Genomic DNA, 72,089 nt, shown 5'->3' with positions numbered 1-72,089 from the left:
CACCCAATGTGAGGGAACACTCACACTGTCTGGCTATGGAGCCAAACCCTAGGTTAATAGTGCGTTTTAATTTATATTCACGGGTGTCGAGTCACCAAACACCTTAACTTGCTTCCTACGCTATACAGACATTAGGGTGAGAAGGAGAGGTGTCTAAGGGGACCTTCTTTGTTAGAGAGAAGAAAATAAAATAACCATCCCATTAAACCTGCCATGGTGCACACTGTGCCTTTAACCCACCACTTGGGAGGCAGAGGCAGGCAGATCTCTGGGGGTTCGAGGCCAGTCTGGTCTACATAGGGAGTTCCAAGACAGTCAAAGGTACACAGTGAGATCTTGTCTCATAAATAGATAGATAGATAGATAGATAGATAGATAGATAGATAGATAGATAGATAGATAGATAGATAGATAAAATTACCAGCCCATTCCAGGATGAGGGAGCAGTACCAGTAGCTCCATAGTAACACCTTCCTATCCTTTCAGGTTTAGCCTGGTTTACACTCACCTTATGAGTCGGCGGTCCACAGATGAGATCCTGAAATCCTGAGATGAGATCCCGAAAAGCATGACCATCTAGGGATCTTGATCAAGGTCCTTTTCTCTGCCAGTTAGAGAATCAAAACGCAGGAAAACTCTCGAGTGTGACAGGTAAGAGCAGGGAAATTTGCAGACACAAACAGGAGCAGACAAAATCAGGTGGTCAAGAGGGGCTTTTTTATTGGGGATGAGGAGTGTGTGTGTGCCCATACACACACAGCAAATGCACAGAGGGGAAAGACTGTCTGCAGAGCAGAGGTGAGACTTGGGATGTCCAACCCTAAACGGGGGTCTTTTGACAAAGGCTAACTAATCTCTAGATGAGGGTTGCTATCAGTGTCTCCCATCATTAAACACATTTTAAGCTGGGTATGGTAGTGCTGGGGTGGTATTCTAGTAGTTAAGAAAAAGATGCAGAAGGATCCAGGATTCAAGATCAGCCTTGGCTACATGGCAAGCTTGAAGCTAGCCTAGACTACATGAGACCTTGTCTCAAGACAACCAAGTAGTAAACAAAAATACTAAGTATAGTTCTAATCACAAAGTATTGTGATATAAATTTGACTTTAGGGAAGTTATAATCAAAAACAAGCAGTGGGCTGAGGCTGAAACTCACTGGCGAGTGCTTTCTCAGCATGCATGAGGTCCTGCCTTAGTTCCCCAACACCATACATGCAAAACAGCAGGACCTGGAAACCACCACACAAACACCAGACATCCTTTCTGGAAGTTAGGGGAATTCCTACCAACCACTGTTACACAACAACACTGCATCCAGTCCAGCGTCTTTGTAGGATACCAGTTTAGAGAAACTTGAGCAACCCTATTAATGCACAATCTATTAATACATTTCAGCAACCCCCAAGTAAATCACTCATGTGCTTATCACCAATTATCTCTGTTGTAGATAAAAATGAAAATATATATGACTTTGCATCACAAGATCAGGAAAATGAAAATAGAACATTCATGATTTTTAAAACAGATTCATTGATTTTTTTTTTTACCGTGTGAGTGTGTGTGTGTGTGTGTGTGTGTGTGTGTGTCTGTCTGTCTGTCTGTCTGTCTGTGGATATGTGTGTGTGAATGATGGTGCCCATGCAGGTCAAAAGAGGATGTTGGACCCCCCCCCCAACACACACACACACACACTAGAGTGACAGGCTGTTGTGAGCTGCCTAACGTGGGTGCTGAGGCTCACACTCAGGCCCCCTCCAGCCCAAACTTCATTTGTGGTTGATTCATGGCCTCTTAGAGGAACAATGGACTGGAAATCATTCTTTGAGAAATGACCGCTACAATCTACAGAGAAACAATAAATAAACTTCCCTAAGTGTAAATGTGGTTTTGTAATCCTGAGGTATGGGGGGAGGGGAAGATAAGAGACACCGGGAATGTAGAATCAACAGATGGTTGCTTCTATGGGAAAATAGAAAGTGGAAGGAAAAACCTAACTTGAAGTTTCAGTTTTTGTTGGGTGACAATGGACAGTTGAGGATGTGCCACCAACCGGCCTTGGATGAAAGCAGGGCAGTAGAAGACCCTACTTCATTTCAAACAACACACTTAAAGTACAAGTGGGTACAGCTGGTAAGCAGCTAGATCCTGGGGTCCCTCAGGTAGAGGCTAGAGCTACAGTTCAGAACAGTAAAACATTCATTCTGTACTTTCATTTCTTCAGCATTTACAACAGTAACTAGGAATTCCAATTTTTAAAAAGAATCCATTACTCCTTCAGCTAGAACGACAAACAACAAAGCTTTGGGAGGGTAGAAGTCAGAGCTAAGCAACAAAGCGCAATTCCAGATTTATAATGAGAAATTCCCAGCAAAGGAAATTTACACTTCTGGAAATGTGTTTAGTTGCTCAGCCATCTCTTTAGAATATGCTTGATTTTTTTTTTTTTTTTTTTTTTTTTTGGTTTTTCCAGACAGGGTTTCTCTGTGTAGCTTTGCGCCTTTCCTGGAACTCACTTGGTAGCCCAGGCTAGCCTCGAACTCACAGAGATCCGCCTGCCTCTGCCTCCCGAGTGCTGGGATTAAAGGCGTGTGCCACCACCGCCCAGCCTAGAATATGCTTAATTTTGAAAGAAACTGCTAACCCGTTTTCCACATTTGTCTATCCGTTGCCCATCTCCACCATCAGCCTGGAGAAGTGTTCTGCAGCATCCTTGAAATCGCATGCTGCGGGCAGCCTGCTTCATTCTAACCCTTTGAATAGGCGTGTGCGCAGTGAGGTGTCACACTTTGAATTTCATTTCGGTAGTAACTAGTTCATGTACAATTCATACATTACTTGGCGGCATCTGAAGACATACCCTGTCCCTTCAAATGTATTTTTTTCTTATTCCTGAATTTTTTAAAGTTCTTTAATAGGTACCTGCATTGTAGGTAAGGCTTTTCTGTCATGTGGCTTATCTCTCCAACATCAACTTTGGAAGAGTTTTTAATTACCACTAAGTCTAATTTATAAATTTCTTTTATAGATTATAGATTATGTTACTTTTAGTCCAGTGATTTTCTGCTGTTTTCTTTCAGAAATTTTATAGTTTTAAGTTTCACATTTATGTTTATGATCTGAGTTAATTGTATGCATCTATGACTTCAAATCCACTTTTCACATATGGATACACATAAATACATACAATTTAAGTTTAGTAAAGTAACCAGAAACAAAACTGTAATCTGGAATGAAATAGCAACTTCTCTATGGTGACTGCACTAAGGTGGTTCCAGATGTGTCTACTCTGGCAGGATTCTTGGGATGAAACTAATTCAGATTGAAATCTAGTTGAGCTGCAGCTGGCTGAGTTGTGGGTTTTTTTGTTTTTGTTTGTTTGTTTTGTTGACATTGTTTTCCACTCTCCAATATCATATGGCATGAGGGACCTCCTTTCAGCAGACCCTGTGGTCTGAGAACCAATACTATCCTAGAGTTCTATCTACCTGAGCGTCAGCCCTGTTACTTTTCAGAACTGGAGGTGAATGCACTTGGTACCGTAGGAACAGAGTGCCAGCCTAATGAATTGTTGTGGTGTGTTGGCTTTGTTCTTCAGGGTAGCCTCTGCTTCTATCAGGGGAGGTCCCTTGCACGCATACTAGCCAGCCATCCTCAGGTCTTTGGAGGACAGCTTTCCTACGTCCTCATGGAGGATTTTCACAGAATATTGAAAACAGTTCTTGTAAGTGACAATTTTGTACTATTTTTCACTTTGACAAGGTTTTGATGCAGTATGTATCACACATGTAGGAGAAATAATTTTTAAATTTTTTTTCTAATTGAGGTTTCTCTCTCCCTACAATGTGTGGAGAAGACTAAAGAGGTTCCAGAATTTTATATTGGTGGGACTTTTATTATACATTGCCATTTTTACTAGAGAGATGTGGAGCCAGGCATGGTAGCACATACCTTTAACCCCAACACTCAGGAGGTCAAGGTAGCTGGAGCTCTGTAAGTTAGAGGCCTATGTAGTGAGTTCCAGCTAGGGCTATGTAGAGAGACCCTATCTCAAACAAACAAAGATGTTGTGGTAATGGACTTCCACATGTTCTATATTTAGAGTTTCTCTCTGTTGTGAATCCTTATATATATTTAAAGGGAACCAGGACAAGCGAATGCTTTCCTACATTGTTTATATATCTATAATTTCTCTCCATTGTGAATCTTTTCATGGAATTAAGGCAACTGTGATAAAGATGTCACATTGCTTAGAGGCATACAATTTCTTCTTTTACATATCTATCTGATACTTGGTACTGAAGGGTTCCTAGATGGCTTACGTTCATTCATTGAGTTTCCCAAAAATCCTCACAGGCTTCAGAAACCACTGAGATGAAGGCATTCCCATACTTCATTCATGTATGTGGATTCTCTGCTTATACTCCTCACACTCATATAATTGTGTCCTGTCTAAACTGCAATGATCAGGGTTTTCTCCTGGAAATTTAATGGACATCTTCAATGTTCTAGTCTTCCTTGTTCTTTTTATTCTTTTTTGAGGGGGCATGAGGGAATGTAGCTGCTAGGTTCCTGGTATCACACTCCTGTAACATTTCTTCTGGGAAGGACCCAGCAAAGCCCATTCCTCCAGGATCAAGTTCACAGCTACCTTTTCAAGTCACATACCCCTTTCAGTAGTAACCCTTAGTTAATATCTTTTGTTTGTTTGTTCATTTGTTTGATGTGTATGGATGCTTTGCCTGCATGTATATCTGTGTACATTGTGCATTCCTGATGCACATGGAGGTCAGAAGAAGCCAGAAGAGAATGTTATATCCCTTAGAACTGGAGTTACAGATGGTTGCGAGCTGCCTTGTGGATGCTGGGAATCAAACTCGTGTCCTTTGGAAGAACAGCCAGTGCTCTTAAACTCTGAGTCATTTCTCTAGTCCCATGCATACATCCTTGATTCTCCAATCTCAAGGCTTGAGTCTCCTGTTGTCCTCACAACTGCTCCTGAGTTCCGTGGTCACAAAGCAATGGAGACTGACCTACCAGGGCTGGTCTCATCAGTCAAGACAACTGGTAGATTTTTTTTTAACTTCCCTGCCCTGTTTGCTTTGCCTTCAGAAAGTTCTCTGAACTTACAGGGATGACCACATGCCTCAACAAGAGCTCCCTCTCAGCTTTTCTACTTCCAATGCTGTCGCCCATTACCCTTGAGTCAGTAACCTTTACTCTTCAACAAAAAGTCAAGATACGGACTTTCTCTGCCATTGAATGTCTCTACCACTAAACGGCCATTAAATTTCAATGAGAAATAGGCCACCTTCTCCTTATGCCAATCTATAAGGAGCTATTCCTTCTGCTTCAGTGGTGAGGGCAGCTGTGGGCCTCTTCCTCCTACCCCAAAGGGATTCATTAACCTGCTATAGTTTGTATGTCTTTTTTTTGTTGTTGCTGTTTTGAGACAGAGTCTTGAGTAGCTGACTTTGAATTGCCTATGGAGCCCAAGCTGGCCTCAAACTCCAGATCCTTGTCTCTACCTCCCAAGTCCTAGGATTACAAGCACGTTTCACTATGCTTGGCTTGTGTTTCTTTTCTTCTTCCTTTCCTTTCATGTGTTATCTGAGTGCTGTGGTGTGTGTGTGTGTGTATGTGTATGTGGTATAGTGAACACATCTATGAAGGCCAAAGGTTGACATTAGGAGTTCTCTTCAATCACTTTCCCCCTTATTTTTTTAACCTAGAACTCACTGATTTCACTAGCCTGGCCAGCCAGTGAGCTCCAGGAATCCACTGGTTTTGCCCCTCCACCATGGCAATTACAGGTTTGCACCAACCACGCTGCCTAGCTTTTAATGTGAGCACTGGGCGTTGTACTCAGATTCCCATGCTTGGGTGGCAAGCACTTTATCAACTTAGCCACTTTCCCAGCTTCTCTTTCTTTATACTTTCCTTTACTACAACAACTTGATGAGATTTATGTGTGTAAGGCTGATAGCCTGGTAGAGAGAGAGAGAGCGCCCTTCCAGACTCTGTTGAGGAAAGGACAAGACTGGTGTAGAAGGATTCAGCTTCGTCATCTCTTTCCTGGGGCTGAAAAGGCCTCAATTTTCAGAGGTCAGTCCTGGGTTGCCATGGTGATGCATGATAACATGATCAGCATCCTAGCAACAGAAACAAGCAGAAAAATCTACTCCATATTCTTCAGCAAGAGTTGTGTCTGTGGTGGCAGAAGGACTATGTATTGGCCTTTCCTAAGGAGGACTAGGCTAGCAATAGTAGCAACTTTCCAATGCTGTAGATGTCTTTGAGACGCCCAGGTTCCTTATATAACCCAATAAACTCACTGGTTCATTAAGCTAGACTTGGGTGAAATAATTCCTTTGATCTGTCAACAGTGCCTTGTCTGGGGTGAATAAATGTTTACATCTACCCAGGAAGAGTCATGTGACATAACTGGTACCTACTTAGGGACTGAACGAACCAAAGGTGAGCTGAGGAGAGTTGCGGCATCACCCCTATGATGCATGGTAAATCATGCAACTGGGCTGATCCATGGGTGGGTGGAGCATCTGTAGGGGTGATCCTAATACAATGACCCTTCCTTGTGTGGCACAGGATGGCATGCCTCCTTGGTGTAGTGGCAGTGGTGTGCTCCCTGTGATGGCTGAAAGGGCATGCAAGCAAAGCCAAGACAATGTGAAAGGGGAGCATCCTTATGGAAAATCTCGAATGGCTGTCTCCTCAGCATGGAATGGGGTGATAGGCCTCCTTGATGAGGCCTGAGATATGGGTATGAGCATATCTCCAAAATGACTGTTATAGTAGAGAATATACCACAATATATTAGACAGAACCATGAACAGTCTGTTGTGGGACCAGTTGTGTGGCCTTTGTGAGCAATAAGACATGTAACTGAGTGGTAGCTGTCTACTCAAGAAGAACTTCCCACATGAGGAAAGAATTACAATGGGGAAAAGCATGCAGATGTTGTCGTCCTTAATAGCCTCTGATTTGGCAGAGAAGTGGGAAAAGGAGAGATGAGAAGCTGCTGTTGACCTGCCTTTTTGGACAGCTGGAAGGCTACACAGGAAAGATGGCAGATGTTATATCTGTGCTAAAGAGCCCATCCTGTGATCCAAGAGCTTGGAACCAGTGGGGAGAATCAGACAGTGGAGGGAAAAGCTGAGGACGTGACAGAAGGTCCCTCCTCAGATCTAACCTCTAATCCAGAGGAAGGGATAAACATGATTCAGGAGACAGATGGGTGCCTTAATAATAGTCCAGAGCAGGAAACCATGACAATCAGAGAATACTCTACATCTGAACTGCTTTTATTGGGAAAGACTTTTAAACATGGAATGAAAGCCCATCACAGCCTGACTTACAAGGCCGTGGGATACAGGAACAATTGGGATCAGTCTGCATGTTGTGGAAACAGAGAAATTAAGTATAAAACTACTCATTCCTCCTTGAGACAAAGGCTTGTCATAGCCTGAGGTAATATAATCCCATTAAGGAGAATTGGTTATCACCAGCTCAGCTCCCCATGAATAAATATCAAGGACCAGGAGACAACAGAGAAGACAGTCATTAGTTCAAGAATGGGGTGTGACAGGGTTGGTGTTTGACACCCGGTTCATCCACAAGACTTAGGAAAAGCAGAGGCAGCAAGGACCTGGGGAGTAGTGTGGGGGTCTGAGCCCCGTGCTGGGGTGTGGTATCTGTAAGACAGGAGTAGCTTTGGTGGAGCTGAACCATTTCGACTAGCCTATAAACTGGGTTTCCAAAGTGCAACATCACTCAAGAGAAGATGAACCAAAGAGAAAGAAGATGGCTCCTATCCAAGTCACTGGAAAGGCAATATGGCAAGATCTGTGCCGAGCTGAAGCCCTTCGGGAAAATTTTTAACGGAAAGCCAGTGTACTAGTCAGCATCTTTAGAGCCTGAGCAACAAGTAATAATAAATAAAATAAAATAGTGCAAATGAGAGAATAAGAGAGAGAGAGAAAAAACTCGTCCTGTGTGTGATGGTTATTTCCCCCATTCATATGGTATACCAGAGCACACCCTATACCTTTTCTCTTGCATGAAAGTATACTGGGGGTGCACACTGTCTGGCTTAGGGTCCTTTTGGCTGTTGGGTGTGATTGACAGAAATGGCCAAGATGCTGGACTAGAGCCTGTCAACTGGGAAGTCAGCTCCAGGGGGAGGCACAGGCGGTGAGAGCGCAGCCCTACTTTTCCTTGGGTCTGAGCCAGGGTGAGCAGTGCAAACCAGCCCTGCTAAGACCAGTGGGGAGGAGAGATGCACAGTGGCCTCACGGTGGTGGTGGTGGTAGTGGCGGCGGCGGCGGCACCACCCCAAGATGAGGATGGACGGCTCATAGAGAACAATTAAACCACAGAGAGCTGAATGGTGTAGTGTTTCCCCCGAAGCCTATCACTGTAGCCAGCAGTGCTCTTTTGATGAAACAGCTGATAGACTCAGTGGGACTTTTTTTTTTTCCCTGCCATATTGATTTGCTAACATTTCTTTTTTAGTATCCCCTTAGCCACCCAAGACCAATTAGGATGTACTGTAATAGACCAGGATGGACCTATATGGTTTCATTACAGAGTGCTAAATCTGGAGTGTCTTGCAAGTTAAAAAAAAAACTTACCTTGAAGAACTGTAAAGCGTTAAGGTGTTTAGATACAGCTCCCTCGACCCCAGTGTGTGTGTGTGTGTGTGTGTGTGTGTGTGTGTGTGTGTGTGTGTGTGTGTATGCATTTCCAGGATGCATAAGGTTGCTGGGTGAAAACCTCATTATTTCCCTGACTTGTTGCCCAGAGAGCCCTTTGAGATCACATAAACCATAAGGGCCACTGCACGTGCTATTGGTCCTATGACAGACAGCAGTGAAGACATTGTATGCTTTAGCTAGAGGGCAGGGGGAAATCAGGCTAGCTCGGTTGGAGGTTCTCCCCCTGCTGGTCACTTTCATAGTGCTGGAAGGCACTGTTGCTGGGGGAAGATTGTCGCCAACAGTCCTGCTTGGCTATGTGCTTCAGTAGCAACAAGTCGGGCAAGAGCTGTTATGGGTGCAACCAACTGCTTTCCAATTAGACTTAAGGTCTACCACACCAGAGGAGATTCACACCTAGTGCTGTAAACCAGGGCAAAGCCCATGGCTGGGGAAGTCATAGGCCCCAGTGGGGAAGCAACTGGGTATGATGTGGATGTGATGTGGCTGTCAAATTGCCTTCTAAGACATTTTCGTTTACAGCCATAAATTATTACTACTCTCGGCCTTGGTCATGGAGGGAAACTTCTTTTCTGCCATGGGGAGTAATGCACCGCAGAGGCTTGTAAGTGGTAAAATTCCTGAGAAGTGACTATTACAATGGCACAATGTTGTAATGTTCAGCTCTAAGTGGAAGAAAATAATTAGATTACCCTCTCCATGGCTCAGGAAACATTACCAAGGAGGGACTAGAAAGAATGTAAAGGGGTGTGTTGTGTAGCTTTTTCCTCTTAATTGAAACATCCTCCCTTGCAGGGACACTCACGAGGATCACTAAGTGAAGGAAGCATACAAGGATCAGGAAGTCCTTGAATCTGATAAGATCCACAGGGCCTTTCCTATTAAAACAGTAACAAATTCTATGGAAAGGAGACTCTCTAGCTGACCAAACTGCCTGCAAGATGTGGTCCAGGGATGAAACTTTCCTAAATTGTCACCCATGTTGATGTGGGCTTTCTGGTGACTCAACAGAGCCTTTTGAGGCACCTGTTCCTGAAAGAAAACCCTCTCTTGTCCCAGCCCTTGGGAGGCAGAGGCAGGAAGTTTTCATTGAGTTCGCGGACAGCCTGGTCTACAAGTTCCAGGACAGCCAAGGATGCACAGAGACCCTGCCTCAAACAGAAAGAGAAAACCCTCACGTGTGATCCATAATAATCCCAATGAAGTCGCTGGTTCGCTAAGCTAGACCTGGGTGGAATTGTTTTGATGGTCTGTCTTCAGTGTCTCTGGGGTGAGGAGACATCTGTTCACATCTTTCCAGGAGAAACCACATAATACTTCTTCCAGTTCCTGTATATTGCCCAGTGACAACGTGTGTTTGTGAACACATTTCATACTTTCACAAGGACAAAATTGTCCTTTGTCCAATTTCTCAGAACATATTCCTATTCTCAAGTGATGGTGGAGTGTATTTGTCTATCCAGGCAAGCTATGACCTTTTATATATTATATAGAGATTAACATGGCATGCTAGCTCAGTTTGCTTTTGAAGTGAGTTCTAACAGGGAAGGAGCTACTGCTGCCATTTGTTGCTTTTGTGTGTCATGTGACTTCTTTGTCTTTTTTCTTTTGCTGACTTTTTTTTGTAATGACAAATTTTAATTCTCCATTTATTTGCATATATATTGAAGATATTTTCTTTGTGGTTAACAATATAAATACATAAAAATAGCTTAAAATATAACAATCCATTTAAGACTGATAGCAACTTTATGTATAAGTTACTTGATATTACAATGCATACCTATTAGCATAAACACCTAATTACTTTCTATTCCTAAGTCTCTGCTAGAATACAAACTTACATGCTGTGATGGCTAATCTTCACTATCAACATGGCACATCCGGCAAGAGGGAACTTCAACTGAAGAACTTTATCAGGTTGGCCTGTAGGAGTTCCTTGGGACATTCTCTTGAGTGCTAGCTGATGGACAGCTCACTGTGGCAGAGCCATGCCTAGGCAAGTAGGCCTGGACTGTATAAGAAAGGTAACTGCAACTGAGCTAGGAAGCGAGGCAGTGAGCAGCTTTCTTCCTAGGAAGCGAGCCAGTGAGCAGCTTTCTTCCATGGCTCCTGCCTCTGCCCCTGCTTGAGTTCCTGCCCTGACTTCCCTCCATGATGGACTGTCACCTGGACGTGTGGGCCAAATAAACCCTTCTCTCCTCAGGTTTTTGGACACCGTGTTCATCAAAGCAACAGAAAGCAAATGAGAACGTCTATCTATACTACAATAAGATTAGCTACCCGTTTGGGGTTGACGAGATGACTGTGTAAAGGGACTTCCTGCCAAAACCGTTGGCCCTTTTTCGTCACTGGGACCCACATGGTGGAAGAAAGGAGAAAAATGATTCCTTAAATTGTCCACTGATGTCTACGTATGCAGTTGTGGCATATGTACTCCTAAGCAGACACATATGGGCACATGCCTGCAATGCACACGCACGCGCACACGCGCACACACACACACACACACACACACACACACAGGCACTACAATAAGACTGGAGGCTGCAGGGATGGCTCAGAGGTTAAGAGCACTTGCTGCTTTGCAGGTTCAGTTCCCAGCACCCACATGATGGCTCCCAACCATCTGTAACTCCAATCCCAGGGGATCTGATGCCTTCTTCTGACCTCCATGGGCATCAAGTATGCACATGACGCCCATACACACATGCAGGCAAAACACTAATACATGTATGCTTATTTTTAATCTAAAAAATGAATTTAAAAGCAAGACTGGTTATATATCTATACAGTAGTATTTGGGGGATGATTCCTATGTGGATACCAACATTCATGAATATTTGAATCATTTAATGGACTTCCTTTAGTATTTTATATGTGATGATAATGCAGTAACAATTCTGTTTCTGTTTATCTAGGTCTCCCTAAGTAGCTCTAGTTTCTCAACAATTTTTGCAGGTATAGTTTTCTTGGCTGGCAGTACCGAACACTCTTTTCTTGTATACAAGATTTCTGCGGAGAAATTTCATAATAGAACCTCTCTTGTACATGTTTTCTCAATACTTTCAAGATCCTCTCTGTGGTTTCTGGTAGTCTGTGGTTTATCCTTGTGAAGTTATTTGAGCTTCTTTCACATCCATGTTCATTTCTCTCTGATCTTCAAGTAGGTTCTTGGCCCCTTCCTTGTGCTTTTCCATTTCTAGCAATGTCCAGCTCTTTAGTGCCATAAGGCTCTTCATCTTTTTTCCTCCTCTGCCTTCATGATTTCAAAAACTGTTGCCTGTTAGGTTTAATGAGTCTTATTTTGTATTTTGGAGACAGGGTCTCACTATGTAGCCTGGAACTATGTAGACCAAGCTGGTCTCGAACTAACAGAGATCCTCCTGCCTCTAAGCACTGCCTTCTAAGTGCTAGGATTAAAACTGTGCACCACCATGCCTGGCAGGTTCACTGATCCTTTATTCTGCCTTTTTATCGTTTGGATAAGTGTCCACCAAAAGTGCATACGTTAAAGACATGGTTCCCAAATATGGTGCTATTCAGAGGCAAGAGAAATTGAGAAGAAATGCCTTATGGGACCTTTCTAAGTTCTTAGCCCTGAAAAGGGAGTGTAGGATCGCAGCTGGTCCTCTGTTGCCTGGCTTGTGGTATAAATGGTTTGCTTCAACATGTACACCCCACCACGGCCATTCAGTATCAATGCTAGAGACCCAAAGCAACAGGGCTTTCTAACCTAGAGTTGGAACCTCAAAAACTGTGAGCCAAATTTTTAAAATAACTGCTGTCTGTATTTTGTTATACTTATACAAAGCTAACACAAACCTGTTCAGATTTGCCACTCAACCCCTATGACAATATTTTTATTATAGGTACATATTCTTTAGCTGCATAACTGCTTTGCTCTTTGTTAGCTTGTATCTCTTTGTTGACATTTTCAGTTTCTTCATACATGGACTTCCTGATTTTGTGTAGTTGTCTGTGCTTTTCATTTGTCAAGCATCCTTCTTGTGATCATTTTGAGTCCTTTGGCAATCTGGATATTCCATTTATTTCAAGTTGCCTTCTGGAAACTGGTGTGTGTGCACGGGTGTCCTCCACTTTATCTTTCACAGAACCCAGTGCTCAGTGATTACCTAGTGTGACCAGGCAGCAAACTCGGGGGATCATCCTGTCTCTGCCCTCCTCCCCAATCCTGTGCTAGGGTCACAAACATGAGCAGCAGCCACCACCACCACCACCACCACCACCACCACCACCACCACCACCACCACCACCACTCACTGCCATCATTGGTTTGTTTATTGAATGATAGTGCTGGGGTCTGGACTCACATCTTTATGCTTGTATGGCAAACACTTTATCCACTGAAGCATCTTCCAATCCCCTTTTCTTTCACGAGCACCTTACTTTTCTGTTGCTGTAGGTACAATACCCTGACAAAAACTTACAAGGCAAAGGGGTTTTGTTTGGCTCACAGTCCATCGTGGAGAAGGTAGAGGAGTCTAAAGCTGATCGTGCTGCATCCAGTCAGAAAGCAGAGATGAGTGTCTGTGCTCGGCTACCTTCCTTTGGATGCAGTACGGGGCTGCCACCCAAGAGATGGTGCATCCCTCGAGTCTTCCTACCTTAACTAACCTAATTAAGTTAACCCCTCAAAGACATGCCCAGAGCTCTAGCTCACAGATGACTCCAGACCTCGAGCTGACAACTGAGATTAACCATCACAAGACACTGTTTCACTTTTGTCTTGATTTTTCGGGGAGATTTCAGCACTGATAAAATCAATCGTCTTTCCCAGACTTCAGGGTCTAGTTTCAGATTGGACACTTCCCATAGCCTGTAAAGAATCTGGATGTTTCTCAAGCCTTTTCTGAGAAGGTGCCCTCTCTGGGCTTGAATGTGGATTTTAATTGAAGGAACTTGTTAAGATTTCAATTCGGGAATTCCTTCTGCTGGTCTGTACCACTGTGGTCGCTTTATGCTATGGTAATCACAGCACCAGAGCTCTACCTAGTGTCTGCATGTGGTACTGCTGATTTTGGTATATTTTCCTTTCATACTATGTAAGTGCCTGAAAAGAAAAACAATAATAAAAAACTCATGACAAAACCAGAAATACTCTGGTACAGACAGATTATGGTTCACCAGTGTTCCCTCAAGGACAGCATTTCACAGCAGTGTGCTTCAGGACAGGCTGGCCATTAACAAGACACGTTTAGGTCCCAAGAGAATGAACACTGGTACTTTTGCGTGATGACATATGGAATTCAATGTTCTAGATTTGTTTACTAGTCACTGGCCTAAAAATACTATCACCTTAACTGTGTTTCTCCTGACCCCCAGCCTAGCACTGGGATCTCCCTCAACCACTGCTATGTAAATAATAACCTTACAGCTCTTCTGAGAGAAACAGCATCAAAATCTCATTCCTAAGAAATATGGGCAGTGGTGACACACACCTTTAGTCCTAGCATTCAGAAGGCAGAGGCAGGTGATCTGAGTTCCAGGCCAGCCTGGTCTAGAGAGCATGTTCCAGGACAGCCAGGGCTACACAGAGAAACCCTGTCTCAAAAAAACAAGAAGAAATATATGCCTTGATTTTATTTGAAATAAAAATTCAAAAAAGTTTTTAAATCGATTTTTTTTCAACTTATACCTTTCCCATTAAATTATTTGAGAAGATTGTTTTAAAGTAGTATTGTTTTATCATTCATGTTTTGGGAGAAGTATCTAAGATTTTTATTACCATTTTATCTAGAATCCATTTTAAATGGGCCATTGAACTTTATGTATCATATATATCTGTCAAAATGTGTATTTACAGCCCTGGCAGTAAAACAGATGAGACTGAGCTATTTTGTCAACCACATCAAGAGACACAAGAGTCCCTGTGCATCTGCTCCTGGGCTGTATTCCTCTACTTCCCTACCCTATGGCTAATATGCTGAATTTTGTTAAGTCATTTTCCTGTACTGCTTCTTCCAATTATTACTTTCTGAATGCAAAAACTCTTACACATTTTCAGTTTGGGATGTCTGGGGATGTACATAAATGGAATACCGTGAATTTTCCTGGCTTGCTTCTTGAGGTCAAGATAATTTCATGAAAAAAATAATTTCATGACTCATTTATATTTGGTGTACTTTATTAAGAGTTGTTATCAAGCAACCAAATGTTTACTGTACGACTGTAGTATTAATCTGGATATTTAAGCTGTTTCCAGGTTTTTTTTTTAATATTACAATAATATATTTTTAGCTGGGCGGTGGTGGCACACACCTTGATCCCAGCACTCAGGAGGTAGAGGCAGTGGATCTCCATGAGTTTGAGCCCAGACTGATCTACACAGTGAGTACCAGGACAGCCAGGGCCGTTAAACAGAGAAACCCCATCTTGAAAACAAAACAAACAAAACCCCCCTAAATTCTTGTATTTCCTTTGAAAAGGTACAAATTACTCTGGCATATGCATCACAAGGAAATGGTAGGCCATTTTTCCAACATGATCTGTACCAATCTACATTCCCAACACTAGTATTTTCTATTGTATCATATCTGAGCCAAGTAAGCATTTTCTCTAATCTAATAGTTTAAAATAGCACCCATGATCTTAATATACATTTCCTAGATTTCTAATGGGGTATTTAACATTAGGACCGTTTCTCTGAAGTGTCAGATCATATCTGTTGTTCCCTCTGAAACACACACAGAGAGAGAGAGAGAGAGAGAGAGAGAGAGAGAGAGAGAGAGAGAGAGAGAGAGAGAGAGTGTGTGTTGTATAGCCCAGACTGGACTTGTACTTGTGTTCTTCCTGTCTCAGCCTCCAAAACACTTGTGAGTATAGTTGGGCACCACCCCACCTGGCTTGTTACTTCTTTCAATTAGATTTTCCTTATTATTACAGCTCTGTAATTTATTTTATTTTGCACTACTGGAGACCAAACCTAAGTCATTATGTATACAAATACTCTATTACTGCTATAGCCCGCCTCAGCCCTGTTATATTAGTCTTTAATGAATTGTGTATTTTAAGTATCTTCTCCCAGTATAGAACTATTCACTTTAAATTATCACTAGTTCTTAGTGTATTCAATATTCAGTCCTTCCTTTTTACTATTCTGCATTAAAAATAAAACTCAGCACCATGTGTGGTGGCTTATGAACATCAATTCCGGGACTGCCAGGAATTAAGAGGCCAGCCCAAGTTACTTAGGCAGTGAGTTTCAAGACAGCCTGGGCTACAATGTAAGCTGTCTGAATCAGCAAATACCGCAAACTTCTGCAATTCAACATCATCAAATTGTTTAAAGTAGTCTACGTTTACCTCTAACATTAAGTACTTTAGCCCACCAGTTGATATTTATATATAGCAAGAGGTAAATATCCTGTTATAACATCTGCATCTCAGTATGGTTTGTAGAAATTCTTTCTATCGTGTCTCTCTGTATTGTTCTCTGGAATCTGCCTGCTGATGTAATGAGTCGGTACTATTCTTACTATGAACAAATCCTACCCCGCTCCCTTCTTGGTACTTATTTGCCTCCCAACTCTCATATAAAGTTCAGAACCCAGACTTACACTCAGTAACAAAATCTCTGTGGGATGTTAATTCAATTTGCATTGATTCTAAAAACTAATTTAGGAGAAATTGTAGTATTACAATACTAGCTCTTCCTAAAATAGCACATGCACTGATTTTCATTCGTCTCAATGTCTTTCAATAAAGGTTTAATACTTCCAGCAAAAGGATTTTGCACTTATTGAATTTAACATTAGCTACACTGGTTTCTAAATTGATTCTATATTCATTGAATGTGCTCAATTATTAATTCTAATTTATCTACAGAGCCCTTCACACTGTGTATTTGTAAATAGCTCCTAAGAAATAATTCTTGTCATATTCTCCCTTGATTCCAAAATGAAGAAAATCAACTACTATATTCCTCAAAATGAGGAACCCAAATGGGTTTTAATGTACACATGCAATAGCACTGAGAAACTGGCCAGTATGTACGAACTCCATTTTCTTTATTCGGGACAGCCCAATGTTTCTTAAAAATGGCCAGTATACATTAGTTCTTTTTTTTGTTTTTTGAGACAGGGTTTCTCTGTGTAGCTTTCCTGGAACTAACTTTGTAGATCAGGCTGGCCTCAAACTCACAGAGATCCACCTGCCTCTGCCTCCCAAGTGCTGGGACTAAAGGCGTGCGCCACCACCACCCGGCAAGTTCTTTATCTCCTTTTTTTTTTTTTTTTTTTTTTTTTTTTTTTTGGTTTTTCGAGACAGGGTTTCCCTGTGTAGCTTTGCGCCTTTCCTGGAACTCACTTGGTAGCCCAGGCTGGCCTGGAACTCACAGAGATCCGCCTGCCTCTGCCTCCCGAGTGCTGGGATTAAAGGCGTGCGCCACCACCGCCCGGTTTCTTTATCTCCTTTCTTAGATGCCCAAACTTTGTTTAAATGTTCAAGCATACTCACATTCATCACTTTTGTCACTGGGAGAAGTATCTCATTTCCTGGCTCAAGAAGACAAATATATATACTCTCACCTAGGGCTAAGAGCAAACTAATCTCCCACACTCAGCAAGTCCAGACTCTTACATTTGAGAATTTTATTCAGAATTAGGACAGCACACACCTGTTTAAAAACCAAAACCTTAAATGAGAACCTGTTCGATGGCTCAGTGGGTAAAGGTACTTTTTTTTTCTTTTTTTTAAATCTCTGGGATCAAACTCAGCCCAATTGTCCTAAATCCAACCCCAGAGACATTCACACCCACATTTAGGAGAACAGATTCCCTCAGATTGTTTTCTTACCATCACAGAAGCCAGGCCTCCCAATAACTAAATGTTAAAAAAAAAAAAAAAAGGTTATCTTTTAAATCAGGTGGTAGTAGTGCACACATTTAATTTGAGCACTCAGGAGGCAGAGGCATGTGGATCTCTGTGAGTTCAAGGCCAGCCTGGTCTACAAAGTGAGTTCCAGGACAGCCAGGGCTACACAGAGAAACCTTGTCTTAAAAAACCACACCCCACCCCCAAAGTTTCTCTTTTACTGTTAAATGACAGCCTGGGATATAATTCAGTGGTAGAGCATTTGCTTACCACCTGCAAGACCCTGGGTTTGAGCTCCAGGATGACAAAATGAAGAAATCCCCAAGATTAATGTTAAATGTGTCCTCTAATTTAGTAAACAATGTATTGAACATCAATCTGTTAAATTATAATATTTTAATTTCATGTATATTGGATGAATGTATAAGTATCTCCAGTAAGACAAATAAAAAGGACCCCAGTGATTGCACAATAATCAGTCAGGACATTATGGTAACTGCTCTGAACTTTTAGGAATGTCTAGTCTGTTAGTATAAGCCTGCCCTTTGCTGACCATGTAACTTGGGTTCTGTATTGGGTGTTTTCCTTGCTGAAACAAAAAAAAAAACCTGACCAAAAAACTTAAGTGTTCATTCTGGCTAAGTTTAAGGGGAATCACAAGATGGTGGGGGGAGCATGGAAGGAGAAATTTAAGCCTCTGGTCAAAGTGCATCCCCAGTCAGGAAGAGTAGAGTGCCAGTCCGTCATCAGGTCACATTTTCCGTTTAATCCCAGCTCATGAAATGGTGCCACCCAGTTAAGGTACCCATCTAGACAACCCTCATAGGCATGCCCAGAAGCTTGCCTTACAGGTGCTTCTGTATCCTACCAAGTTAACAATCAATACGAACTATCACGGGCTCTGGGTCCCATTTTTCTTGCCTTGAGATAAGGTCTCACTGTGCAGCCCTGGATGTCCAGGGACTCAATATGTAGACCACACCATCCTTGAACTCACAGATTCAAGGGCTAAGATTTAAAGGTGGGCACTACCATGCCCAACAGATCCTGAATCTCTTTACTGAAATGTTTTCTCAAATGAAAATTATGGACTTACCTTTTATACGATTTACAAAATCTACACAAACCTATCAGTAGATGGCAGTACACTACTAACATATTAGTGACAGATACATAGGTTATAGCTCAGTTGGTAGTGCTTGCTTACTATTGAAAAGCCATAGATTGGATCTCTAATGTTACAAAACAAATAAATCACTATAAAAACCAAGAGTATGTAAAAAAAAAAAAATAACTTCTCAGTTCTTATCTCTCAAACTGAAATTTAAAAGCACTCAAGATCCAAAAGGATGGGAAGAAATATGTAGTTTTACATATAACTGTAACGATAAAGGAGGGGCAATTTGATGTGTTCAAAACTCTCAACTGTTCTAATCTAGTACTTGAAGAAATTACTTTTAGAAGTAAAGTAATAAAGATACTTACTACAGTGACCCTTAATACTAACAAAATAGAAATAACCCAAACGGCCAATGATAGAAACTAGTTAAAATTATGATATAAATTTAAGTATCACATGGACATTACAGGCAGTCTAATAATGGGATTGGGCAGAGTGGCTTAGGTCTGTAATTCTTGCAGTTGGGAGAAGCAGGATTCTGAGTTCAAAGGCAATCTGGATGAGCCCCAGGTTACCACAGAAATAGGGAGCCACTGCAGGATTTTGAGGATACTGCCATCTGTACTATAGAGACTCCGTGTGGTAGCAAGGGCAGAATGCGGCGAGGATATAAAGTGTGGTCTTGGGTATTCACTGATGGTAGATGTCCTAATGTATTGGATGTGAAATGTGATAAATCAAGGTGGTCTCCACGTTTTAGGATGAAGCAACTAAAAGAAAGGCACTGATGTTGGCTCTAAGGGAAGCCTGAGTCAAACAGGTACCTGGGGAAGGGGGGATGTGCAAGTGAACATTTAAAAATGGATTCCTGGTTACAGTCCGGGTATCAATGTGGCTTAAAAACACTTACGGCAGTGTGGCTTGGCTTGACAGGGATGGACAAATAACTGAAAACTAGAATGCCAAGAGCATTTTCTAACCTCCACTCACTTTTCTGCTAATCAGAACTCCCCAGAGCTTCCTTGTAAAAATCTACTATGCAGTATGACTAAGAATTGAAAATCCAAATGTACAAAACCCATTAAATAACACATCCTCAAACAGGGGGCCATGGGAAAACTGCATTTTGTGGCTAGGCTGATAACGACCAAACTGTAAAGTGAGGATCACAGCCTTCATCCATAGTTTTATCCATCTACCTTCTGAGAAACAGATGCATGTAAGTGAACTGCCAGCAATAAAATGGAGCCTCAACTTAGATACACTTACCAAGTCTTGGTAAAGCTAAGGGTTAATATTACTTCTCCTAAGTGTAAGCCACCACACCTATACAATATTCTCAATTTCTACCTCAAAGTAGGCTAGTCACTAAATATGAGTATCACAAACGTGTCACCTAAGAACAAACCTACAGCCTTCCATGTAGTTAGTCTCCTTTGAGAACTTCTTTTTCCACCCAAGAAGGTACTTCTTTGTATTACTGATCTCAGTGAGTATCTTCAGTATGCTTCCTAAGTAGGACTATATCAACCAGCCTCCTCACATTCCTTTGATGGCTGTCCAAGTTCTTCCATTTAGTTTTTTCTCCATTTTAACTATAACTAAAGACTTAACTGCAGTTCTCAACTTCAGAACCATATGGCTACATGATTACTATTTCTTGGGTGGCAGATACTAAGTGCAGTCTTTGAATGTCTTCTAATGTGTTCATCTTAGTCACTGGCATAACATTATACAAGCTCTTCATCTTTCCACCCTGTCTATACTCCACTGACCCTATATGCTAGCTTGTGTGCTTTCCCTTCTTATCCCATCTCCTGATAAGCAAATCTGTAAAGTTCATTAGCCGACCTACCTCATCTTTTCTCAATTTAATCTGCAACAAATGTTTTGAAATGCTAACTGGATTGTGACATTTCATACACATTAGTCACTCCCTATGAAACTTAAGGTAATTTTTAAGACTACATGTGTGGCCGGGTAGTGGTGGCGCACGCCTTTAATCCCAGCACTTGGGAGGCAGAGCCAGGTAGATCTCTGTGAGCTCGAGGCCAGCCTGGTCTACAGAGGACATTCAGGACAGGCACCAAAACTACACAGAGAAACCCTGTCTCAAAAAGAAAAAAAAAATTACATGTGTGGGGGGGGGGGTATGTGTGCCACTGTACTTGTATACAGAGGACAACCCACGGGAATCAGTTCTCTCCTTAGACCACTTGGGTCCTAGAGATGGAACTCAGGTGCCTTGACCGGCTCAGCCATCTCAACGGCTCAGCCATCTCACCAACTCTTATGACTTAAACTTAGGCTCTGATAAATCCCATACCTTTCATGTTTTAGTACCTGCTTCAGACAAACAAGCATTCTTTAAATTCCTACTACACTGAACTCTCTTGCCAACAGGACTTTTTTTTTTTTTACAAGACCTTCTCTCCCCAGAAAGCAGGTTTCCTATGAGCTGAGGATGGGAATCTCATTTAATGTAAGGTTCAATTGGGTAGACAAGAGGGCTTAGCAAGTAAAGGCATTCACCACAAAAGCATGATGACAATATTCCTAGAACCCAAAAAACAGAATACAGTAGTGCATGTTTTTCCTATCAGCACTCCTACTCCGGAGATTCAAATTACCCATAGGAGACTCGTCCATCTGATCACAAGCCTGGTAGCCAGGAGTGTGCAGTAAGACAGAAACAAGGGAGACACTATCTCACAGTGGAAAGCAAGAACTAACCCTCTGTGTTGTTCTCTGGTCTGACAGACACACAAGGAGGGTTAACGGGTAACTGAGGTTAGCCCCAGACTAGAGACTCTCCTACCTGTATTTCCAAATGCTAGCAATTTACAGGCACACAACACCACATCTGGCTCACTATAGATTTTTTTTAAAGTTACGTATATCTTTCATCTGACATACCTGATCACAATCAATGTGAGCATACAAACTGCTAAGAACTTTGCTAATGAGAGATAAATGATAATAAAGTAACTATTTCGTGATTAGGGTTAGAAAACACAAGCAGGAAGACAAGAACGTTAAACCCTTTGTTTGGAGGGGTTGGAGAGGGGGACAGGTTTGCCTGGGTTGGAGCTCTATATGGTAGGGTGCCGAGCTCTCACACAGGAAACCTTGAGTCTCCACCGGTGGAAACCAGGAGTGGCACGGCGCCCACTGGGGTGGCCCTCATCACCTTTTCTGCTCTCACAGTACTTTCCACAGCTTAAAAGCCCCTCTATTGTTACCTTAGGGAGGAAAGGTAAACAGATAGGTTACTAACCGGGAGCCTGCTTTTCTAAGGATCCCAAATTTAACGCCATCCTCAGCTAAGCACATTTTGGAGCAATGCAGGCTGTTGACTGATTCCTACTTAGTTTGTGTTCTTTATTCAAGATGTCCCCAGTAGTTTTACTTAGTTACATGCTCTTTGCTGTTATATAAAGGCCATAGACACAGAGCCTCAAATTATTCCAAAGATGAATGTAACTTTGAAAATGCAAACAGTAACAAGAAACCTAACAATGCCACCCACATAAGTGCCAATGGTAACCTGCATTATTTCAATCTAAACTGCTTAGCGCTGTTACCTTCAACATACTCATAAGTTTGCAGGTAAGAAATCTGGGATCTAATCCAACATTTGTATACCAGTATTTCTTTCTTTTTTTAGGTGTACTCTCATATAGCCCAGGATGGCCTGAATCTCATCATAAGATGAGGATAAATCTGAACTTCTGATCCTGAGTGCTAGGATTACAGATGTGCCCCCAGTGTGGCTGATTTTAATGTAGTGCTGGGTATCAAACCTACGCTTCCTGAATGCTATGTAAGTACTGAAGCAACTTTGACCTCCAGCCAAGGGAGCAGATATTTGAAGGACAAATCTGTTACTATTTAAAAGTTGTATCTTATAATGTTCCCAAGCTAGCTGGTCAAATGTTGCTGTGATCCAAAAATGGTTTTCGTTCTAAAGATTTATTTATTTATTTATTTATTTATTTATTTATTTATTTAATATTTGCTTATTTGACATGAGTGCTCTATCTGCATGTACAACTTTATTCCAGAAGAGGGCATCAGATCCCACTACAGATGGTTGTGAGCCACCATGTGATTGCTGGGAATTGAACTCAGGACCTCTGGAAGAGCAGCCAGTGTTCTTAACTGCTGAGCCATCTCTGCAGCCCACAATTTTACTTCCAAAGGACTGGTGCGGTTCATAATCTCCCTAGGATGAGGCAATCATAATTCTAGCTAGATGGCTCGGCAGGTAAAGGTGTAATCCCTGCAAGTTGGCTTCTGACCTCCACACATGGACCATGGCATGCATACACATGCACACAAAATAAATGTAACTAAAACTTTAAAAATATGCCAGAAGAAATAACCATTCTCAAGGAGGTTGGCTTAGACAAAATATAGGTGACAGTCTAATCTGTTATTATTGCATTTTTCCAATGGATATTATTTGAACAAAATAAATTTTAAGTCAAACAAAAAGGACAAACTGCAAAGAATTATCAAAACTTTGTTTTTATTTTCAATACAAGATAAATACCATGCTTGTTACTAGTGCAGTTTAAGGCCAACAATGACCATATAGCAAACTGCTGAACAGTCACCTAAATGCTAAAGAAAGAAAAGACAAAGTAAACATTAAACACAAAATTGCAAGTACAAACATTTTAATAAAATGGGAATGAGCCTTTTGAAAGAAGCTAATATGGAAGTCTAGTTTTCATGGGCATCAAAAAAAGGATGCCTACTTGATGGAATATCACCTTACCTTTTGCACAGAAATCTTATGAAGTCACCACACCACAGTCAATAGCTAAAATCTCAAGACTTTCTTTGGCCTTCTGATATTAGACAGCTTATTTACAAAGGGTGATTATCCAATAATTCATGGGTGTTGTAATATGATACAATTTTTTGTTGTTGTTAAGGGCTTTCCATTAAAAATTGTAAAACAACTTTGTAAGGCTGTGCTGGGCTGTAAACTACTTTGCTAATATACCATGGGATGCAAAGGAAGAAATAATAGACCTTTTTAAGGCTAAAGTCATAAATGTTATTATAGAGGCAGTCCTCAAAATACATTATGATTTACCCCAAAGGATCATTTTCCATTAAATACCACCTGAGTACTACAATTTCCAAGGTTAAAAAAAATAAACAAATATGAATTTATCTCTGTATTTTAAAATAATTTGCATACAGAAATGCTGAGAAGTGTTACGCAGTAACAGTGTGGCAAAAAATACACCTTCGAAATGAAATGTTTTTACTAAGATGAAGAGTCTGTCCAATTATGAAGTGACTATAATTCCTCCCATGGTGGAGTTTTAAAGGTGAGAAACTCCTCATAGTATTTCCTACCCACGGATACCATTAAAGATTTGCGTGACTTCAATTAAACTTTACCTAATATTTTAAAAGCCTCCCATTACAATATAACTAATGGAACAGGAAGTCTTTAAAACACTGAAATCTGGCTATATGTAACCACGAGTTCATACATCCCGTATAAAACCAGAGTAGCCATATACTCAAAGAATGCCAACAACCTGGAACTTTAAAGAAACACTGGGTTAAAACCAACCTAAACCAATCTGAATATAACACAATGGCCTGAATAGTTTGAATATTCATAAATTCATATTGCTTCTTTCTAATGCCAAGAAAGAAGAGTATAAGAACTTCCTCCCAGAAGCCTAGACGCTTAATACATTTTCTATTTTGACTGAAAATGAAACTAATTCTAAATCTTGATTTAAATAAAATCTAAATTTAAAAAAAATCACATTATGAACACAAGAAATACCATATATAAGGCCACATCTCAATAAATTCATAATTTTTGGTTGAATGTTTATTTAAAAATTAGTCTAAGGCTTCCAGGAGTCAAGTTGCTAAAAAATAAATACACCAGTGTTCAAACTGAAGATTAATGTTAACACATACACTATAAGAACATAAAAATAGAATGCTTTGCTACAAAAATCCTACTTAATATATTTTAGCACAAAAAATGTCTAATATGTACAATGGATAAGCGTGCATTTTGTAAGTACAAACAACTGGGGGAAACATTTACAGAGGGCTATGGGATGCAAATGAACTTCATGAATAAAATTGAAAACTCATTATCTGTGCAATAGCAAGAATCTCAACACTGTATTCTCAGGAAAGAATCAGAACAAACTTCCTCTTAAAATAACTTAAGCTGAAGCTTAAAGCCCAACGCTGGGACTTGTAAGATACAGATAATGCAATGACCATCTGGGTAACAGCTAGAATGTCAAGAGCACGCCAACAGAAGAGCCTTGCAGTAGCATCTCATTGTATGAAACAGAATGTACTTAGGTTATTGGCACATTTCAACACACAGGGCAACAGTCTTACCCTTTTCAAGATTCCCCTTCACCATAAAATGTTACATAATGCTCATTAAAACCTCCATGTTTATTTTTAGAACTGACTTTACTAAAGCAACATTCTCCATAGGAGAATCAAATGAAAATAATATCTTAAGCTACACATTATTTGTGAATTCCAAATTGTAGTTAACTGCTTAAGAATATTCTAGGTAAAGGAGCCATTAAACGGGGTAACATACATGATCAATAGCTATGGCAAGTTACTTGAAATCTTGCTGAAAACTGACAAAACATAAACACTTGTAAATTGACACTGAAATATTGTTTCTACAAACCTATTTCCTTTACTTCAAAGCAGTATAATGAATTCAAAGTGCTGCTCCAGGAGAAATACTACCCTGTGGGTGCTTCACCACGCCTCTCTACCTGTCCTGCCAGTGGTAAGGAATGTGACTGCGCAGCACTGGTCAATGCTAGCATTCTGGGGAACGCAAGCTTGCCTTCATCGACACTACAGGATTCTAATTTCTAAGACTCCCGCAATCCTCCCTACTCTCTCTTTCCTCTGCTTGTTTATTTATTTGTTTGTTTGTTTGTTTGTTTATTTGGTGTCTTTGCAAAGATTTATCTCTTTGGATTGTTTTTTACACATTAAAAACAAGTTTTTAAATAACACCGGCTCCTACACAACACAAGGGCTTTGACAAATAAAACAAGGTTTGTAACTTTGACTTTTACTGCTATACATTCATGTGTTATTAGGTAGGAGACTTTGCAAAGTCAGTCAAACTAAAGTTATTTTATTTGTTTCTTCCTGACAACACTTAAAATAATTGACTGCAGCAGCAAACAACTCCAGTACACTCACACTATCTGCCGCCAAAGTCACTTAACGAGATAAGCCGAGCAAGAAGGGTGACATGAAGGGAGCAATGAAAGGGGTCCACTGATTAAAAACAGAAAAGGTAGTGAAGGATTAAGATTAGTACAAAATCTCCAGTTTCATTTCAAGTATATGTATTTGTGATTCCATTTTAAAAGTGTTCAGAGAAGATTTATCTCATGGACATTTTACTTACCTTTTTACCTTACTACTAACTAATTTCCCTTGTAAACATATGTATGTCCAAATGTCTTCACATTAGGGCATTATAATTAGACTATTAAAAAACGCTAAAAAAAAAAAATCACAAAAACTTACAATACCTTTACACAAAACAAGAAAATAGATCTTGATACAACTCTCAAATTAAAAGGCAACTTGCATTTTAACAAGATTAAACACCTAAGAAAAATCATTTCTGAGAGCAAACAGTTAGTTCTGGTAAACACCAATGATCTCTTGCAAAAATACTCTGCTCACAAAACGTTTTTAAATGAACTGGCAGTGGTAAGGGTATTTTGAAACTAAATGTTGAGTACTTTAAAAGCAGACAAGATGAAACTAAAAAACAGCAGTGCAAATCTTGAGCTGCACATTATCTATCTATGGTACATAAATACCTTAAGCATTGCCCTTAAATTTAGACAAACTTTAAAAGCCAATGCATACTATCCACAGATCTCTCATAATTAGTAAGATCTTTAAAATATATTTAAAACAAATTAGCTTAAAATTTGATTTTATCTCAAATTTCTTTAGTAATTCAGGTTTTAAACTTCCTATAAAAATAGGTAATCAAGTTGACAGTCTGCCTCTGCTAATTTTGCAGAACACATGCTAGCCAGGTGCTTCTCATACAGTCTTTTACTAAAGCTGGCTTTAAAAAAAAAATAATCAACTGGTTAACTCTAACCAAGCATAAATCAACAAGGTTACAGAAATATACATAGAATTCCTTGAACCATGAATAAAGGTTGAAGCTATCATCTCCCATTACTCACACTGAAGAATACAACCCAATGTTAATAAACATCAGACCCTTCCGACTCTCTATCAAGTAGAATCCTAGGGCTTTCTTTACTCACATTTATCTGCTGTATGGCTGTATTTACACTGCCTATGGCACCATCAGCATGAAACAGTCAATTACTGTATTAAATCAGAATTATCAAAATCTCTCTTAATGCTAGCAGTTCACACTTAATTGTTTCAGAATATCTGGGGTGTAATTAAGCAAATACATGAGTCTTTACCAAAAATGTTACAACCTCAAATTTTTTGACCCCCTAACACATTGACTGGATTGCTCTATCTGCCAATTTTCAGTTTTTACAAGTTTACATACCATTCAGCAAAATCACAAGCTAACTAGATAAAAACAGCTAGAAAAGCAGAATATAGAAATATTAAATATCCATGTAATCGCCTATTCTAATATCAAAACCAAGGGCAAGAGACACTTAATTGGTTATGTTTAATTCACTGAACGCAAGATTAGATTGATGCATATCCAAACACCCTATTGCAATGCTTTTTTAAAGGACAGTAAAAATGTTGTCATAGTAACATTATCTTTAGATATTGCTGAACACAAGACTTTCCCTGAGGTGTAAACATCAAATAACTTGAACAGCTTTACACATCAGCCCCATTAAACAGTTTATTACAACACTACATCTATTGTAATCAAAGTGGTGCTGTTTACAGACATTATCATATGAACATTTTTAACAAGAACAAACTACTATAAAAACAAGCATTTACTTGAATTTTTTTTCCAATTGCTTGCACATTATAATGGCCAAATATATATAACCAGTAATAAAGTTGCAAAAGCTATTAACTTTTTAAATCACACAGGTTTCCTTCAAATAAAACAGTTAAGCAACATAAAAAAATAAAAGTAGAGCTACTGGTTACCATTTATGCAGATTTGCTTTATTCAGATCTATTCCTGTTCAGTTTATCCATGAATCCTTACAGGTTCAGTTCAATCACAAGAAGCAAACTGCTGGACAAGCGTCACTTTCCCCATGAAGACTGTTTTGTCTTGGAAGGTGTTCCTCTTCCTTCAGCTGTAATGTGTCAAAATTGGTGATGTAGATTTTGCTATTCCCCAGAATACACAGAAAAATGTTGGCTTAGCTATACATACACAAGCCGTGCATCTACTCACTGTTAGGTATTCTAACACAAAATAAAAAGGAACTCAAACAGTAGCTGCTTGCATAGTGGAGAAATACTCCTAATTCACAAATTCAAAATGAGAAATTCTCATTTCATTCTTCTTACATATTACTACCTTTGAAATTCAGTGATTGCCATATGAAGACCATTCTTTTGTACAATGTATGTAATTTTTTAAAAGAAAATTACAGTAACAAATGAAAATACAGCAGCTACTGTTTCTGTGATGATGAAAACAGTCATAAATCATTTTCTAAAATATGCACACTACAAAATAAATGGGAAAATGCTTGGATTTGAATGTAGCTATTTTTCATTCAACCACACATCAATTCATATAACAAATGCTGAACTGAATATAAAATGCAATGAAATTTACAAATTAACTGTATTTGACAGCATACATGAACTTCTGCCAATCTGTTATAAATCAATGGTGTTCCATGTTACAAAATTCATAAATAACACCTCAGCATGGACATTAAATGTGACATCCACATACAAATCTTTAGACATAATACAAATCTGAGACATTACCTTCATTCTATTTCACCTCTATCAACTAACCAAACACAAATTAATGGGAATCTACAATGATAAATTCAATTGAAAACTCACATTAAGATGGAAGGGGGAAGTCATCAATAAAATTGATACTATAGTCTCAGGAATATATATATATATGTAATATATATGTAAATCCAAAACAGAACATTAATTTTAAAAAAATGATTACTGAATATCAAATATTTAAAATAGAAAAACTAAATGGGTAGTTTAATATTTTTCAAAAGCATACAGTGTTTAATGGCATTCAGTCATAAAAGTTTTAAAAGATCCTTTGCTTTATAACTAGAAGTAATTTTGTGACAACTGTAAATTTTGTGTTCAATTTTCTTTGGGAGAATCTTAATAGTATCAGTATACAAACACATATTCATACTTCCTAATAAAAGCTTCAATCTTAAAAGTACAGAGGAAAGGGTTTTTCTCATCTAAATGCTTTTCAGACATCTGAACTGTTGACAGTGAAGCTATTTACAGTGTCACCTTCTCTACTTTCCCTTTCCTGTTCTGTTGATGAGGTTCACATAGAGGAATTATTTAACAGAAGAAGAACCTGTAATGTCTGTTTTCAAACATTTTATTTTGCAGGTTACAATTCTGGTAGGATTTTGTTTGTTTTCTAGAGTTGATGCTGAGAATGAATCCATGACTTCACACATGCTAAAGTCTATATGTAGCCTACTGAACATGACACTCTCAGCACTAGTGAATTTTAAAAACAATAAGGCATTAGAAAAAAACAAAGCACATTTTAAGCTACTAAAAAGATTGCAGGGAAATTCTTAAATCCTACTAAAAAAAGGAATGCTATCTTTCCTAATACTTTTGTTGTGTTGTAAAGGATGAAGGATGAATCACTGAGAGAAAAATTATTGAAAGTCACAGTGTGGGGGTTGGGGGGGGGAAAGAAAATCAATCTTTCAAAAAGCCACATGTACATATTACCATGACCCTAAAGGAAACTTTACTACTTTTATACAGGTAATCTTGTTTGTAAGGTCACAATACACATCGTTGTGCAGGACTAATGAACTCATCTTTTGCTACATTATATTTTATAGATAGGGTCTAATTAATAAATCTTAAAATTTCACCATACAGACATAAAATTTAGGGAATAGTCTAGAAACTTTTATTTCTAGTTCTAAACACTTTACATAAACACAAATTTTACAATCTCAAACGGAAGCAAAATTTGAAGGCAATACAACCCATTTCCAATAATCCAATTCCATATTATAGTCTCAAATGTCTAAATAGACGTCTACATAAACAAAGATATCAAAAAGGTTAGAAGTGACAAATACATTCAATGCCCATATGTTCAAAATAGCATTTGATCCAATCTGTACTGTGAAAGGCACACAATTATTTGCTTTAGCTGTCAGTTATAAAAAGGAACCTGTGTAAACAGCTGTTAAATGAACTAAGACAATGAAACTACAGCTCTAAAATCTGCAAGCTAAAGCAAGCAGTATGTTTCAACACAGAGCAAAAGACCTACATTCTGAGATAATGTACTATCAAACCATTACTAACAACTCAAATTGAGTGTGACTTAGATATGCAAACTTGGTATTATTTGTATTTTGAAACTCATGGAAAATTTTATCCTTTAAGTGAAGCATTTGAATATTTGATAGGATTCTCCTAAGTCTTTATATTGCCTGTTTGATTTTATTTCTGAAGCAGGGTCTTAGTTAGAGGCCTGGCTAGCCTGAAACTCCACATGTAAACCAGGCTGGCTGCACTGTCTCTTAAGGTGCTGAGTTCACAGGTGTGCACTACCACACCCAGCTCTTACAGGTTTTCATATTAATGTGTTGAATTAAATAAAAAGGATCCTCACATAATTTGAGAAAGGCAACACTTTTAAATAGGTAAGATTTAACCTTCTGTATCTGAAAATTTCTCCTTAATGAGGAATGGGGATGAGGTAGGTAATAGAAGCATCTAAACTTATCTGAAGTTTCTCCTTATATTGACTAGAACACTGTACATAAAAAAACAATTGTTTATTACAGATGTTCACAAAAAGTTTCTAGCTACCAAACAGTTTATATTTTCCTGTTTTTCGCTGAACATCATACTTACCCCATTTCAACTAAAGCATTTTACTATTCTATAAAATACACAATTAGGTGCTCTATGCAACTGACTACATGGTGGAAAGAAGCTCCATCACAAAAAAGAAAAAGAAAGAAAATAGGCTTTGGTCAAAAAGAGACACCCAAAAGATAGGGACATTTCAAAATAAGCTGCTATTTAGAATTCAACTACTATCAAAAGTTAGAACTTGTTAACCACAGAAAGCAAAAACATTAATTTGGATAACATGAATGGCACTCTTCTCTTACTGAATATTCATTTAAAACAAATAATACTTATTCAAAACAATCCACTCTAAAAATTCAACAATGGTAGGAATTTCACACTGAGATGAAGGTGAGAGCAAGGTGACTCACATCGGCATTCAATTTCTTCAAGACAAACATCAATTATTTATAAACAAAACTATATTCTTAAACCACAGTGAGCAAAACATACTACACAGACATCCAAGGGATCACTTCCTACCCTCTCTTGTCACTTCAAGTAAGACACTGTGGAGCAGACAGATTTTTCAAATACTACAAATATGAGAAATCAGAGGAGAAATAAGAGCCAGCATATCAAGATAAAGCACAGCAGTTGAGATATATAGGAAAACAAGGCTGGGAATATACTAGGCAGGTAACAAATGACCTAGGAGTTTTAGAAATAATTTTAAAATCTTGTTAACAATCAGTTACCATTCACCAAGCAATGAAAAGAATTTTCACAAAAGACCCAACGTAACACTCCTAAGAAGATGAAACATCTTAATATAAAAGAAATGTTTTCTTTGGGCTTTCACCCAAATTAACACAAAGCTATAATAATCTAATAAGCAACACAAAGTATCCTACAGTAATTAAACTCAAGTTCATGACATTTATGCCATAAGTAACCACATAGCCATACTCTTACAGTTACTTATTAACCCAGACTCCAAACACAGTACTTAGTAAAGAAATGTAATCATTTGAGAACATGGTAAATCTCATCAATTAGAAAGAGAAGCCTGAACAAAAAGCATCTAGGAAGAGCATTCACTTTCATGATTCTTCAGTACACAAACTCCTAAGCAGGGCTATTCTAAACAAGCAGTTAGATGAACAGTCTACAAAAAGGAACTCCACTATAACTGTAACAGTAACATTATTTCGGTAAGAACAAGACCTTACACCTTTTATTTTGCTCAGAGTGGTCTGAGAATAGAGGCAAAATTTACAAAATACGAAGCACAATGCATTTACACTGAAATTTACAAAACTGTTATTTTTCTCATTGAAGTATTATTACCTTTTGAACTTGGATATGGAATGCTATTAGAAAAACTAATACATTTTCCAAATGAGAATGCAATTAACATTACCCAACAGTTCAAACACAAAAAAAAACTTAGGATGGGACAGACATTAACAGCTGCCAACATCAAGTTCCCAGAGCCTGCCCTTTGCCCACCATCATCACTTGACAGTGTATTACATTATTAACTTACACAGACTGATGTTTACTTTATTGTTGAAGCACTTCTTATTCCATTTAAGATTTACATGAAAGTTCAAAAGGACTCATATTTAAAAACTTCTAAAGAGGTCAACAGACCTTATAAGGTAATAAAATTTGCAAATAGGTTTGCACTCAAATATATGTATTTAATCCCAACCCTCACCCTCTTACATCTACTTCCACAATAAATACTGCTTGGCATATAGCAAAGGTACAATAATCCAGGAAGACATCGCCCCCCACCCACTACTGGAAAGGCTTTTGTAAAATTTGCTTGGATGAAGGCACACAACAATATTACAACTCAATTCTGATTAATGTACAAACAAAACATGGGATTTGGGGTATGGTACATCATTAATTGCAAAAAAAAAACATCAACAACTGCACACTAGGAAATTGTAGTTAAATGTCTGAAAGACATAGAACTCAAATCATGATATATTTAGGTGTATACTCTTGACTGGAGTATAAATTCAAAGTATGTAAAAATTAACAATGAACTTTTCAAAAGGAACATACTTGGTTTACTGAATTCATTTTATGAAGACCCAGAAGAAAACTGCTACTAACTAACTCTACATGTGAACTGGGTTAGAGGCCCCTTGATGGACACACTAAATTAATGAAAATGTATCCAAGTTTCTCTATCATATCTTTGGTAGCTGTAAGATAGTTGGTAAAATGTAAAGTTTAAAATAAATAAATAAATAAATAAATAAATAAATAAATAAATAAATAAATATAAAATACAGTTTATAGAACCTGTACCTTATCAAATGACAAAGAATTAGACATTTCAAGTAATAGCCTGGCCAGAATCTATCTTAAGGGATCTTTACTTCATTTAAAATTTAGTTTTGATTTTATGATACAACGTTTAATTTTTATATTCAAACAGTACCAATTTTAATAATTTTAAAACTAGTATATAAATGTTTTGAGAATTAAAAATTTTAATACAACATAGAACTAATAAAAATGTTATAATAAATATTCAAGGGCATATTCAAAATGTAAGACAAAGTATTAAAATAGGCCTTCTCACTTAAAAAGCCTTTAAACAGCAAGAGTGGTAACTCTTATGTTCCACAAAAATTAGACAGACGCCGGGCGGTGGTGGCGCACGCCTTTAATCCCAGCACTTGGGAGGCAGAGGCAGGCGGATCTCTTTGAGTTCGAGGACAGCCTGAGCTACAGAGTGAGTTCCAGGAAAGGCACAAAGCTACAGAGAAACCGGTCTCGAAAAACCAAAAAAAAAAAAAAAAAAAAAAAAAAAAGACAGACACCTTTTCTTCCTCTGTGTGTGTGTGTGTGTGTGTGTGTGTGATGTTTAAAACTGCTAAATTACATACACAATAAAGCCAATTACAATTTAAATATTAACAATTTTTAGGGCTGGATTTTCAATAAGGTTCTGTGAAGTATTTCCGTATAGAGGATTTGTTTTAAGCCTAATTAACTGAAATATGCCATCAATATATGGGGCAAAGGTGTTTATAGAAGAACCTGTCACATGCAAAAGATTGCCAGTGCTCCTTCCCCACTCTTCATGAGTAAACACTGTTCACAAATATAAAATAAAATTACATGGAAAAATGAAGCATAAACAGATAACTCATTCTACTTTATGAAAAAAAGTACACAAATTTTTAAAATACAGAAAAAAAGACAATGATTATGGCTTATGAATGAAACATCAAAGAAAATTATTTCCAGTTATTTCTAACTTGGGATGTATGGATTGGCACAACTTAACGTTTTTAGGTATATACCCTGAACCCACTGTACACCTTCTTTGCAAATTAAAAAGATAATAATACTCCTTAAAAAAAATAATAAATCAAATGCCAGAATTTTTTTTTCTAAAAAGTAGTTTTTTAAAGGGAAAAAAGTTCTTGTCAATTCTGGAAAACATCTTTTTGTAACATAACCTATTATAGTATTAGATTTTCTTAAAAAGTTTCAGGGACAAATCAAGTTAGTTCAAAGGAGAAAGAATAGAAACTTCATTTTTAAAAATCCAAGCACATACTATTCATATCTGAAACAACCCCTGGGTGTTTATGAATATTTTAAATCACATGCAAACAATGAATGTGATTACAAAAATCCCAATTTGTAAATTTTAGAAGTACACAATGAGTCCTCTTGATTATTTTCTTGCTTTAAGACCACAAACAATCTGAAATCTAAAAGAATACAATATTCAAGGGAAAAAAGGTCAAAATTTTTTACCTGTGATGGCTTACCTGTTTTCAGATGTTTCCAGAAGATTAAATCAGAACAAGTACTTGGACCACTTAAAATGTAGGTATATTTACTGCATAAACAACAGCCTTGGAGTTATAATTACTGTTAATAACACACACACACACTAAATACAATAATAAAAAGGAATGCCCACCTTCTAACGATGACGGTATTCTCGCTCTCGGTCACGCTCCCGGTCCCGGTCCCGATCTCGATCCCTGTGTCTCTCTCGCTCTCTGCTTCTCTCTCTGTAATAATCATCATGGCGATCTCTACTCCGAGATTTATGACGTCGACTCTTTTCCCGTGATCTACTATGGTCCCTTTCTCTTGATCGTTCACGTCTTCTAAAAAAAATTACTGGATTAATGCTCTCCATAAGACAGTCAATATAGTTGTCTTTCCTTTATCCCTAGTTTTTTATTTTCCATGGTTTCAGTTATAAGTCAACCAGTCTGAAAATATTAAATTAAAATTTCAGAAATAAAACACTTTTATGCTATTCTGATTAGCTGTAGAGGAAGCCCCAAGGGAATGACATTCTGAATGAATGTGTACTGTTGACATGGCCATGGCTAGGTGGGGACTCCAGGACCCCTAATAACCCCATGTAACATTGGCAAAGAAGGTTCCCACACAGGTCAGGCTCAATGGGGATGGCAAGCTCCCCTCGGGGTCCATTATGAGTGTTTCAGTGTGTGCAGAGACTAACAAAGCACCTTCTTCTGGTGTGCTTTTAGACTGCAACTACTACTCTACAGAGGCCTACTTAGACTAGCCTGTCCCTCCCAATAACTGCACCCAGTACACACACAGAAGTTCCAGGTTCCAGCTGCAGCAGAAACTTCCTATCCTAGCACTACTGAAAGTGTCTGTCCTCTCTTTCCCATGCAGCCCCTAGTCAGGGTTCCAAAACCCAAGCCACCTACACTGTGGCAATCATGACTAAATCTTTTATCATCTTGCTCCTTCCTGCCTGCACTGTGAACCATCCCTGTCCAGTGCACCCACTAATCACTTATTCAGTATCTGTCTCAATATCACAGCGATGCAGTGCTTATGCCTGAATAATCCTTAGATTACTTAGTAATAGCCCCCAAGTGTGAGGGTAGTGATGCTGACAGGCAATTTGAACACTTCTCCTTTAAGTAAAAAAGTAAAAATGAAAAAGTCATGCTCAAGTTGCTAAGGTTTACATTGAGAACCCATGAAAAAAGAAAAGAAATTTATGCTAACTTTGCCATCGTATCTTAAAAACCCAAATCATAGCCAAAGTTCATAATAATTCCATTAGTTTATGTAAGAATTCTTTTACATGTAATTTCTTAACCAGGGAACTAAACTTAAATATTAAGTATCAAGCTCCTGATCAAACTAAATGTCCTCACAAAGAAGACATGCATGATATGTCTCTAGTTACGACAAACTTGTTCAGATATGGAGAGTCTTAAATGGAGCCCAAAAGGTAGTAACAAAGTAAGATTGTGTCCAATATAAATTCCTTTCTCAGGAGTTAAAAACACCAGCTGCTCTTCCAGAGGACCCAGGTTCAATTCTCAGCACCCACATAGTGGCGCATAACTATCTCTAACTTTAGTTCTGGGGAATCCAAGGCCCTGCCTCTGTGAGCACTACACATGCAGGCAAAAAAACCACCCACATACAAAATCAAAATATTAAAAAATGTGGCTGAGTGTAATCAGAATGCAGAGGCAGGCTGAGCTCTGTAAATGCAAGGCCAGGCTGGCCTACATTGTGAGACTCTGTCTCAAAAGAGAAAATATCATGTAAAGATTAAACACCCAAAACACATAAAATTTTAAGATTCATAAAAATGCTTTAAAAGTAACCTCTAGCCGGGCGGTGGTGGCGCACGCCTTTAATCCCAGCACTCGGGAGGCAGAGGCAGGCGGATCTCTGTGAGTTCGAGGCCAGCCTGGGCTACCAAGTGAGTTCCAGGAAAGGCGCAAAGCTACACAGAGAAACCCTGTCTCGAAAAACCAAAAAAAAAAAAAAAAAAAAAAGTAACCTCTAAAAAATGTTATTCATCTATTGCAAGGGCTGAAAAGCTAGCAGAGTGGGAAGAGCACTGCTGCTCTCGAAGAGGACCAGGGTTTGACTCCCAGCACCCACATGGTGACTCAAGCATCCCAGCCATCCTAACTCTGGTTCCAGGGGACTCGGTGTTCTCTGTGACTACCCCAGCCACTAGCACACATGTGTATGAACGCTTTGCTAGATGCAAAACATTCATACACATTAAATTAAATAAACCTAAACTAAAGCTGTATCTATTACAAAATAGATTACCACACATTCATACATTTATTCCCTCTTTCAAAAAACATCCTGTATCAAGTAATGTTTAATAGCTAGGCCCCTGTCATCATTCAACATGTGCTCAGTAAGAAATGAGCATCAATAATGAAAAATACATGATTGTAGTAAATACTACAAAAGAAATAGAATACGACAGACTAGATTAAGTTGAAACATGAAAAATAAAGACCATGTATAGGGGAGGGAAAAAAGAACAAAATGGTTTCAGGAAAGAACACCAACACAAAATCAGTGAGGTCCCAAGGCTCGTGTGTCCACGAGAAGAGACCCTTAGGCTAGAGAACAGTGATCCAGGGAGGAAGTGAGTAAGAGTCAAGAAAGAGATTACATCACACAATGTGCTTGTGTACAGTTAGTCTAAGAGTAAACAGAAGCCATACAGTTCCTTGCATATAATTTTATTCTAAGTAGACACCTTGAAGGATTTCAGGAAGCAACAACATGCCATTTAGAGTTAATTAAAAAATCCACTCTGACTGCTGGGTACACAGTAAGTAAAACTGGAGTCCCATTTTTTAAAGTTCCACTTTTTTGTTGTTGTGAACTATTTTAAAAATACATGAGACAGGAAAGTTTTACCTTGATCCAGAGCCATAGGACTTGGACTCAATTCCATGAAGGCAATCTTGCAAAGAACTAATAAGAACTTTGCAACGATCATCTGCAGATACTTTGGATTGTTTAATTAAAGAAATTGCTGTTACCAATGTTTCAATAGCACTCCCATAATCACCTGCAGGGGAAAAGACAAGGTTACTAGCAAACAAATTTTGTTTCCAAATGATCATCAAACCAACCCTTTTAGAATAAGAGTGATGAAGCAATTTTTTGAAAGTGTCTTTTAAGATGACCATAGGCAATAACTTTTGGTCAGTGTTTTGAAATTTGCAAGAGTCTCATGATCATGAAGCTAATGTAACTGGTTGTTGTTTCATACAGAAGGAGTTATTTTGCAAATACGAGAATTAAATGAGCTATCTTCAGGACTCTGCACTAATATACCAAAGTTAATATATAATCTTTTTATGTGCACAAGTGTTTTGCCTACATATGTCTTTGCATCACAAGCAAGACTGGTGCCCATGAAGGCCAAAGAGGGCATCAGACCCCTTGGAACTGGAGTTACAGGTGGTTGTGAGCTACGACATAGGTGCTGGGGATCAATTCTGATCCTCTGAAGAGCAGGCAGTGCTCTTCACTCTTAAGCTATCTCTCCAATCCCCAAAGTCAGTCTTTCTTTTTAATTTTATGTGTAGGGATGTGTTTGCCTGCATGTGTGTCTGTGCACCATTGAGTGTGTTTGGTACCCAGGAAGAAAGAAGACAACACTGGATCCCAGTACTAGCAGCCAGTGTTCTTAATCAGGGCCATCTCCCCAACCCCAATTAGTATTTAAATCTCAATATAGTAACTTAAAACCAGTGGTCTTTCCACTACATTGCCACGGATCTTCTTCAATACTTGAAAACTCAATGACAGATAATGACTTGGGAATATACAGATTGCATGGGGAGTAAGAGGACCATCTTCACAAATGCACTTAAGCTTTGGGTTTTCATGTTTTAATTTTATTTTATGGGCATGGGTGTTTGACTGCATGTGTGTTTATCTATACATTACTAGCATGCCTGATGCCAGCAGAAACCAGAAAAGGGACTCAGATCCTCAGGAACTGGAGTTAACAGATGGCTGTGCATCAAACCAGGGTCCTCGGGAAGAGCAGCTAGTTCTTACTGGCTGCGCCATCTCTCCAGGCCCTAGGTTCAGGGTTATCCTTAACAGAAATAGTTATGTTAAGGAATGAACGCTGAAACAAATATACAAACCAGCACTGGCATCAGACACAGCTCTTGAAATAGCACTGCTTGAGATGGCCCGATTTCTATTCATGATTTCTTCAAACTCAGCTTCACTCAATGGTGTTCTTGCAGTATCCATTTCCCTACAAAAGACAAATAAATGTTAAATTGTTACTTAACAAAAGCTCTCAAGTTAGTAACAATGTAAACAATTCCACTAACAGGTTTGGCATTTGCCTCAGAGAGAGTGGTTACTTTGCCAGATTCGAGAATGCTATTTTCCCTTGAGAATGCTATTTTCCCTATCAGATCAAGCCTAAGCAAAATCCCCTTTATCACTGTGTTTTGGCTGAAATACTGCAGCTTAGAAATCTAATCTTTCTGCAGGACAGAAACTATGCTTACATTTCTACAATGTAACAGATTTCAGTCACAATTCTTTATCTTTTGCTGACTAAACAGTTTCATTACTGGTGTTTAACTTACCTCCCAGGAGGACCATAGTCACCCCTATCATATGGTGGAGGTCGGCCATATGGGTCTGTTGGTGGTGGACCTCGACTATCTGATGTTGGCATGCCACTATTAGTTGGTGGAGGAAAAAAAGCAGGATTCACATGTGGAGCTGGTGGTGGGGCACCTGGAGGTGGTCCCGGAAGATGTGGAGGAGGAGCAAGAGTGAGGGGAGGCCCAAGTGGACCTGGTGGTCGAGGTGGAAAGGGGCCTGGAGGTGGAGGTGGTCCCTGCTGTGGAGGCGGTGGACCAGGAGGAGGGCCGTAGCCTGGAACTGGAGGTGGAGGCCCAGGAGGAAGTGGACCCAACGGAGGCTGCCCAAAAGGCTGTCCAGGAAAAAGAACTGGTGGTGGAGGGCGGTCTCCTCGACTGGGAGGCCCTGCTAGAGGTGGCGGCAGGACCTGACCAGGAGGTGGAGGGCCTGGAGGACCAGGTGGGCCTGGAGGGCCCAAAGGAGGACGTGGTGGAGTCTGTCCAGCTACAAAATAAAGGAGAAAAGGAGAAACACGCTTCAATAAAGTTGTAACTATCACATGCCAAGATTATACTTCTACAGCAGAACTTAGAAACCATGACTCTCTCTTTAAAGGAAACCCAAATGGTAGTGCTCCACTAACAACTACACAAGTGCAGACTATCCTCACACTTAACTAGTTCAAATTACAGTTCAGAAAAAGCACTGAAACAAAAACTTTTAACAGACTTTAACACCTAGAGATGCTTCCCATCTTTCAGCACATACACACTTCTTACAGCGAAGTCACCCACCTCATATTCTACTCTGATGCCAAGCTAGAAAGTGAAACAAGGGAAAATGGTCTTGAAAGGATTTTTTAAGAGGTAAGAAAATAAGACGGATGTAAATATTCTATATATAAGTCAAGCAAGTTTGGAGAAAAATAAAGACCTTTTAGGCCAAAAATGGGTATTTCCTCTATGCTGTGCCCCATATGCCATGGAATCCTAGTTTCCAGGAACAAAGGCCGAGTTCCTTTAACAAGATGCTTGATCAAATTTCCTGGGTTCCAAAAATAGCATAACAAGGAGAGTAAGTCACATTAATAATGCATTACTTGAAAAAGAGAGAAAAGGAAAAGAGGTATTAGGCAGACATGTTTTCTCCATGATAAACTTAAGGAAAGTTTTACCTGGGAAAGGTGGAGGTGGCCCTCCTGGTCCTGCTGGCCCAGGAAATCTGTCCCCACCGGGAACAGCCCCTGGAAAACGGCCCCGTCCTCTACCACCTTGTGGAAATGCTGCACGTGAACTGCCTCCTGGAGGACCAGCTTTACCTTCCCCAGACATTTGTCCTGATTGTGTAGCTGCAAATACCCAAATACTCATAAATAGCACTTATTAAAACAGTTCTCTGAATTGTAACCGTGTTATTAGAAACTACTTCAAAGTTCATTTATACTATTTATCAATTTCAAATGCCTTGGGCCTATGCAAAGTACTTGGCTAGGAAAACATTCATATTTATTGAAATACTTTCTTAAAGTCTTAAAATATTCAAGTTTAAATGTACTTCCACTGAATAAACACATTGCTTCTAAAATACCAGTACTGTACAGCAGCCAAGACAGAAATTTTTCAACAGAAATCTTAATTTCAATAGCAGATTACTCATTTTATGCTATGTAACATATTCTTCAGTTAAGTCTTAAATACTAAAATAATTAAAAACAACCACTTGAATTTTGATTAATTACATGGGTCATTCATCTTATCTCTTTATAAAAATACGTAATGACAATAAATTTCTTTTACATTTATTTTACCAAGTAGCAAAAGATAGATGATAGATAGATAGATAGATAGATAGATAGATAGATAGATAGATAGATAGATAGACAGACAGAGAGAAGACAGATAGATAGATGGATGGATAGATAAATGGATGGATGGATCACAGATACATAGACAGACACATAGAGAGGTAAATGACTATTTCCTAGTCCTCATTAGCCTTTCTATTCCCATCAACTCTAAGATGTGAACAACAGGACAAGAATGGCAGCACTATAAAGCTTTCAAACTGCTGCACACTGTTGGGTCTGTGACATCTAGAAACAAATGGAATAGAAGTAGATTTCTAGTATATTGGCCCATACTCATAACAAATGAGTAAATCAAGTTCATCCAATAAACTAAATCGTACGTGTAATATTTAACAAACGCCAGCACACTGCTTGAAGTACATTTTTAAAAAAGGCTGTGGAGAGAGTTGCTTACTTTTCCTGGACTGCATCTCAAACTGACTCAGGAATTGCTTATTGCATGGAGTCACAACAGGATTCTGACCGTGAAGTTCCCTTTTAGGCAACAGATCCATTAACTTTTTGGAAGATGCTTCAGATCCAACACCAACAAGGGCAAATCTAAAAGATGGTAAGGGGGTGGTTATAAAAAGAAGAACTGAGAATGTTACTGTTGATTAAAAAAGAAATGGTCTTAACTTACTCTTATGAAAAGAAAAATAGACTCTTAAGGCTACACAAGCTGACATTATCTTTTACAATGTACCAGAGTTCATTCAAATGTGCAATTCAGTGATTTTTTTAGTATAGTCATGTTTTACAAACATCCTATGATGGTTCATTCATAACAGTCATCACTACCAAAAGAGAATCCATACCCTCTAGCACCATTCCCATTTACTCTCATCTCTTAAGAACACAGGGAAGCATAACCAAAGATAGTTCTCTATGGATCTGCCTCATTGGAAGTTCAAACGAATGGAATACGTAGTCCTTTACAACCAGCTTCACTTAGTGTCCAAGATCTCGTTATGCTATAACATGCATTACTAATTCATTTCGTTTAGTGGCTGAGTAATGTTCAATTATAGACACTGTTTTCTGGTTTTGTTTTAAATCCACCCATCAGTCACTAGGCACTTGGGCTGCTTTCACTTTTTACTGCCACAAAAAGATGTTCGGTGCAGGGGCTGGAAGAGATGGCTCCGTGGTCAACAGCAGTCACTGACTCTTCTTCCAGGTCTCTGGTCGATTTCCAGGACCCACATGGTGGCTCACAATCATGGAACTCCAGTCCCAGGAGATCTAATTCCCTCTTCTGGTCTCCATGGGCATTAGTCACACAAGAGTACACAGACATACATGCAGCCAAAACACCCATGCACATAAAATAATTAAGTAATTTTTAAAAGATGTTCATTATCATTAGCCATCACTATATAAATCAAAACCATAATGAGATGTAATTTCCACTAGAATCAGAACGACAACTATGCAGTACTAGTGAAGATAAGGAGAGACTACAACCTTCCTGCACTGATGGGATTGTGCGATCTGATAGCTTCTGAAAACGTTGAACAGACTTACCATAAACTTAACTAATTCCACTCCCAGGTACATGCCCAGAACGAGCAAAACTGTATGTTCGCACAAAACTAAACAACTGAAGTAGAAGCCACCGAAACCTGGACAGTGGAGTCTTCCTTTAGTGCTACCCCATGACACGGACCATTCCTTAAGCATAAAAATAAATGCCGATGCTGCTACATGGATGTGCTACGTGAAAGACGTCACACACACGACCTCGTTGTTGTTGTTGTTGTTGTTGTTTTGTTTACATGAAATGCCCAGAACAGAAATTCTGAGGCAGAAAGTACATTGAATGGTTGTCAGCAAAGACAAGGGTGATCAGGGTAATGCTAATGCACCCAAGGTTTTTCTGGTAATGGAGGTGATAAAATGTTCTGAAACTAGAGAGTTGCAATGGTTGCTTAACTTTGTAATTTTTTTTAAAGTATTGTACTGTACTTATACAAATATAAAATAAATTAATGTAAAAAAATCCAATAATGTGCCTACTATATTATTTATAATAGACACAAGTAGAAATAACTGTAATATCCAAAAATAAGAAAAGTAAGATATATTTATCACTAACTATTTCTTCTGCTCTTTTCAATCAAACAGGAAAGTGTGAATTATAATACTCTTTTTTAGGTAAAAATGTGGAAGTACATTTACTAACGTGATTATCTGTAAATGGTGAGACTGCAGCACTTCACTTCTTACTTTTAGATACCCGCATTATATACTCATCCTACCCTGTTGTGTGTGAAATGCTGACTAGGGAATGAAGCAAGACATCCAGGTTAGACTTCACTCCTCAGTTACTGTCTTTCTTCACCATTTTTAGTTATGTGCTGGGATCAAACCCAGAGCTCCTCCAGGTTATGTAAACGGTTCTACCACTGAGCTACATACTCAGCTCTTCTTCCTCTTTTCATCACAACAAAGATAATGCTTCTCAGCACTGCCATTTCCACCTGAGAAAGTGTTCTCAGTGAATGTAGAGAGCATTCTAGTCTGTCTACAGTCCCATCGCAACCAGCTTCATGAAGAAACAAATATAAATCGTCAGTAAGGAACCTCTGCCTAAGACCCTCCTTCTAGTGTGCTCACGTGAGTTCCTAGAACTAACTCAGGTTGTCAGGTTAGTGCAGCAGGCATCTTCAGTAGCTAAGCCATTTGTCAGTGCTCACATGTTCATGTAAGCTCCACTGGTATAATCAACATTGAACTTAAGGAAAACTAATTGTAAATTGTAACCGCTATCCATTGTTTATATTAGGAAAAAAACTAAATTCTTACCCCTTTGATTGTCCATTTGCCCGATTTTCAAAAAATTTTATCTCCAAAATATCATTTACTCCCAAAGAATGAACTGCTTCAGTTAAGTCCTCATCTGTTGTCCACTGCAAGACATTTCCCACTTGTTAGCCATTAACATATATATTCAGGTTTTTACTGTCTGAATTTAACTTTTAAAGGAAAACAAATGTTAACAGAAAATTGTTGCAAATCTAAGTATAATTAATGCCTGTCAACCTTCAATTTTTAAATAGCAGAAAAGCATCTTGAGTGCCTAACTTCATTTCCTGATAGGAGTTTTGGAAATTATAAAGTACATCCTTTTGGAGACAGATACAATTACACTTAAGAGTTTCTCCTTTCTAGCCAGGTGTGGTGGTGGTGCACACCTTTAATCCCAGCACTCAAAGAGGCAGAGGCTGGGGGATCTCGGAGTTTGAGGTCAGACTGGACTACAGTGTGAGTTCCAGGACAGCCAGGGCTACATGAAGAAACCCTATGTGGGAAAAAAATAAAACAAAAGTTCCTAGTTACTTCCAGCTTTAAATCTCTGACTTAAATTCTCAATAAAATCAATCTCACTTGTAACTTCCTCCCTTCAAAGGAAAGTATCTTGTGAAACAAACATCTTATGTTTCATTATAATATGGAGGAACTAATATGAATACCTACTATGTACCTTTTTATCAACTACTTAACGCTTACCTAAATCCTATTACTTTCATTTTCTTAAGATGCAATAGAGGGGTTAAACAGCTTATTCAAAGTCACAAAACACAGATCTATGCCAACTGTTACTTAGCAACTGCAGTCTCATGCTATAGTGACTGCCATTGTTTCCAAGACTGTAAAGACTATTCAGACTAGACGACAGCAGACTCAGTCATTTAAAAGAAAAAAAAAAGTGAGTGCTGAAGAGAGAGCCCAAAGGACCACAGGTTCAACTCCTAGCACCCACATGATAGCTCACAACCATCTCTAACTCCAGTCCTAGGGAATCTGATGCCCTCTTCTGGCCTCTGAGGGACTGCATGTCTGTGATACACAGACATGCATACACACAAATACCTATACACATAAAAACACAAAAGCAATGTGAAGTAAAATATTTTCAAATAAAATGCTATAAACAGAATAGAAGGGTGCCAAAATTTTGTTGTTTAACTTTTAAATATCCAACATAATAGCTGAGATAAGACTTATATAGGACCACTTTAGTGATTATTTCAGGTTTGATTCTAATAACATTAATAGATACACTAAACGTATAGTTCATGAAGCGCTCCACCAACAATCTTTGTCTTATGAACAACACAATTAAGGTACAAAGTATACCCAGGCACTGTGGCATATGCTTATAAACTTAGCACTCAAGGGCAGAGGCAGGAAGGATTGATAGGAGTTCAAAGCCAGTCTGCATTACAGTGACTATCAGGCCTGCCAAAGTTACATAACAAGATCCATCCCGAAAAACACCAGACAAACACAAATATTATAAAGCATATAACAACTGCTATGCATTAATTTCAAATTCAAGAACAGAAATGAAACTTAAGTCTGTAATATGAATTAGAAAATGAAGAGTTTTTTAAAACTGTAATGGTATTTTATCTTTCTCTTTTGAATTCTTGAGACCCACATATAAACATTTTTCTTAGTGAAACTGGTAGGAATGCAAAAAAGTAAAGAAAAAACGCAAATTCTATTTAAGTATATACTTAAGCCAAACTATAAAATTCAAAATTAGAATAATTGGAATGTCTTTTTAAAAGAACTTGGTTTTGCCCTTCTCATCATATAGGTTAACAAGAGAAAAACAAATATAGGGACATCATTTTTTTTTTTTTAAACTGGGCAAAAAAACATGGACTACTAGGGAAGTTCAAAATGAAGCGCCAATAATCTGTTAACTTACTTACCCATGTTAGATTTCCAATATACAATGCAATTCTCTTTCCAGTGTAAGTATAGACAACATTTGGCGCTGCGCCTTTTCCCACATCATCACCAACAGTTGGTGGAAGGGTATCCATGTAGTCCCGGTCTTCTGGGGCATCGCCATTATTTGCAGATGGAGAGATGACATCATCGTACAAATCTATCTGATCATGCCCACCATATTCCGCTTCCTAAGACACAGAAATAAACTTCTAGATTATGACAGTCAAAATACTAAAAATGAATACAAATTCATTCAACTTATTTTAAAAATCTGGTGCAAGACAGGAAAAGGCCCAAAGATCTTAGTCTCTTCTCATTTTATTTAACAGATTGTGTTCTTTAATGGTGACTTTGATATCTTTCTCGAAAGTAAAGTATTCTTAGAAGTAACAACACATAAATGCAAACAGATGTTTCAAAAGAATATTGTCATAAGACTGTCACAAACAAAAACCAGAGGTATTATAAGTCTTCAGTATGTGAGCACAGGCAAAAAACCCTATTTTCTTTGGTAATAAGATCTTATTTACCTACTCTGAGAAAGCTACTGTTTTATAAACTAAGCCACAGAAATGGGTGGTAATGGGGGAATGGGCATACACAGGTTTCAAAAAGTCTAACTTAGTGAAACAAAAAAATATAAATAAAACTATTTTAAGTAATATCTTGCAATAACTATTATTCTCACTAGACAAAGCGCTACAGCTTAAATGACTTGAAATCTAGCCAAGTGCATTAGCACGTGGAAAGTAATCCACAGGGGATTTAGTCAGAGTGTGCCACTGTCACAGAGAACTAAAGCAATGCTAGGATGTCACTTACATGCCTAAGTGATAAACCAGGAAGAGGAGAAATGGATTTTGAGAAAAAAAAGGGGGTGGGAATTCAATTTGTAAATATCACTTTTTTAAGACTAAGTAAGTATATCAATCAGTGTGAACTATTTTACCATTCTGAGGTAAATTTGAGATAAATTAAAAACAATACAAAACAACTTAAGATTTCAGATATAACTAGGCATACCTCAAGTTCTCCCATGTGTACAATTTACTAAGAGTTGTCATAAATGGCATACAAGAGTTTGTTTTAGGGACTACAATATGATAATGACCAAGAAAGAAACCATTGTTATACAATGGTAAATAGATCAGTAAGATACTAAAGGCACCAAGCCTGGCTATTGTTCCATTATTCACCAAAAAGCCAGAATAAGACTTGTTTTTAAAGAGAAAGGGGGGGGGGGGGGGGACCTAGAAGGGAAACATAGACACAGCCAAAGAGACCTCAAATTTCCATTCTTTTTTTCAGGTACTCTGCATCAATAATGAATTGTGTAAGTTTTTAAAAATTTATCAAGATATTACATACCAACTTTACTTATTACAAAGCAGGATGTCTGTAAGACTTATTTAATAATGGACTTAAATACCAAGGCAAATCAAAGAACAAAACGCCACTTTCAGCAGAAGGCAGGAACCAAGACCACAGCCATAATGCCATTGATTTTAATGAACAATGTCAAAACAATATCTAAGTGATGAGTTTTTATCAAGCTAAGAAGCATGAGCAAGCTGCACCGGCAGTGAGAATTACAAGAAAGGAGGTAAGCTTGGTTACGAAGTATCAAGGAGGCTGAAACGTCTAGTGATGTGGCTGCAACAGTGGCATCATACACTTAAAATATGAAAAAGCTTCCCACAAAGGGTAGTGGGCACTTTAAACTCTCTTGCAATCCAGTTCTGTGCACCAAGTAAAATTATTACAATTACTCAAAGGGAGTTGTGTTTCCATCCTCAACGGAGATTAATCACAAATACAGTCGGGGGGGAGGGGGGGGAGTAAAAAAGAATGCAAGGTTATTGAATACAAGACTAAAAGTATTGAAGTTTCTACTTTCACTTGCAGGAAAAGATTAAGATATAATTTGTCATTCGTTTTAAATGTATGAAAAGGCTTACTTAAGAAGATAATCATTTACAGGCAGTAACTAAAGCTACGCTAACCTGGTACATTACAACCACATACTGTTTTTTTTATGTCCATGACTTCCTATGGTGACACTAACTGTATTTTCCATATTTATATTATTCCACCAATATTTAAGATCAGCCATTTTGTCTGGTAGTTGGACTGATTCCAATCCAACCTGAAGGGATGCTAATTGAGACCATGGTCCTGGGGTTTGATCTCCATGTGGACTAGTTAGCTTCACAGTGTTCCATGGCCACAGCCTGTATTCTTAACCCCGAGGGTATACATTGGACTTGGTGAAAGAAACATTAACGAATCTGAATACATGCCATTGCTAAGAAAGCAATTCAAGGAATACTCTTAATAGTATCTATAATCTTCCTTTTTTAGCTTCATTATTTTAGCTTCACATTTTAAAGAAAATCCAGAACACATTCAACTGTTTCTACTTCAAGTGAAAATGAAATTATGCAAAATGCCTATCACAGGTCATATATAAAAATGAACTCTGAAACCCTACTAGACAAACGAAAACTTTTCTACTCTGTCAAAGAAAGTCAACATCAAGTTCTGCTATGTGAAGGTCTTGTTCAAATACACCTCAATAGTATTCAAAAATGTAAAATTTCAACATATCCTAAGCACTCCAGATTAAAGCCACCTACGTTTCTTACCCATGTTTCTAGGACCTAATCGGCAATAAAGCTGCATATCTAACTTCTAACAAGAACGGCTCTTAGGCAGGGAACAGTGTCATGTCTTTATCCCAGCATTTGAAGGCAGAGGCAGGTAGATGCTCTGTGAGTTCGGGCTAGTCTGGTCTACATAATGGTTTCCAGGACATAGTGAGGCTGTCTCAAAAAACAAAACAAGAACAAACAAAAGAACAACTCTTAGGGTTTGTGAAAAGAGTAATAACAAAGTCATCTCTTTTCAATTCCCACTACTCTAAATCACTACAATCATCCTAATTACATGAGAGGTATCAAAATCCAGAAAACGGTTGTATACTCAGCTTTGGTAATCCTAGTAGTTGGGAGGCTAGGGCAGAAGAGTGCCATAAATGAGGCCAGCCTGGGACACAGGCAAGCCCTTGCTTAGAAAAAGAAAAAAAAATAAAGAAAGAAACAGGAAAAAAAAGGGGGGGGTGGACCTTTTCTCAAGATTTTGCATGATAGGACTGTTTTCTTCCTACCAGATACACAAAACTGTTGCCCAGTCAGAGAACACACTTCAAAAGTATGATGAATAAGAAGATGACCAACGTCCCATTCACTTTCTTAAAGCAATGTTTTAATCTTTTTCATTAGCACTATGATCCCTTCCTTCAAGTTTTTTAGGCAGTTTTCCCCTAATCACATCCTATACATTTTTAATATTACAGATAAGTTGTGTATAATGTATACTATTATTGGGATTTATCCTGATAGAGCTATTGAAGTATTAATTTTCTCTGATGGGGCAACACTGTTTTTAGTGTTCCTAGAATCACAGTTAATACCATTTGTGCATTATTGGATACTACCAGTAAAGGACAGCACCTATTTCAAAATACCCCTATATTTAAAAAAGTATTAAAGTCATTCCATTTAAAAAAAAAAAAAACTATAAGGGGGGCGGGGAGTTATACTCTGCATTACAAAATGTGTTCAGTATCATGTAAGAGAAAAGTTAGAACGTTTTACTACTATCAAGAGACTGGTTCCAGCATACCATCCATCCCTAAACCATTCAAGAATACCAAAACCTACAGATGTTTCAACCTCTTATATAAAATGGTGCAGTATTTACATATAAACTATCCATCCTCTCATATACTTTAAATTATCTCTAGATTTCTTAAAACTCCTAACACAATATAAATGCTTATTTAAAAAGTAATTATACTGTACTGACTTAGGGAATAATGGTAAGAAGTCTATACATATGTAATACATGGGCAATTTCACCCAGCCAATATTTTAGATCCCAGTTAATTCTTGGATACAGAAAAATGTGGATTTTTTTTCAGAAAACATTATGAATCTGCTAAGTGTATTAATTTTATAATTCCTGTAAAATGTTAAATTAGATCTTAACCACTGTGCCATTTCTCTAGCCCCTACTGATTTATCCTTCAACTATTTTCATTTAGCATATCATAACGTTCCACAGGATAACTAATAGTTGCTTTACAATAAATATGCAATGACTAAGTATAAATTGAAATGACTCAATAAAATTTGACATAAGAGGACATCTAAATCCTTAATTCCAAACTGACCCCATCCCAGTCATACCTCCATTTACTTTTAAAGTTAAGTGAGCAGAATAATGAAATCAGTACTGTCTGCTATCAATAACCCACAACCTGAGAGCAGACACTAAATTCAACAGCTTCTGATTCCCAGATAAACTCCCCCCACCTTCTCTCTCTCTCTCTCTCTCTCTCTCTCTCTCTCTCTCTCTCTCTCTCTCTCTCTCTGTGTGTGTGTGTGTGTGTGTGTGTGTGTGTGTGTGTGTGTGTGTGTGTGTGTACATATTATTTGGGTGTACAGAATATAACTTGAGCCTAATTTAAAAAAAAAAAAGCCCTAAAGGTTTTTGAGCACCAATATGATACTCAAAAAGTTTTGGACTTTAGGGCTTGAGAGAAGCTCAGGGGTTAAGAGCACTGGCTGGGAACCTGGGTTCCTAGCACCCATGCTGTGGCTAACAACCACCTCTAACTCCAGTTCCAGAGGATCTGATGCCTTCCTCTGACCTCCACAGGCACCAGGAATGCACATGGTACACATACACACATGTAGGCAAAAACACTCATACACATAAAAGAGTAAATCCTGGGAGAATGCCCCCCCTCGCACCCCCGCAGGCTCTGCTTTCCGAAGTCAGTACAAGTAATGCACAGACTCAGAAGTAGTTCCAAGTCTCCTTCCAGTGAGCAACTCCTCTCCATTTGGTCCCATCCAAAACCCTAAAATAAGATCTAAGCTGCCCACGTGTTCCTGTGCCTCCTCAACTTCATTCTCCATTCTTAAAATCACCTAGTATAGAAAGTAAATGCACTAACTTAGTCTCATCACACCCCCAAATTAAAGCTTTTAATACTCAATTTCTCCTACTTTCTGCAATATTGTGCTTTACCAAAATGTAAAACAAGCTTTATGACACTGTCTATTTTAAGTAGTAAATGGAAAACAAGACTAGTGTCTACACAGAATTTCAGAGAATACAAAGTACAATTAAAATTGCAGGTCACAATAGAGAACAAAAGATGTGTTTAGGGGCTGGAGAGGTGGCCCAGTAGTTAGAGGGCAGGATGCTATCTCTTCCAGAGGACCCAAGTTTAATTCCCAGCATCCACGTGGCTGCTCACAACTCTCTATGTAACTCCGGTTCCAGAGAATCTGACTCCCTCTTCTGGCCTCTTTGGGCACCAGGAGACCACGTGGTTCACAGACATATAATGAAAGTAAAACACCCATACACATGAAAAAAGAAAGAAAGAAAAAAAAAAGGAAAGGAAAAGTTTTTTTAAAAAAAGCTTAATATTTATAGATGTTTAGAAAACAAAATAATTAAAAATTGCTAATGATTAGTTCTGAAAACTATTTGCTTGACTACAATCAAAGTCACATTGGTTACTATAGCAGCTAGTAGAAATAAGGTTACCACCTAGGAAGAGAACAGATTCATAGGGATATACACAGGAGTAAAGTGTTGGCCTAGCACCAGTGAAGGGAAAAGGAACAACCGAGCCTATGGATTGCACACGTTTGTGACCCCAGCACTGGGGAGGCTGAGGCAGCAGGTGCACCACAAACTGAAGGTCAGCCTGGAACACACAGCAAGTTCTAGGTCAACCTGAGCTACAAGACAGAAAGAAAAACAGGAGGGGGGGGGGGGAGAGAATCAATAATTCTGTTGTTGCTTCTAATTCTGGTAGGATCTCATAAAAGCACTTCAATGATAGTGACATCGATAGAAAACATGACAAATCTCAAAATAACTAGCAATCTTTTCGTGGCTACTTTTTTTGTTCAGGCATTCAGAGCAAGCAAATCACAGAAGCCAAACAGTGACAAGTAATGCACCTGGAGTGAACATGCAGCTCAGTGGTGGAGTGATTACCTAGATGTGCAAGGTCCTGGGTTCAGTACCCAGAGCTGCAAACAAGGTTTTGGAAAAGCCTCTACTTAATCTCCCAATTAATCTACTTAAACCTACAAAGATTTTACTTGTAAAATTACACAACCATGTATCAGATACAATGCTGAAAGTACAAGTACATTTATGAAAAGGAGGCCTACTCATTGGAGTCCAAAAAGTCTAGTCTCTTCTTTTACCTCTTGTTAGCACTACTTAATGCAGAGGTAAAGTAGCATGTCATCCAGTTACTGTCCCTCCCAAATAAAGTATTCAACAGTCTGAACATACTTCATGGTGATACCACAGAAAGCTTAATTTCTCTCTCTCTCTCTCTCTCTCTCTCTCTCTCTCTCTCTCTCTCTCTCTCTCTCTCTCTCTCTCCCTCCCTCCCCTCCCTCCCTCCCTCCCTCCCTCCCTCCCTCCCTCCCTCCCTCCCTCCCTCTCCTCTCTCTCTCTCTCTCTCTCTCTCTCTCTCTCTCTCTCTCTCTCTCCCCCTCCCTCCCTCAGAGCTCAGAGACCAGGCTGGCCTCGAACTCAGAGATCATCTGTCCTCTAACCACTGGGCCACCTCTCCAGCCCCTAAACCCATCTTTTGTTCTCTATTGTGAGCTGCAGTTTTAATTGTACTTTGTATTCTCTGAAATTCTTTGTGGACACTAGTCTCGTTTTTCCATTTACTACTTAAAATAGGCATAGTTTTATAAAGCTTTCATGTTGATAAAGCACAATTTTGGGGTGCTAGAATTTAAGGCTTGTGCCACCATGACCAATGAAGAAAGTTTAATTTCTAAGACTGTGCCCCAATTCTTCCTTACTGTGAGCACAAACACAAAGCAACACGTTCCCTCACTGAAAAAGCTAATCAAGACCGTCTCAAACTTTTTTTTTTTTCCTTTAGTCGAAGTTATAACTGTTTTGGATAAGCTACATGCCTTGAAAGATGAAAGGGAAAAAGTCCAGAGATCTTACTCCGACTGACCTTAAAAGCACTGGACTCTGGGTCAAAGAAAATTTCTAATTCTAACTGATATAACAACTCAGGCACGATAAAAACAGATTTTCAAACTTCATGTTTTATTGCAACGGGTTAATTACATTTAAAAATATCTAGTTTCGCCGGGCGGTGGTGGCGCACGCCTTTAATCCCAGCACTCGGGAGGCAGAGGCAGGAGGATCTCTGTGAGTTCGAGGCCAGCCTGGTCTACAAAGCGAGTTCCAGGAAAGGCGCAAAGCTACACAGAGAAACCCTGTCTCGAAAAACCAAAAAAAAAAAAAAAAAAAAAAAATCTAGTTTCTAAGTCAGTAGTGAATAATTAAACCCTTTCAAAATTTGCTTTTCTTTTCTCATATTTAAACCAAAGGCACAATGTCATTCTTGGAAAACAAAACAGTAAGGATTTAAGAGTTTCTATTGTTTTGTTTTTTAAATCTTGCATCCCTAGTCATAAATACGATTAGCAGAAGGTAAACACCATATTAATCAAATGGCTTATTAAGCTTCTCATCCGAACCTGAGAACTTCTTAAATATAGAACTGTTTTTGTTTAAAAAAAAACAGGAAAAATTTTAAAAAGAAACAGCTTTAAGTAGCACTATCGTTGGGTGCAACTTGAAAAAACGTGAATATATGAAGTGCAATAAAAATAGGAAGAGGCGAGTTAGGAAGCTAAGCGTTACCAACTCTGGTAATCAGATCTTTCCAAGAATGTTCATCGTCAGACATCACGGCTAGTCCTAGGCTACCCGTGGCCGGTGAGACCGGAAAACCTTACACGTCTCACTTTCTCCAGTCTTTCAAGCCGTGAAGGAGAGCCCATGGGGCAAACACTTCGCTTTCAAAATACAGCCCCATCCACGACGACTTTGCAAGCTACCACTGGGAAGGATTTCGGGGGGGACGATCTCCGTTTCAGTCTCTCCGGGTCTGTGAGCGAGGGACCACCATCTTTTTGTTCTGTCCAACCACCGCGCATCCCAGCCTTTGGCGCAAGCCATCTATCTATCCTCCTCGGTTATATTTCTTCACAAAAGGCCAAGCAAGGGCCTGGGCCTCGGAGGCACCGCGAGCCCACGATGGCCCAGGCAGGCCAACGCACCGACTTTGAAAAACGAGATCATCGGTGGGGGTCCCAAAGTCAGGTGACTTGTTGCAGACGTCCCCACCACCTCGGCCACCCTTCCCCCTAGGGGACCGGGGTTGGAGGGGGGATGGGGGGGATGGGAAGAGCGGGACCCGGGGGCGCCACGCCACGCCGACACCCGTCGCCAACGCGAGCAAGGAAGGGAAGCCCAGGAGCCCCCCTACCCGGGCGCGCGGGATACAAAGGGCTGTGAACGCGGCCTTCCATGGCGGGGGGGCGACCGTGCGCGGACCGAGACACAAAATGGAGCGACGGGGAGGAATCGGAACCCGAAGCGGCCGGGGCCGGGATGGAGGAGGAGGCGGGCGGGCGGGCGAACGGGCGCGCGCCGGGCCAGCCAGGGCTTCTTCTTCCCCCCTCCTCCTCCTCCTCTTCCTCCCCCCCCTACACCCTCGGGCGGGCGGCGGGGGAGGGGGGCGCGGCGGCCCGTTCTCCCCGCCCCGCACACGCGCGGCCTAGCTCGGCGGGAAGCGCCCGCCACCGTAGCCAACAATGGGGCGTGAGGGCCGCCCTGGAGGAAGGGGCGGGCGAGCGGGGCGAGCGGGCGGCTGCACGGCCCCCGAGCTCCAGGGCCCGCGGCCCGCAAAACGACGCGCGAGAACAAGGGGCGAGGCGAGCGGGGGGAACGGAACGGGACCGGACGGGACGCGGCGGGCGCCGCGCACACACACACACAGCGGCGCGGCGCGGCCCAGAGGCGCCAAGGGCGCACGGTCTGCAGCCGAGCCGGCTCGCGGCCCCCGCGGCGGACCCCGGCGAGCGTCCCGGGGTGGGGGGGAGGCGCCGCGCCGCCCCCCGCGAGCCGGCGGCGGAGAGCCCCGGCCCTCCACGTACCTGGTTGAACTCTTCGCCCACGTCCGCGTAGATGTCTATGTGGTCCACGCCGTCCGCCATCTTCCCTGGGCCTCGGCCGCCGACGCCGCCGCCGCCGCCGCCTGCAGGTCGGCCCGCCGAGGCAGCAGCAGCGGATCGAGCGGCGGGGGCGGGGCGCCAGACGTCACTTCCGAGGGGCGGGGACCAGGGCGCCGCGGCCCACTCACCCGGCGGCCTGGGAGCAGGGATGCTGCGGCTCCCCCCGCTCCCGGGAGCCGCCGACGAGTTCTTTTGTGTGCAAAAGGGTGGCAGCGGCAGGGTGGCGGGGTGGCCCCGGGAAATCGCCTTCCCGCCTGCCGGGGGGAGGTGGAGGGGGTGGAAGCAGCTCGTTTCCAGAGACGAGCTTTTCCAACTGCTTCTTGCCCTTTTTTTTTTATTTTTCTTTGCTATTTTACGTTGTCAGTTTTTCCTGCGTTGGGTTTTTGTTGTTGTTTTATGGTTTTTTTGGTTGCTTGGTTGGGTTTTTTGTGGTCTTTTTTTGGGGGGTTGTTTTTTGTTTGTTTGTTTGTTTTTTGCTTCCAAGGCTTAAGGAGGTGGGAGTTATGTGTGCGCCGATTAAAAACAAAATGGGACACCCGGGGCAATGTCTTCTTTCTGCTTTTTCAGACAATTTTGTGGCCGAATTTTGTGGCTGCCTCGAGTTATTTGTGTATTTCGTGCTTGCATCTCTTACCTTTATGTAGTTGTAAGCGTCTCTTGGCTTCGTCCATCGCCCTCCTTCCTTCCCCATTGCCCTTGATTTTTTTTTCTCTCCCCCTCTTTATGTCTGCAGGAGGTTTTCTCTGGCAATCCTCCGGAGGCTTCTAACTTCACTTTAGAGGTCATACAACAAAGTAAATCTATCTTAAATCTAGGAACTCCTGGGTTCAGAATGCTGAGCTGGAAGGGATGTTAAAAAGGTGTCCTTAGGTCCAAACGTTCCATTTTACAGATAGAGAACTAAGGCCTAATAGAACATACGTGATTTAACTAGGGGTTATGTGGCTTGTAAAAGGTACACGCCTTTTGACACCGGAACTGTCATTCAGAGATCTCTCTCCATTTCCAACGGCCCCACCCATTTCTTTCCTTTCCATTTAAAAACTCATCAGGCCTGGTGATGTCCCTCCGCGGGTAAAGGTCCTGGCTGTGAAGCCAGATAAATTCAGTCCCTAGCATTCTCATGGAGAAAAGAGAGACCCAACTCCTGGTTAATAATCCTCGATCTACCCAGTGCCTCTGGCTACCCCCACCTCCACCTCCAACCCTGCCAACAAATAAATAAATAAACATTTTTTAAGGGCATCAGATGCAGATTGGTCTGAAATGATTAAAAAAAAAAAAGTAACATCTGTTCTCGTTACAGCTGTAAAAGCTTGGTTGCTTCTGGGTGGTGGTGGCACACACCTTTAATCCTGGCACTCGGGAGGCAGAGGCAGGTGGATCTCTGTGAATTTGAGGCTAGCCTGGTCTGCAAAGTGAGTTCCAGCACAGCCAGGGCTACACCAAGAAACCCTGTCTCGGAAAACCAAAAGAAAAAAAAAAAAAGAAAGAAAGAAAAGAAGAAATTTTTGATGATTTCTCAATTGTAACTTTAGAGTACCTTTTTTTACTTGACAATTTTCAAAATTTGGAAGATTCGTGTAAATTAGAAAGGGAAAATATAATAACTCTAGATCTTATTTTTACATTTATTTATTTACTTATTTTGTGTGTGCACATGCGTGTGGACAAGTCCATGCCATGGCTCATGGATGGAAGTCAGAGGACAGCTCAGAGAGTCATTTCTCTCCTTCCACGGTGTGCATCCTTGAAATCAAACTTAGGTGTTATACCTACTGAGCCTCACACTGTCCCTCTAGCACTTAGTACCTTCTATACAGCAATCTTTTTGTTAGACATTGTATGGTCACTGTGTATATGGATGAAAGAGTGGAGACTTGGGTTTTTGTAACAGCTCAATGCTGAGTAGCCACTAACCCTGAGACAAGTCTTTGACCTCAGTTTTTGTTTGTTTGTTGTCTTGTTTTTGTTTTTGTTTTTGTTTTGTTTTTGAAACAGGGTTTCTCTGTGTAGCCCTGGCTGTCCTAGAACTTCCCTCTGTAGACCAGGCTGGTCTGGAACTAAGAGATCTGCCTGATTCTGACTCCCAAGTGCTGGGATTAAAAGGCATGTGCCACCATGCCCAGCTCTCATCATAATTTCTTGATGGAAGTTCTAAAATCTTTTCGAATCAAATCTACATAGAACAGAAAGTCCAAATGTCTTGAGGAGAACTTCAACAATAAGTTACATGTTGCATAGAAACTACCTTTCCACCTCCCTGTGCTGGTTTCTAATTGCTACTTGTAACAACTTGGTAACAATGTCAGGGGGCCTGAAACAACAGATTCATTATCCTCCAGTTCTGGAGGTCAGAAGTCCAATTCAGGTTTTTACAGGGCTGTTCCAGTTACCTTTTCTTTTGCTGTAATAAAACACTGATGAAAAGCCACTTAGGAAAAGGTATTAGGGTTCTCTAGAGTAACAGAACTTATAGAAGGCTTTTTTTTTTATGTATATAGAAAGGGGAGTTACTAGAATGATTTACAGAGCTGGGCAGTGGTAGCTTTAATCCCAGCACTCAAGAGGCAAAGGCAGGCAGATCTGTAAACAGAAGTTTCTGTCCCACCAGCAACTCCCAAATACCCAGCAGCCACTTCCCAAATTACCACACAGAGGCATAATATAATTAATCATATTAATTATAAATGCTCAACCGATAGCTCAAGCTTATTAGTAATTAGCTCTTACATTTTAAGTTAACCCATATTCCTTATTTACACTCTGCCGCTTAGCGGTACCTTTATTAGCATGACACATTCATCTCCTGCTCCCTCTGCGTCTAGCTGGCAACTCCTGACTCTGCCCTTCTCCTTTTCATCATCCTTAGTTTGATTGCCCCACCTACACTTCCTGCCCGGCTACTGGCCAATCAGCATGTTATCAAACCAAAGTTTAATAAAACAAAGAGTGACAAATTTTTACAGTATACAAGAGGATTGTTCCACAGCACAAATCTCTATGAGTCTGAGGCCAGCCTAGTCTACAGAGTGAGTTCCAGGACAGCTAAGACTAAGTCAAGACTACAGAGGGAAACCCTGTCAAGGAAGAAAGAAAAAAAATTATTTACAGATTATGGTCCAGCTAATCCAACAATGGCTTTCTGTGAACAGAATGTCAAGAATACAGTTCAGCCCACAAGGCTAAAAGTCTCAACAGTTCTTCAGTATATGCTAGAATCCTGAAAAAGTAGGCTCTAAAGCCAGTGAAGAAATGGACTTGCTAGTAAGGCAAGAGCAAGCAGGCAAAGAATGAAGGTTCCTTCTTCCATGTTCTTATATAGGCTTCCACCAGAAGTTGTGGCCCAGATGAGAGGCAGGTCTTCCCACCCCAAAGATCTGGATTACAAGTATATGTTCCCACTTCAAATTAAGCAAAAATCCCTCACAGGTGTGCCCTGACATTTTGAGTTAGTTAATTCCAGATGTAGTCAAGTTGACAACCAAAAATAGCTACCACAAAGGGTTTTTTATAATTATTTATTTGTATTTCATTTGCATTGACATTTTGCCTGCATATATGTCTATATAAGGGTGTTGGATCCCCTGGAACTGGAGTTACAGACAGTTGTGAGGTGTTAGGTGAGTATTGGGAATTGAACCTGAGTCCTTTTTTAGAACAGTCAGTGCTCTCAACTACTGAGCCATCTCTCCAGCCTCCACAAGGGGTTTTTTATAATACACTTTTCAGGTCCTTGAGGGGATGTCAAGACAAGCACTCAATTCAGGAGCTTGAAGCAGAAACTATGGAGGAATGCTGCTTACTGGCTGACTCACAGGCTCATGCTCAGCTAGGTTGTTTTGTTTGTTTGCTTGTTTTTGTACAAGCCAGGTCCACTAGCCTAGGGACGATGCCTCCCAGAGTAAACTGGGCCCTCCCACATTATTCATTTGTCAAGATAGTATCTCACAGACCTAGCCACAGACCAATCTTATCTAGGCAATTCCTCAATAGAGTGTCCTCTTCCCAGGCTACTCTGACTTATGTCAAGTTGACAAAAACTAGCCAGCCAAAGGCCTACCAAAGTACTTTGGGAAGTCGGAAAGAAGATGGTCCTGCTAGTCTTTGATGCATCTGCCTGTTTTCAAAGACACAAAACAGCATTCTCTTTTCTTTCTCTTTTTCACCTGTGTGGCCATGCAACCTCAGTTCCCCTTCAAATAATCACCGTGCAAGAAAACAGGCAGCTGTCTCAGTTCCAATTACAAATCCAAGGAGAAAGCAACCAATTGCCTCATTAAAATTAGGGGGCTGGAGAGATGGCTCAGAGGTTAAGACATTGGCTGCTCTTCCCAAGGTCCTGAGTTCAATCCCAGCACCCACATGGTGGCTCACAGCCATCTGTAATGAGATCTGGCTCCCTCTTCTGGCCTGCAGGGATACATGCAGACAGAACACTGTATACATAATAAATAAGTAAATCTTTTTTAAAAAAAAAATTAATTGCTGGGCGGTAGTGACACACACCTTTAATCCCAGCACTCAGGAGGCAAAGGCAGGTGGATCTCTGTGAGTTCAAAGCCAGCTTGGTCTACAGAGTAATTAGGTCCATAATCTAATTTACATGTCTTACTAAAAAAGAGCATCATAGATCCCCATGACAGGACAGCCAGAGCTACCTAGAGAAACCCTGTCTCAAAAAATTTTTTTCATTGTGAAAAAGAAGAGATATTTTATTATGACATTTTCACAAGTATATGTCATATACTTCAATCATCATTTTCACACACCACTGCTGTTACCTACCCTTGTACATCCTTTCTTCCTTCTGCTGGTCCCTTTCCCCATCTCAAGTAGTCTGCCTTCTATTTTAGGGTCTTTTGTTTTTGTTGTTGTTTTGTTTTGTTTTGTTGTCTTTGGAGGCAAGGTTTCTCTGTGTAGTCCTGGCTATCCTGGAACTCACTCTGTAGACCAGGCTGGCCACGAACTCACAGAGCTCCTTCTGCCTCTGCCTCCTAAGTGCTGGTATTAGAGGTGTGGGGCCTTTCTTCTCTATCTTTCTTTCTTCCTTTCTTTCTTTCTTTCTTTCTTTCTTTCTTTCTTTCTTTCTTTCTTTCTTTCTTTCTTTCTATCTCTCTGTTACTAAAATTCTTGATGACAGCCATTCTGACTGGTGTGAGATCCAATTCCAACTTAAGTTTTTACAATAATGTTTAATTATCTGGGGGAAGGAGAAGAATGCTGGGGGGGGGGCAGGGGCAAGTACCCAAGGAGCTGGTTCACTCCCTTCACCATGTGGATTCCAGGGACTGAACTCAGTCTGTTAGTCCTTCCTGGCAACTCTCTTTATCTACTAAGCTATCTTGTCAATCTCCCAAAATGTAATTTTGATCTGCAATTTCCTAGTGGCTACAGATATTGAAATTTTTTTCCATATATTTATTGGCTATTTGTATATCCTTTAATGCAGGAATTCAGCAGAATCACTCTGTCGGGGTAGATATTAGAACGAACAGCTGTTTTTCAGAAGTACCTTAACCTTGTGGAAAACAGGAATCATTTTTGCTGAAGGGGCATTGCAGCCATTTCATGACTTTGGTCACAAGACACCTCACACCTGAGGCTCTTGCATTATTGTGGATTGCAAATGATACATCATAAAGGACTAGAGTCATGGGGGCATGTGATGCTCTCCTTCAGTAAGACATGTAAATTAGATTATGGACCTTGGTATGAGGAAATATTTTGTGTAACTTTCAATAATTGTACAGCTGTTCACGGTTCAGTCCATGAGAAGAGGCTGGACCTTCCTGCTGCCACATAGGCCTTAAAATTTCATCTTGGAGTGCCTTCTTTCTTCAACCAGCCTGTGCTACATGGTGGATCCCGACACTTTAATTTCATGAATTTTTTTATATACTCTGTGGTGGTATTTTAATTGTACTGAAATGTAATTTTGATTGTATGTTAATAAATAAAGTTCCCCGGGGGTCAGAGCTATTAGAGCCATAGACAGAGTGTGGCGGTGGTGGTGCACGCCTTTAATCCCATAGATCTCTGTGGGTTCAGGGATACAGCCAGTATTGGAAACATATGCCTTTAAGACCTGGGGGGCTGTACATACAGACAGTGACGAGGCAGTCACATGTTTGGGTTTACAACCGATGAGAAGGCAGAATGACTATGAAACGACTTACACACAGGGAAATAGCTCTTTTTCGGGAAGCTAGGAGCTCGCAGGAGGAAGGGTGAGATTTTAGCTCTGAGCTCTGACCTCTTGGCTTTCTCTTTTACATTGGTTCTGTGTTTCTTATTTAATAAGATGGTTGGTTACATCTACAATACTCTATTAACTCCAAGTAAGGTGAAAAACTAGGAAGGTTCTTCTCCCATTCTGTAGGCTTTCTCCTGACTCTGTTGTTTTGTTTACTGCACAAAAGCCTTTTTATTTTATGCAAACCCATTTGGTCATTCTCGCTTTTATTCCAAAGACTACTAGAGTCCTTTGCAGACAATCTTTGCAAACCCTGGATACTGAAATGTTTTCCTCTAGTACTTTCGTAGTTTCAGATCACCCATGAAGACCTTTCATCTGTTTTGAACTGGCATTTGTATGAGGGAAAAGATCAGCTATAGTTAGAGTTTTTCTGGTCCTGCCTGGCCCACAGTCAGGACAAATCTCTCTCACCCACCAGTCCTGCAGCCACTCAGACCCAACCAAGTAAACACATAGACACTTATATTACTTATAAATTGTATGGCCGCGGCAGGCTTCTTGCTAACTGTTCTTATATCTTAACCCATTTCTGTTCATCTATAAGTTGTCACGTAGCTCGTGGCTTACCAGTATCTTAACATCTGCTTCTCATCACGGCAGCTGGCAGCGTCTCTCTGCCTCAGCCTTCCACTTCCTAGAATTCTCCTCTCTCATTGTCCCGCCTATACTTCCTGCCTGGCTACTGGCCAATCAGCTTTATTTATCAATCAATCACCCACAGCACACCTCCTTTTCTTTTTTTCAAAAAGGAAGGTTTTAACTTTCACATAGTACAATTACATATAACAAAATAGTTATCAAGCAAGAATTACTGTTACAATATCTAGTCTATTTATAATACCTAGTCTATTTGTATTTGGCAAAATTAAAGAAGATATCCTATCTATCCTATAATTGTGAGTCTAAGGTTTCATCTCTAACTCATCTTTTATCATAACTAAGGAAAATTATAACTATCTAGTCTTCAACTACATCAAAGACCCCAGAAGGATATAATAATACCTAAGTAAACAGGAAGAACATTGTAAGAAACTTCTAAAACTCTAGAATGACAGAGACAGCTGGCTATCTGGACAGTCACCCAATGTTCTTCTGCAACATGGGGCAGCAGATGTGTCTCGTTGTCAAGGAACGTCTACGTTTTTAAAACATTTTAAATGCCATATTCTGTAGGTCTTTGAAGTGTTTGAAAATTGCCTACCTGATTGAAATATATCTATGTATACCTAAAAAAACTTAAGTTTGATTATCATAGAAGACTAATTATTAATCTGTATTTGTTAATTATCCATTACAATTTACATGAGTTACATAACATAATACCTTAAATGAGAGTATAAATATATGAAGTATAACGAAATTAACTTTAAATTTGTATCAATAAACTAAAATCAATGTAAAACATTTTAAATAAGTTGCTATTTAAAAGTAGGTTCAACAATCCATCCTTTTATCCTATCATATCTAGATCCTGTATTTCCATATCAATCAGCATCTAATTTTCTTCTTCTGTGGGTAGACATTCATTTTTCCCAGGATCGTTTGTTGACATTACTGTCCTTTCTCCATGGCATGGTTTTGGGGACCTTTGTCAGAATCAGATGGCTAGAGATGGCTGTTGGAGGGCCACTTTGTCCCACATTCCAGCTTCGGGAGGTCTCCATTGTTCGGGAACCTGATTGCCTGAAATATGTCTACAAGGGAACCAGAGCTCTATCCGGTATGATAGTGTCCTTCGCTGAGCCCTGGAAAACGGCATACAAGTAAGAGTGGGCTCCTCGCAGGGAGGGCTGTGTAGATCTGTGTCTACGTCTGAGGTCACCCACTCCACAGAGATCTTGCAAATCATCTAGCAGTTGAGACAGCAGAAACAACAGAGTGAGGGTGCCCCTCCTAAGCCCTTATTAAACACTGTGTCTGAAGAACAAAACAGCATCGTGAAGAAGGTAGTAGTCCTGGCTAGTCTTATGTCAGCTTGATACAGAAACAAGAATTATCTGAAAGGATGGAAACTTAACTGAGAATATGCCTCCATAAGATCTGGCCAGAAGGCATTTTCTTAATTAGTGATTACTAGGGGAGTAATCTACCCATTGTGAGTGGTTCCATCCCTGGACCAGCAGTCCTGGATTCTATAAGAGAACAGGCTGAGCAAGCCATGGAAGCCAGTAAGCAGCACCCCTCCATAGCCTCTGCATCAGCTCCTGCCTCCGGGTTCCTGCCCTGTTAGAGTTCCTGCCCTGACTTCCTTCAGTGATGAACTGTGATATGTAAGTGTATACCAAATACTTTTTCCTCCCCAATTTGCTTTTGGGTCATGGTGTTTTATCACAACAATAGAAACCCTAACTAAGACATGACAATTTGATACAGGGCAGTATGTTCCTGTAGACATCCTGCCTGCAGTTTATGGCCCTTGAAGCTATCTAGATAATCCTGCTGAGCAGTCCAGATAATCCTGTTCAGCAGGTTGTGGTTTTGCGCCAAAAGTACAATCTAATAATTTCAAATGTGGCTTCATGTGGAAAGTCTAGAGCAATAGTTTAAAAAAAAATCACCTTGAGCCGGGCGTTGGTGGCGCATGCCTTTAATCCCAGCACTCGGGAGGCAGAGCCAGGCGGATCTCTGTGAGTTCGAGGCCAGCCTGGGCTACCAAGTGAGCTCCAGGAAACGCGCAAAGCTACACAGAGAAACCCTGTCTCGAAAAACAAAAACAAAAAAAAACAACAAAAAAAAAATCACCTAACCTCATATCCTTTCTGCCCAATATCAAGCATGTAATTCCGGCTTTCGGTTTTTCCCTATTAAAAACTCTCTACACCTGGGCTTGAGGCTGCTGCCACATTTCCTTCCTGAATAAAAGGACCTTATGTGCTTGCATCGGAAACCGGCTCCCTATTGGTCTCTGGGGGTTTGTGAAATGGGTACAACACTTGCATCCCTGGAGGGAAACCAACTTGATTGTGGTTTGTGATCCTTTCAATATGCTATTGAATTCAATTTGAAAGTATTACACCAAGAATTTTATACCTATGTTTATTGGGGAAACTGAACCTGGTTTTCTTTTCTTATTTTCTTTCTTTTTTTTTTTTTCTGTTGATGTATCATTCCCCATTCTTTGGTGTCAGTGTGGTGGTATTCTAATTGTACTGAAATGTGATTTTGATTGTATGTTAATAAATAAAGTTGCCCGGGGGTCAGAGCTATTAGAGCCATAGCAAGAGTGTGGCGGTGGTGAACGCCTTTAATCCCAGCACTTGGTAGAAGAGCTAGGTAGATCTCTGTGTGTTCAGGGATACAGCCAGCATTGGAGACATATGCCTTTAAGACTTGGGAGGCTGTACATACAGACAGTGACGAGGCAGTCACGTGTTTGGGTTTAAAACCAATGAGAAGGCAGAACAAAAAAGACTATGAAAAGACGTACACACAGGAAGTAGCTCTCTTTCGGGAAGTTAGGACCACAAGAGGAAGGGTGAGATTTTAGCTCTGAGCTCTGACCTCTTGGCTTTCTCTTTTACATTGGTTCTGTGTTTCTTATTTAATAAGACAGTTGGTTACATCTACATGTCAGAGTAATGTTGGCTTCATAGACAGTGTTTGGAAATGTTTCTTCCCTTTATGAAAATATAAGACCCTTTGAGGTACACTGATGTTAGTGATTCTTTACAATTCTGGTAAAATTTAGCAATGAATCCACCTGATTCTATGCTTTTCTTTGTTGGAAAATTAATGCTTTAATCTCCTATTTGTTTATAATCTCACTTTGTTTTATTTTGGTTTTGGTTTTGGTTTCAGTTTTTCTAGACAGGGTTTCTCTGTGTCACAGCCCTGGAACTGGCTATCCCGGAACTGCCTCTGCTTCCTGAGTACTGGGATTAAAGGCTTGTGCCATCATACCCTGCAATCCTTACTTTAATCTGGATGGAATAGCATGTAAAATTTGTAATTGGAAATTTCTGTCCCACCAGCAACTCCCAAATACCCAGCAGCTGCTTCTCAAATTACCACACAGAGGCTTATTATTTATTAATTATAAATGTCTGGCTGATGGCTCAGGCTTATTATTAACTAGCTTTTACATTTAAGTTAACCCATTCCTATTTATTTGTTGCCAGGTGGTCCATGGCTTACCAGTCCCCCAGTATCCTGCTTTTTGGGTGGCTCCTGGCATCTGTCCCAACCCCGCCCTTTTTCCTCTGAGTTCTAGTTTGATTCTTCTGCCTAACCTTATCCTGTCTTGCCATAGGCCAAAACAACTGTATTAACAGCCAATGAGAGAAATACATATTCACAGCATACAGGAGGACCATCCTATAGCAAAAAATATTTTAGATTTGACAACTTAATGAACAGAAGTTCAAAATGAGCCCTAATAATCCTCTGGATTTCATGTCTGTGGCAGTGTCTCCTTTTTACCTTTAATTTTTTTTTATCAATTTGAATATTCTCTTTATTTTAGTTAGTTTGATTAAGGGTTTGTCAACTTTAATATTTCAAAGTGCCAACTAATTGTGCATTTGTGTGTGTGTGTGTGTGTGTGTGTGTGTGTGTGTGTGTGTGTGTACATGCATGTAGGTGCATGCATACACGGGTGCAGGAGTGTGTGGAGGGCACAGGTTGGTGTTTCAAGTCTTTTTCATTGCTTTCAATTTTATTTACTGAGGCTAGGTGACTTGGTGGACCCAGGGCTTTGGATTCAGCTAGCTAGCTAAGCAGCTGGCTCTGGAATCTCGTGTTTCATTCTCCCAGGTGCCATGTAACACGAAGGCCTTCCCCCTGCCCTGCCCTGCCTTGATGTAGGTGCTGGGGATCTGACTTCCAGTCCTCCCTCTAATGTAACAAGTATATGATCTCCTGAGCAATTTCCCCATTTCCTCAAAGTACCTTTTGTTTATTTGTTTCATGACTGCTTTTACCCTTTTAGTCTGGCCCACTGATTTGTACCTGAGAGTTATTATTTCTTTCTACCTTTTTTTTTAATTGGAGACAGGGTCTCTCTGTGTAGCCCTGGCTGTCCTAGAACATGCTATATAGACACCAAGCTGGTCTTGAACTCACAGAGATCTGACTGTCTCTGCCTTCCAAATTCTGGGATTAAAGGCATGTACCACCATATTGAGTTCTTTTTTTTTACCAACTTTGAGTTTGCCTTTGTTCTTGTTTACTAGGACCATGGCTGCAACATTAAATTATTTAGTTGAATTCTCTTTGTTCTTTTTTATGTAAGCACTCACAGGTATAAATTCTTCTTAGAAATGATTTACTGTTGCTGGGCATGATGGTGCACACCTCTAATCCCAGCATTTGGGAGTCAGAGGTAGACAGATCTCTGTGAGTTCCAGGACAGCCAGTGCTGCACAGAGAGACTCTGTCTCCAAAATATTAACTAACTAACTAACTAACTAACTAACTAATTAAAAGAATGAAAGAAGAGAAAAAGAAAAAAGTTTTTTGGTATCAAGGGTATATTATTCAATGTTCATGTGTTATATGATTTCTGTTATTTCTCTATTTTTATCCCATTATGGTCTATAAGACATAAAAACAAAATTCCACATGTCTCTAATCCCAGAACTCAGGAGGCAGAGACAGGCCGCTCTCTGGGAATTTCAGGCCACCAGGGCCATAGAATAAGAACATGTCTCGCCGGGCGTTGGTGGCGCACGCCTTTAATCCCAGCACTCGGGAGGCGGAGGCAGGCGGATCTCTGTGAGTTCGAGGCCAGCCTGGGCTACCAAGTGAGCTCCAGGAAAGGCGCAAAGCTACACAGAGAAACCCTGTCTCGAAAAAACCAAAAAAAAAAAAAAAAAAAAAAAAAGAACATGTCTCAAAAACAACAACAAAAAAAATTTAAAAAGACATTATCTTGATTCTTTTATATTTGTTAAAACTTGATTTATAGCCTAAAATGTCATCTATTTTGTACAAAGTTCCATGAGGTGCTGAGAAGAATTTGTGATTCTTCTCAGCTGTTGGGTAGAATATTCTGTCTGTTAAATCCCTTTGGTCTGTGGTGAGGTTTAGCTGATGGGTATTAATTTTTAACTCCATGATCTAGCTCTAACAAAGATGAGGTATTGAAGTCTCCCACTAACATTGTATCTGGACCATTTTATGAATTTGGCTGCACCAACATTTAGTACATACCTATTTATAATCATGGCCTATGGTTCAGCTGGGTTTTTACCCCCAGATTCTCAAACTCACAATTGTTCTTAGTCTCCAGAATAGCTCAGTCTCAAACAATAGTGAGAAGACCAGGCAAATATCATGAAGGCTCCAGATAACTCAGTTAAGAATTAGGACTCAGTCCCTGCTTCTTAAAACTGAGCAGGCTGTTTCTGAGGAAGCCATAAAAGACAATCAATCTTTTTTTTTTTTTAATATTTTTTGTTTGTTTCATGTTTTATAAAATCTTTATTGACAAATAATTCATAGTATACAATTTGCCTGTTTGCACAATTTGATAGACTTTAGTCCAGCATCCTCATAGACCCATGACATCATTACCTCTTTCTATTTTAGAATATCGCTGTCTTCAATTTTATATACACATGTAATGTATGGTGTTTACATTCCACCTTATTTTTTAAATGAGCATAATATTTGCAATTGTAACCATTTTTAAGTTCACAATTCAGTAGCGTGAATAGAAGGAAGCTCTTTTACATATTGTATTGGTTACTTTTGTATTGCTGTGATAAAACACCATGACTAAGCCAAAGGTTTTATTAGGGAGGGGCTTACAGTTCCGGAGGGATGAGAGGCCATCACCACCGTGGCAGGGAACATGGAAGCAGAGAGACAAGCACAGCAATGGAGCAGCACCTGAGAGCTCACATCCTGGAAGGACAATCAATCCTAACTCCCCCGACAGCAGCTCAAGGTATGCTAGGCCGGAGCCAGCCCCCCACAGACCCACAGTAGCTCAAGGTAATAACCAAATAAGGACAAAGTCTGGGGCTTGTCCAGGCCTGCCCCTAAACTGAAAAGCTATAGCCTTAGCCAGCCCTTGCTAGCCCTAGCCAATTAGGGATGTACTAACATAATTGCCACTCGCTTAAGTCAATCATAGATAAAACGACCCTTGGAACTCCCCTTGGCTCTGCTTAAAAGGAGCCTGTGGTCCTCTCTCGGGGGTTGCCATTTTGCCTTTGTGTCATATGTGCTGCTCTTGCTGATTGAATACGTGGATGGTGGTCTTTTGTGGGACTTCTCCAGAACCCTAACAAACTAGAACTCCATCCCATATAGCATCTCATTATAGTGCTCCAGAACAAAAGAGGGGTACAAATGGATTTCCACTCCAATGCTGACTGGTCACACAGAAGAAGCCACTATGATGCAAATCACCTCCCAAGATTTAAGGCTTGTGGATTTGTCCTGTGGCTAGAAATGCCAGTCTCCTTACCAGAGATGCCTGGGTCACCTTGCATTTAGGCTTCCCCTCCCTTCCTAGAGCTGAGCGTATCCTACTACTTTTCTTAATGTTATCTTTCTGTTTCTCTCTGCTTTTCATCAGCTCATGTGTCTTTCATAATTCCAGATGTTTCTTTCTTTGGAATAAAGGGTTTTTTTTTTTGTTTGTTTGTTTTTGTTGTTGTTGTTACTTTACAAACTTCTGATTTTTTTTTTTTCAAGACAGGGTTTCTCTGTAACCCTGGCTGTCCTGGAACTCACTCTGTAGACCAGGCTGGCCTCAAACTCACAGGGATCCACCTGACTCTGCCTCCCTGAGTGCTGGGATTAAAGGTATGTGCCACCGTTACCTAGCTACTCTTAGGAGAAGTTCTTTAGGCTAATTTCCTGTCAGCCGTGGTCACACCATTTTGTAATGCTTTTCCATTTTGGTCAAACAGTGACAATCCCTGAAACTAAAGTAAATTGGTTCCAAAACTTCCAGATGGAAGACAACCTTGAATTATAACTGTATTTTTTTTTTTTGAGACAGGATTTTACTATGTAGCCCTGGCTGTCTTGGAACTTGCTCTGTAGACCAGGATAGCTTCCAACTCAAAGACCTGCCTGCCTCTGTCTCCCCGTGGTGGGATTAAAGGTGTGTACTACCACTGCCTGGCAAATTATAACTTTGTTTTTAGCTAGTGCCTTCCTGCCTTGTGACTTCTGGTACCTAGACTAGGTCACATGATGTGGTAACTTCCTCCAAATCTGTAGCAGCATTAAACTCCCCTTTATTTCTTAGAACTGAAGGGAATTTGAGGCTTGCTGTGGAATAACCCTTTTGTACACTATAAAGATTTGTCACTCGAATTGGTTTAATAAAATGCTGATTGGCCAGTAGCCAGGCAGGAAGTATAGGCACGGCAACTAAACTAAGTACAATGGAAAGAAGAAGGGTAGAGTCAGGAATCACCAGCCAGGCACACAGGGAGCAGGAGATGAATGTGCCATGCTAATAAAAGAACTGTCATGTGGCAAAGCATAAAAAGAAGTATGTGTTAATTTAAGTGTAAGAGTTAGCCAGTAACAAGCCTGAGCTATTGGCCAAGCATTTATAAGTAATATTTAGCCTCTGTGTTGGTTGCTTGGGACTGAGTGAACAGGACAAGAAACTTCTGTTTGCAGAGGATCTTTCCCTTCAGGACCACTGTCATGTTGTTGCAAACCTGCTGACTTGTTTTTGGTTTATTTTGTTGGTTTGTTGGTTGGTTTTTCTTTTTTTCTTCTTCTTCTTCTTCTTCTTCTTCTTCTTCTTCTTCTTCTTCTTCTTTTTTTTTTTTTTTCAGAGCTGAGGACCAAACCCAGGGCCTTGTGCTTGCTAGGCAAGTGCTCTATCACTGAGCTAAATCCCCAACCCCTTGGTTGTTTTTTTGAGACAGTTTTTTTTTTCTATACAACCCTGGATGTCCTAGAACTTGCTTTGTAGACTAGGCTGAGCTTGAACTCACAGAGATCCATCTGCCTCTGCCTCCCAAGGGTTGGGATTAAAGAAGTACCCACCACCATCTGTCCTCCTCCTCCCTATTATACCTGGCTATTCTCACTATTCTGACTCTTATCCTTTTTCCATCACTTACTCTTCTAGCAGGCTGCAAGAATATATTATAGAGAGTTAGCTATATATTAAAACTATACTGGGCAGTGGTGGCGCACGCCTTTAATCCCAGCACTCAGGAGGCAGAGGCAGGTGGATCTTTGTGAGTTCAAGGCCAGCCTGGTCTCCAAAGAGAGTTCCAGGAAAGGCGAAAGCTACACAGAGAAACCCTGTCTCAAAAAAACCAAAAACCAAAAACAAAAAAAAACTATACCTAGGAAATACATTATAGAGATTCAGCTGTATATTAAAACTATACCTAGAAAAATATAGAGATTCAACTGTATATTAAAGCTATACCTAGAAAATATAGTATAGAGATTCAGCTGTATATTAAAGCTATACCTAGAAAAATATATTATAGAGATTCAGCTACATATTAAAGCTATACCTAGAAAAATATATTATAGAGATTCAGCTATATATTAAAGCTATACCTAGAAAAATATATTATAGAGATTCAGCTGTAAATTAAAACTATACCTAGAAAATACATTATAGAGATTCAGCTGTATATTAAAGCTATACCTAGAAAATTCAAAGCATTTTTCTAGGGATAGCTTTAATATACAGCTGAATCTCTCTAATATATCCTTGCGGCCCGCTAGGTACTCTGACTTACTCTATTTCCTACTGTCTACTTTCTATCACTATACTCTCTTCTCTGTCTCTTGCTATCTTGATATCTCCACTATTCTTTCCCATTGTGCTGATTCTCTAGGCCTGGCCACAGAATCTCTGGTGTCTAGTCTCCTCCAGATGCCTCTGGCTATTCTCTGACTGTTCTCTCGCTTCCTCTGTCTCTGTGTCTGTCTGTCTCTCTCTGTCTCTGTCTCTCTGTCTCTTCTTCTCTCTCTCTCTTTCTCTCTCTCTCTCTCAGTAAAACCCTTAACCATATCATGGAGGATTTACAACAGCAATTTCTTTACTGTGCCCATTGCATACAATTGTGTGCCTGTGTGAAAGAATCACCTGAAAGTTCAATACTGAGGAACTTCATCTATCTGTCGCTGTAGCAAGGATTACCAGGAAGCTAAGGAAGTGACTGATTCCAACTCATTCATTTTCATTGGTATTTCCCACAATTTGTTTGAGACGAGTGTTTCTGCTTCCCTTTCCCATCTATCATAGGAACCTGGGGATAGGGATGGTTTTCACAAGCGTTTACAGTGCTGGTGTGCTGACTCAGATGGCTCCTGTGTCTCTTAGAATTTCATCCCTAGAAAGATGTAGATAACATTCACCTTTCTTCACAAGGTCCCAATGACAAACCTAAGTACAATGTCACCAAGGGTCAACCTGGGGAACCAATGCAGTTATTGGGTTTACTTACCGAGTGAGGGGTTACTGACAAAAGTGTGGGTGACCCTAAAGTAGAGGCAGTAGAAAGGCCTTCCCCAGCAAGGATGGTCAGTTCCCCTTAGCTCCCCAGATGGTGCTAGCTCCCTTCAATTAACCCCTGAGAGCCTGTACTCTAGCACCTCCTGAGCCCCTAGGGCAGAGTCCAATGGCCAGCTCCCTACCCTTATCTGAGGGTACGTAAACAGTTCAAAGGTCATTCCTGACAGTCCCCTCTCTCTCTCTCTCTCTCTCTGTCTCTCTCTGTCTCTCTCTCTCTCTCTCTCTCTCTCTCTCTCTCTCTCTCTGTATTAAAACAAGGTTTCTCTACAGCCTGGACTATCCTGGAACTTGCTCTGTAGACCAGGCTTCTAAAACAGAAGACAAAGAGTGCCAGGACTCTGTGGGATTTGACAAAAATAGTTATAATCCGTGTCCAACCAGACTGTGAACCCGAATTCACACCTCAATGGCAATTCTTGCAAACCGGTACTGCAGAGAGGTGGGAGG

The 72,089-nt window shown here is 40.0% G+C and overlaps 1 protein-coding gene across 5 annotated transcripts; it reads right to left on the bottom strand.

Moving 5' to 3' along the window:
- Positions 1 to 23,201: 23,201 nt before the first annotated feature.
- Cpsf6 (cleavage and polyadenylation specific factor 6) lies at positions 23,202 to 55,083 on the bottom strand. 5 transcript variants are annotated; one of them, XM_076554210.1, is made up of 11 exons: positions 54,847 to 54,996; positions 45,748 to 45,957; positions 43,829 to 43,932; positions 41,436 to 41,581; positions 40,349 to 40,522; positions 40,108 to 40,218; positions 39,174 to 39,678; positions 38,715 to 38,830; positions 37,468 to 37,621; positions 34,703 to 34,895; positions 23,202 to 28,022 (listed from the first exon to the last, which is right to left on the bottom strand). In XM_076554210.1, exons 1-10 carry the CDS (start codon positions 54,904 to 54,906, stop codon positions 34,706 to 34,708), a joined length of 1,770 nt encoding a protein of 589 aa, XP_076410325.1. In that variant the 5' UTR covers positions 54,907 to 54,996; the 3' UTR covers positions 23,202 to 28,022; positions 34,703 to 34,705. The 5 variants fall into 5 exon arrangements, with proteins under 5 accessions (XP_076410325.1, XP_076410327.1, XP_076410329.1 ...); XM_076554212.1 differs by having other exon boundaries at positions 34,703 to 34,892; XM_076554211.1 differs by lacking the exon at positions 23,202 to 28,022 and adding an exon at positions 34,481 to 34,618.
- Between the last annotated feature and the right edge of the window lie 17,006 nt (positions 55,084 to 72,089).

The sequence above is a fragment of the Peromyscus maniculatus genome, chromosome 18 (assembly GCF_049852395.1).
Source record: "Peromyscus maniculatus bairdii isolate BWxNUB_F1_BW_parent chromosome 18, HU_Pman_BW_mat_3.1, whole genome shotgun sequence".
Taxonomy (NCBI): Eukaryota; Metazoa; Chordata; class Mammalia; order Rodentia; family Cricetidae; genus Peromyscus; species Peromyscus maniculatus.
This window is presented reverse-complemented; position numbering and strand designations above follow the sequence as displayed.

What these genes read in the sequence shown, in the direction of transcription:
- Cpsf6 (XM_076554210.1), bottom strand. Translation starts at nt 54,906, where the DNA reads ATGGCGGACGGCGTGGACCACATAGACATCTACGCGGACGTGGGCGAA. An exon ending in TGGGCGAAGAGTTCAACCAG is followed by an intron (nt 45,958 to 54,846) that starts GTACGTGGAGGG and finishes TCTGTGTCTTAG; the next exon opens with GAAGCGGAATATGGTGGGCA. An exon ending in TGTGTCTGATGCCAGTGCTG is followed by an intron (nt 37,622 to 38,714) that starts GTTTGTATATTT and finishes TTTCCCCTGCAG; the next exon opens with GTGATTATGGGAGTGCTATT.